The sequence below is a fragment of the Ambystoma mexicanum genome, chromosome 3q, assembly GCF_040938575.1.
Source record: "Ambystoma mexicanum isolate Mex_15411 chromosome 3q, UKY_AmexF1_1, whole genome shotgun sequence".
NCBI classification, from domain to species: domain Eukaryota; kingdom Metazoa; phylum Chordata; class Amphibia; order Caudata; family Ambystomatidae; genus Ambystoma; species Ambystoma mexicanum.
Genome location: NC_090926.1, coordinates 681,636,254 through 681,708,342, shown reverse-complemented (window position 1 = coordinate 681,708,342; position 72,089 = coordinate 681,636,254).

Genomic DNA, 72,089 nt, shown 5'->3' with positions numbered 1-72,089 from the left:
ATCCTCCAGGGATTCTTCTCCTTCAAAAGAGATGATGCACACTATCTCCACAAAGTGGGTTTTCTTTTGCTTTCTCCTACTTACCCTCTGTCCTTTAGGTTCCAGCTTTTTGGAGAAAAGAAAATTCATATTCAATCTCAGAGGTTTCCAGGGGTTTTGTTCCAGGGGGAAAGGAAGCCTCCTCTAGGTCTGTGCATCTTGTCTCCACCTGGGCTCCTCATCAGGAATCTGGTGGTTGTCAGAATTTTCTTCCAGTCATTTCCCCACCGGTGCATTAAACCCAGGCGTTGGGTTATTCTGGGCAGCAGGTTCCAGTTGGCGATTCGAATGAGCCCTCAGAATCCAACCCAGGTCTTTGGTTAGTTGTCGGACTAGTTGCTCCAGTTGTGAAACTTTTCCTGGCTGCTAGGGAGGTCTTAATTCCTACCTTTGTTGCTCCCGGAAAGGGTAAATGTCTTTTCTCCCACTGTAGCTTGTGTATTGGGAGTTTCCCTGATCCTAGATCTTCCTTCTCCCCAGTTCAGGAATCTATTATCCTGAAACCGGGGAGAGAGAGGAGGATTATTCTGGAAACTTGAGTTCGGGGGGTAAGATGTTCAAGTTGGGAAGTGGACTATTACTTCCCTCTGGAGGGAAGTTTGGAGGGAGGGTTCCAGGGGTGGTACTTACCAGATTGGACCCTGCATTGTGCTGAGGGAGTATATATTTTTCCAGGTATAGGTCTTGTACCATTGTAGATTGGACTTACATAGGTGGCAGGGTCAGAAGGATCGTATGTCCGGTATTCTGCCTGACTCCCACTCGATTGGGCTGGATCTTAGGGTCTCCTATGCCTCTCATTCTGCTTGTTGGCAGAAGGAGTATATTCTTAGGCCCCCCATCTCCAAGTCCAATGGAGGAGTATTTTTTACCCTTGCTACCTTTGCAGCAGCATGTGTGTTGGATGGTTTTGTTGTTCTAGGGTTATTTCTATTTTCAGCTGGCTATTGGACCTCATAGATCCTGGTGGACTGTTCAATCACCCAATCCAGGGTCCTACACTCATGAAAATCTCTCACTAATTGGGTCATAATGTATTTCGGGAGTGCATGGAAGTATGTATTGATGAACTCCCTACTATTGGTATTCACCCGCCTTATGAGTCTGGCCAAATTCTTGTTTCAAATCCTGCACAAACTCGCTAGGCGACTGGTCTTCCCCACACTGAAGGTTGTATGCTGACTTGCAGGCCTCCTGCAGTTTACTGTGAGTAGAAAAGTGTTTCAAAATGACCACCTTGTAGGTGGACCATTTATAGTGATCTCGATCCTCCAGCCATGCAAAGAAGCTGGAGTATTCAGGGGAGAATGTCCATTTGACGAATTCCATGAAATTCCCATCATTTTTTGTATTCCAAATGATGTCATCCTGTGCTGATAAAGCTCTAGATACTCCCTTACAGAATATGTTTCATTCTTATGGTAGGGAGTCAATAAGCTCTTTATGGCCTTTATCTGACGAATTGGGTATGTCACAAGACCTTTCTTCTGCTTGGCAGACTTCCTTTTCCACAGCACCTGAGTCCACTCACCCTCTGACTCAGAGCTCCTACTGTTGGGGGTCCATTCCCTGTCCTCTAGGCGCTCCCTACCTCTATGAGACTGGGAAAATCTCCCAGAATTACGGGGTCTGGACTCTTCTCTCCTGTGGTGCCATGAACTCTCAGGGTCTTTTCCATGTGATCCCCTTTTTGCACAGGAGAGTACTCACCCTCCTCATCCCTCCTTCCAGGTATGTTGGGGAATTCCCCCCATCTCCCTGAATGTGTGGAGGTTTTCAAAATGCTCTTTCAAGGTTGAAACTCTGGCTCTCCTCTTTCTGCAAAGTGGACTAGGTGGTCCCTTTGTAGTTTCATTTTCTGCCAGTCCAGCTCCGTGATCTTTTCATCATAGATTTCCTCCTGGTCGAAAGTACTTGCTAGGGTATTTTGGATTTCCCAGAGCCCACTGGTCCGGCTACCTTCCCTTCTGCTTAGTAACCCTGAATCCTCATTGATGTCAGATAAGGACTGGCCTTCTGGATCAGTTTGATTAGGCCTGGGGGATTTCAGCTGCCTCATGTTTCCCTGTTCTTGATAAGTGGTACACATGAGGTCAGCTGCACTCTGGACATATGAAGTGGCTAATGGGCTTGAGGTCCCTGGTTGAGAGGTCATCACTCCATGACCGGAGGGCACATTTCCATACCCTGACTTGTCAGGGTGCCTCAAAGCGTGTTTGTATTTTCATTTGCCAACCTCTCACACCTGTTTTCTCATCCCTATCTCTTGGTGGGATGCAGAGACCTAGTTTTTAATTCTGACACAAGTGCTTGAGTGGCTTCTAGCACTTTACCGTGTGCCATTAATCGATATTTTAGTCTGTTGATTTCTTCACAATTGGACTCATTTTCATTTTGTGAGGCTTACATTGTGTGTGCATATTCAGAGCTTTCATTTTCAAGAGACTAATCTCTTCCTCTTGCACATTTCTGCACTGTGCTGCCTGTAGTATTTCAATCTCTGCTTGCCTCACACTGTTCATTCATTCTGCATTTTCTAGCCTAATGTCAGTCAGTTGTTCAAAACATGATTCACTTTTCTCTGCATCCATCTTTAACTGGTGCACTTCCTGAGAAAGGACACTATTCTCTTGGTTTAATGTGTCCTTTCTTTCCTAAACTGCGTTCTCTGTTGTTTCAAGGGTTTCAGATCTTGGTACATCTGAACAAAATCACATTGAGGATCAATCCCTTGGCTATTATCAATTTTCAATTGTTTTAGTTGTAATTGGAATGTGATAATGTCCTCCAAAATGACTGTATTATGAACTATCTAATCATTTTGTTTGTGTTACAGTGTGCCAAGATTTCTCACACACTCTTTATGCTCCTCTTGCAGTGCAGAAAACGGGATTTCACAATCTGCATTTTCTTGTTGCTGTGTTTTTTAAAAAATTCTTTAGCTGTTCAATGAGACTTTCATGTTTTAACTCCAAACTATGGCACTATTGCACTTTAGTTTCTAATTGCATGAGCTCTTGCTGGGCTTCATTCAAAAGCTCAGCCTCGTTCTGTACAGAGGCCACACTATTCTGATGTCTTTCTTCCACTATCAGCAAATGGAAGCACATATATGCTGTGAGCTGAGCCATTTTAGTCTGCTCATCTGTAGTAGTGTGCGTCATATAAAAGTCTGTTGGAGCTTGATGTAACAGACCATTATCCTGCCACATGTCAGCATTTGCAGAGGCAACCTCCTGTATCATTCTGGCTTGCCACATTTCATGTTCTACCTCCAACCATTCACCTTTAATAAATCATTTGAATAGGAGGTGCTTTCTGACAGCATTCATTTCTATGGTGCTCATTTTGAAATGTGTTCTGCAACCTTATACACTCTATTTGCAAGGGCAAAATCTCAACCCATTCCTGCTTAGTTTCTACTCACAATGTTAAATCAAAACAATTCCTTTCAATCTTATGTTTTATCTATACACGTCGATGGAACCAGCGTGCAAGTCTGAGTGGCACCTTAATGCAATTGCATCCAAAATAATAGTCTGCTGCTACTGCAAATGTCACAAGTGAAAGCTCCCACTCAAATCCCAGACAAGCCCCCAATTTGTCACGGTTTATTGGACGGTCACTTTCAACTTGGGGAGGCCCCGCCTTCCCAATCAGTGTGTCGCACAACAAAGCACTTATCATATTCTAATTTGGGTAGGTCTCCAACCAGCATAATACCACTCAACTGATACCCCCTGTTTCACCAATAAACCGGGAACCAGGCCTGTGTATAGAAATAATAGTATATATTTATTCAAATTTATACAATTGATAGTAGGTTCTCTACAATAACACAAACCACCAACTCCATGGCATGAAACAATAAACACTTATGAAATGTGTTTGCATCAATATGACCAACATGTATTTTTGTATACACTTTCAATTGCAACCACAACAGAGATTGAATTTCAAATCAGCACAATGGGATTTCTCTGCACTTTCACACATAATACACATGAATTATAAACAATCTTAATTTCATTGATCAACATGCTCTTTTCTCCCAGCGCCCCAACCCCCTAGCATCAGTCATCTGTGACACCCCTGAGTTCAAAGGCAAGGTTCAGGGAGTGGAAACAGATTTGGAATTTTGTTTGGGCTTTTTAATCAGGGCAGGGTTTGGGAAACAAACTCAAAGGGGAAATTAGTTTTGGAACAAATGACATTAATTATTACATGCAGGGCTTTTTGGGATTCTGGTTTGGGAATAAATAGGAAAATAGGGTCACCCAATAACTTTATCAACTATAGTGGTAGAAATACTCTGCGACCGAGTTTAAAATGTTAACAAAACTCACTCTGTCAACATTTCTATATGAACATTCATTGAAATACCTTTAGTTAAATGTGCTAATGGTCTACACAGTTCCACCCCCAACCCAAAACAATATGAAAGGATTGAGGCAGGTAGTTCCCAACACAATGGATAGCTTTGGGTATATATCTACTTACATAGCAGATCTCTATTCTCAGTTCAGGAAGCCAGCCAGATCTCAGACCCTAATTTGGAAACAGGTAGGCACCTCACACCTCACAATTCAGGCCTCTGTCTACAGCAAGGTCCCACCAGCCACAGGCCTCTCTCAGATAGGGTTTGCAAAGGTAGCGGGCACCCCTCTCTCGATAGAACAAGGCTTGATAACCTGTTCACTGGTTATTAACCACTTGAGAGTTCGCAGCCACTGCTTTTTCTCACTGTGCCTTTCACAGATGGGAAATATCCATTTGCATATCAGTCTTTGTCCTGCCCAGGGGCAGTCCAGCACCAAAATGCAATGGCAATTCCAACCTGAACGAGAGTACCACCAGCAACCCCATACACGTGTTTCACCCTTGTTGGGGATCATCAGTGGGGTGAAGCTGATGCCTCTCTAAGCACAGTGAGAGGGAGACCACGTCTGGTTGCCCCCAGGAGACCTAGGGTTACCAATCCCAGGTTCCTTGAAATTTGGTTTGCAAAGGTAGTGGGCGCCCCTCTCTCGATAGAACAAGGCTTGATAACCTGTTCAGTGGTTATTAACCACTTGAGAGTTCGCAGCCACTGCTTTTTCTCACTGTGCCTTTCACAGATGGGAAATATCCATTTGCATATCAGTCTTTGTCCTGCCCAGGGGCAGTCCAGCACCGAAATGCAATGGCAATTCCAACCTGAACGAGAGTACCACCAGCAACCCCACACATGTGTTTCACCCTTGTTGGGGATCATCAGTGAGGTGAAGCTGATGCCTCTCTAAGCACAGTGAGAGGGAGACCACGTCTGGTTGCCCCCAGGAGACCTAGGGTTACCAATCCCAGGTTCCTTGAAATTTGGTTTGCAAAGGTAGCGGGCGCCCCTCTCTCGATAGAACAAGGCTTGATAACCTGTTCAGTGGTTATTAACCACTTGAGAGTTCACAGCCACTGCTTTTTCTCACTGTGCCTTTCACAGATGGGACATATCCATTTGCATATCAGTCTTTGTCCTGCCCAGGGGCAGTCCAGCACCGAAATGCAATGGCAATTCCAACCTGAACGAGAGTACCACCAGCAACCCCATACACGTGTTTCACCCTTGTTGGGGATCATCAGTGAGGTGAAGCTGATGCCTCTCTAAGCACAGTGAGAGGGAGACCACGTCTGGTTGCCCCCAGGAGACCTAGGGTTACCAATCCCAGGTTCCTTGAAATTTGGTTTGCAAAGGTAGCGGGCGCCCCTCTCTCGATAGAACAAGGCTTGATAACCTGTTCAGTGGTTATTAACCACTTGAGAGTTCGCAGCCACTGCTTTTTCTCACTGTGCCTTTCACAGATGGGAAATATCCATTTGCATATCAGTCTTTGTCCTGCCCAGGGGCAGTCCAGCAACGAAATGCAATGGCAATTCCAACCTGAACGAGAGTACCACCAGCAACCCCATACACGTGTTTCACCCTTGTTGGGGATCATCAGTGAGGTGAAGCTGATGCCTCTCTAAGCACAGTGAGAGGGAGACCACGTCTGGTTGCCCCCAGGAGACCTAGGGTTACCAATCCCAGGTTCCTTGAAATTTGGTTTGCAAAGGACCACTTTTATGCAAGCCAGCCTAAACCTCTTAAAAACCAATGAGATTCTGGTGATAAGAGGTTAATCCAACACCAACAAGTGCTGTTACTGCAAGGAAGAAGATCAAGTGGAAACAATTAGACATTTGCTATTATCCTGCCTTGGAACAAGCGAGATGAGAAACATCTACTTAGCAGGCCTATTTGCAGACATTTGTAGACAAACAGACATACGAAGAAGAAGCCTGGTGGTCTCGCCTGATGAGTGTTGAGAAGACAGCCTGGGTGATCGCAGTAGCACAGTTCCTTCAGAGCATGGATTTGCTAAAAGACATGGAGCCAGAAAGGAACAAAAGATGAGAACTGTTGACTCTTCTATTACGTTAAGGAAAGCGAACATTGAACGTGATTTTCAATCTGACGGTTAGTACTTGAATGAGAAACGGATTCGGGGTAAAAAAAATAATAATAATAATAATAGTTGAAAAGACATTAGTATCCCTTTCTGCATTGTTCACAGATAGGCCACATTTTACAATGGGAAACCAGGGTTCACTTTTAAAACAAAGTAGGCCTTTCCTTTTGAATTATTCCATTTAGGATTTTGGAAAGTGAGTGTTTTTATTTGTGTCATATGCAATATGCTGGAATTCACTTAGATTCCTGAATGACGGTCTTTGTTGCATAGAAATTAATGTAACAAGCTGCTATAGGTCGTTTCCAGTCAAATGGTGGCTTTTCACAATTTATAAAACAGCATTTGCAGCAGCACATGTCTTTTGGAATGCATTGAGTACATTCAGCAGTTTTAAGTTTTCAGGCACACTGTTCTTCACCTGAGCACCTGTCCACTTTGGTAAAGTTGAAAGAGGGCCATTTTTGTTAATTCACTAGGCCTTATGTTGGAAATCAACATTTTGAACTGGCCTGCATATTTCAATGGGTCTCAAAATCAGCCAGCTTCACATTCACAATAGAGGCATTGCCTGGCCTCTCAGTTTCTGTCAGTCTGGGGCTGTTTTTGAAACCCACATCATATGCCCTTGTTCAACCTCTACTTGCTATAGTTTCATCACCATCGCCATCACATGACCTGATTCCTTCTTGTACACAATAGTGCTACCACATCATGCCTAGTCCCATCACCATATGCCCTGGTTCCATTGTTTATGCCATTGATTTAACATCATTTGTCTTTGTTCCATTCCACATGCCTTGTTTCAGCATTTATGTTTCCAATTCCACACATGCGTAGGTTCCACAACCATAGGACGTACATTTCACAGTGTGTACCCCGGTGACACTATAGTGTGCTGTAGTGTTACCACCATATGGCATTGGTTCCACTACAAGATTACTTTGTTCTGCCCCATATCCCCTATTCCAATCACCATATGCCAAAAGTGTACCAACATATGCTCCGGTTCAGACACCTCAAATCCTGGTTCAGCTTTTGTATGTTGGGGCACCCATGGCATGGAGCTGCCACTGCACCATATGTCCTGGGTCAGGATCTATAAGACACAGTGCCATCTACATATGTCGCAGTTTCAACTCACATGGTTTAGCATCTACAATGTACCCTGGTTTTGCCACCACGTTCAGCAGTTCATCCTCCACATGCTCTGATTCTCCGACTTTAATTCCTGGATCCACAGCCACGTGTCCTGGTCCAGTCTCCATTGCCCTGAGGCATTCTCTGTGTGCATTTGTTCTACAATTAAAGTCCTTAGTTATGTATACGTGTAGCTTGCTTCTGTCACTCACCATATGCCCTGGTTTAGCCTGCATATATCTTAGTTCAATTTATATGTCTGGCTCTGCTTTATGCGTCCTGTTTCCACCACTATGCCCTGTGATCCAGTAAACGTGTGCTCTGGATGGTCAATTATATGCCAGTGGGCCGCCTTACTTTGCCCATATTCTGGCATTGTTTGCCCTGTTCCACAAACATATGACCTGATTACGCCACCAGATGCCCCGTTTTAGCCTCATATGCCTTCTTCCAACTAAATGGCATAGTGGTACCACAATAGGACTTTGTTCTGCCATGTCTGCTAAGAGCTAGCCTGCACATGCCCTGATAGGCTCTGGTTATGCCTTATATGCCCTATTTACGCCACACTTTACATGCTCTTATTGTTCACCCACCTTCGTAAAAAGATTTGATGCCCTTATTCAACCATTTTCCAGGTATCTTCTTCCATATGCTTTGGTTCTATCTTCCTATGGCCTGTCACCATAAACACCAGCTCCCTCGCCACCATAGTCCCTGGTGCCACAATCATATTTCCTGCATCTGTCCCCGTCTGTGACAGTTCAACCACAATAATTTCCACTTCCATAAATATGCTCTTCCTGCTCTTCCTGAGCTACATTTCGCACTTGATCTACCTCGTATGCTCTGATTTCACAATCATGTGCCTTGAATCTGACAACACTACGTGCTCTGATTTTGTGAGAGAATTCCATCTGATGAGGGCAGCTCAGCCCAAGATTTTTAGATTTTGAATAACTAAAACGATGCGTGCAATTGTGTTTCTAAATTGAAGGTCTACTAGTCATACCCCCTTTCCTAAATGATACATGCCTAAATTATAGTGCAATCATGTGCCTTTGCTGAAACAGTCTGCTGACTTCCCCAACACCACCAAAGCAGTGGCAACAGAGCAGTTCAAAGTTTATATGTACATTACTGACAGCTGCTGGAACACAAAGTTACAGTAGGCAGAGGTGGCATTTTACATTGTTTGTCCTTTTCATTCAAATTGTAATAATTGTGTATCCTAGTTAGCATGGTGACACATTCAACTGTAAATAAAAGCCATGCCTTGTAATGGCATGGTGGTTACTGGGGTCACTCAATTATACAGCCATAACAATTTGATGTCATGCAAGTGCCCCCACAAGCCATCCCCACCCCCTCTGATCCCCCTGTGATGTTCCGTTGTGCCCCCACCATTCTCGCACAGAGGTGTTGCCTGTTTTGCTTGATTCTTCTTCCCCACTCCCCTCTCACCACCCTCAAGCCTACTTCTGCAGGAGTCTGTCCTGATAAATTCTGGTTTCACCATCACCGTCTTGTGGCGATGCTGGATTTGACTTTTATGGACTTCATTCATTCACAGTGCTTCACCCTTTCTCAACTCTCATGCTGGAATTCCTTTGCATCTTGTACTCATGGTGGCCCTGAATCATGCTGTTCCCATCTTCATCTTGTATCCTGGCTTGCAACATTATGTGTTACTACTGACTTCTGCAATTGTATTCGATCTCCCCTCTTGCTTTTCCACTCTTTTGACAGCTAACTCTCTGTTCTCTCCTCCTTTCCTTTCCCCCTTTTCCTATCTCCTCCCCTTACTTTCTTCTATGCACTCACTCTATCAGAATTGTCCCTGGACCTAGTATGATAGCAACTTCATCTGTCTCCTCCCCCTCCCGTTACTGTTTTTTTCCCTAAACAACCCCCACCCCCTCCAGCACTATCTGAAATGTCATCAGGCCTAGTATGATAGTCGCTTGTTTCGTTCCTCCCCTAACTTTCTGCACCCCTCTCCCTCACCTCTTGTTTTTCTCCAGCTCTACCAGAAATGTCATCAGACCTAGTACGGCAGTCACCTGTCTGTTTCCATTTCCTTCCCACTCTCCCCCTCCCTTCCTTATCTATGTCTTAGCTCTTGCACTACCTGAAATGTTGTCAGGCCGAGTACGATAGTTAATTTCACATCCTTACTGCGCTATATAAATAAACTATCATATCATATCAGTGTTAGCTTGGTGAGCAGTGCTTAGCTATAGCAGAGATGTATTAGCTGTCTTGCCAGAGTGTCTCCACAACAACAATGTGGCACAGTGGTCACATAGCTGGCTTTGATCCTCCTGAAGGAAGTTCAGCACCTTCCTTCAATGCACTTGAACCCTCCTCAGGAGATGCCCTGGGAAGCAGTTAGTCAAAGGCAGGACTGACAAAAATGAAACACTTGCAGACTTTTATGGAAAGTACAGTTCTCATCTACTGTTTTTCCGCGGTCCACCATCAGGGACATAATATGCTTACTTCTCAAACAAGCTTGGAAATCAGAGACAACTATGGTGGTAATTTGCCATAGTATAATAACTTCATAACACAGAATAAAATAATATATATGCTCACTTACTGCAATCATATGGCCGGGTGCTGTAACATATGGGCCAGGTCACCACTTATGCTCAGTTTCCATGTGCCAGTTTCCAACAACAGATGCTCGGGTACTGGCACTATATGGCCAGGTTTTACATCATATGTGCTGGTTATTGATCATATCATAAGTGCCCCTCATATCTCTGCTCAGGTTCTGATACCACATGCCCAAGTACTCTCACTGTATAACATGACATGTATTTTGCAGAGGGTCATATTGGCGCTATTGTCAGATAACAGATGTTTATTGTTACCCAACTCAATGGTACTCATTTTATCGACCTCAGAAGAATGAAGGGCTGAGTGGACCTGCCGGGTTTCTAACCTGTAATTGTGAGGTCAAGTACCTCATATGCCTGGGTACTCTCACCCTAGGCCCATGTTGAACCTCTTAAAGTCCATGGGTCTGCCTCATATACTCTGGTGCTGACGCTAAATGCCAACATCTTGTCATCACATGTCCAATATGTCCAAGTACTGCCACATAGGAGTCACCCACCTCATATGTCCATTTCCACATCATATGCACACTCTGCCCTTGTTCTGCCACTTTATGGCCTGGTTCACGTTCCATATGCTCGGGTTCAGGTACCATATGCGCACCATCATAAGAACAGGCATAGTTTCATATGACAGATTCAATCATGTGTGCCCCAGTATTTACACCTTTGAGCAAGTACTAGGACAAGGTGCTGCCATCATATACCCGGTTTATGGTATGTGTCCATGAACAGCTTTATATGCCAGGACCAGCCACATATGCAAAGGTATTTGAACCATGTGTCAAGGAGTGGCCACTATAAACCCAGTTTATACCACTATATAACCTGGTTTGGCCATTATTTGCCTGGTACTGCTTCTATATGGCCACGCTCTCCCAACATACATGCAGGTTATAAAACACAGAGTCAGGAGCTGACACCAAATGCAAAAACTGTAGCACCATATGCATGTATGAATATGAAGCACACATTCATAAAACCATACATATTCCCACAACCTTACGCACACACCTCTGATTCAATCACTCACACTATTCCCGCTCAGTAGTGAGAATGTCAGTATCTCATTTTTCACACACCTGACTCAGTTCACTCACCTCACTCCCGCACTCACCTTACTCACTGAACTATATTGACTTACTTCAATGATTCACCAACCCACCTCACTCACTTTCAGCAGCGAGTGAGTACATGAGTGGTGTCCACTCATCATCTCACTAATTCACTAATAAGTGAGTGTTTACGTTAGAGCACGTCAGTATCTAAATGATTTATCATGTGAGAATGAGCATATTTATGAGTGCTAAAGTTAATGATTGAGTGCTATGCTATGTTATGTTAATTTGACTTCATACCATGAACCGTTACCATTTGCATGGTCCTCAGGTGATTGAATGAATGTGTGCATGTGTCTGTATGTCTGTGTTAGGGGTGGACCTCAAGTCCTGGCCGAGCCGCTTTGGGGGCCCGCTGAAGCAAATCAGTGGAAGGCCTAACTCCTTCCCTTAGTCCTAATTAAGAACTCCAGGTCCACACAAGAGGCAAGGATAACTGCCGTGTATTGTACAAAACACGCCACTGTGATCACATACTTGGACGGGCATCCATGAAGCTCACATCGGACCCTGACTCGCAGGCCAGTTTTGTAACGGAGTGACGTTGTGATTGGCTTCATCACTGGGAACTGTCTCAAAAACCTATCCGTACTTGAGATAGGCTGGTGAGTAGTAGATCCCCTATACACAAATAAGGAAGAATTCAGTTATTAGCCCGAACGCTGTCAGGTGGTATGCTTAGCCATTCCCCTACAATTGTTACTAAAAAATGGTTACAGTGACTGGATTTATGATTTGTTGGCAACCCTCATCATCTACCCTGAAGGTTCTTTGCCCTGATTGGGTAATCCCTGAACCCCCGAGCCTGGGACCAACTCCATTCTCAGGCCGTAAACACCTGTGAACAATACTTTGTATAATAATTTATCAGTACAATGCAACTATGTGTCAGCATCATACGGTGTATAGCCCATAGCCATGTTGAGTGCGCTGTGGTTCCCTAACGCCTCGCTTCACTGTGTCGGTAACTATTTTGTTACAGTTATTGTCTGGATGATGGAGCAGGTGGCTCTTCTCAGGCTGCACTCTTGGCAGCTCCTCATCATGCTCTGATCACGTGTCTGGAGACCATAGTTGGGACTCTAGGATGGCCAATTTATAAGGATTTTTGTGAAGGAGCTCACTGCTCCTGCGGCTTGTGTTACTATAGTTCAGGAGCAGGAATGCCACTTGCAACATTACGACCTTGGCAGTGGCATCTCTGCTGTTGCCACAGTCTGGCTGTGCATGATCCTGTGAGGCTTTGTGCTCCGTCTTTGGGCCGATCGTGGCCTACTTGAGTTAGTAAGCCATAGTCTGGCTTTGGGCATATATGTGTTCTAATCCATCTATACATTAGTGTGTTGTGGCTGTCGGGTCCCTTGAGTGCTCCTGTCATGCAATGGGTTATTTGCATACGATCAACAGCAAGCTTGTGCACAAACTCTTGTTGCTTCTTGCGTTACTGCGGTGCTGAAGCAGGCCTAATGACAAAATAATAAACATGCAGACAGTATGTATATGTCTCATTCCTCTACCTACAGAAATGTGTATCCGTATTCTTCGTGTAAGTGGGTGTGTGTGTCAACGATGTGCGGATAGCACATATGCTTCATGTCTAATGTGGCTAAGTCATCGTGAGGTCTCTAATGACAGGTGACATGACTTTTCAGTAGTTAGTGAATTTGGACCATGTAGTCGTCTCCAGCTCTGTCATGAGTGTCTTCATTCACTCTGGTTAAGATGCACACCACAGCAGGGTTGTAGGGCCTTCTAGGTGGGTACCTCTCGTGATAGCTTTCCATTGCGGGAGCAGAAGGAATGAGTATAAATTCGTAAGATCGGCGGCCATACTGCCTCAGTCGTTTCATTTTGTTGAAAGGCCTTCTGGGACTGAGGGCATGTTCTACTCTCCCCTCTTCATCTGTTTCGAGTGAATGCATGTGTATGTCTCTCGAACCTCACAGCAGGTGGATCAGCATGAAACCATTCAGATGCCAGCATGAGTGGAATATAAACAACATTGTAGTGTGATTATGAATATTGTCCTAAGCCATTTCGCATTTGTATTAAAACTTGCGGTTAATTAGAATTGACTTCAAACACCATTTTGGAAAATATCCTCCATCTTGATTCTAACTTCTGCTCTCTGTTCAGAAATGATTAACATGTTTTCAGCTGCCAGGGCAGAAATGACCTTTGAGCCTATGTCAACACTAGGGCTGGCAGAGCAGACTATTTGTGCTGTGCAAAGAGACCTTGTAGTCAGAATGAACACTCATTCAAAGTGTTATCTATGTCTACAAAACTCATCCTCCCTCAAACAGTGATATACAATGCATGTAAACTAATGCTGTGTGTTTTTGAAGGAATCCTTTGTACATTTCTTGAAACAAGACTTACTCTAAAAGCTAAAGATCCACACAGCTGACTACAAGAAAGTTTGCTAGTACATTTAAGGAACCTTGGAGCCAAAGTGAAATTCAATTTAAAGTATTGTCTGCATCAATAGCCTCAGCCTTATTCAAACATAAGAACTGAATGGTAGGCAAACTAAAACTATGTGCCATAGCCATAAACTATTGAATTTGTTTCTTGAAAGTAGGATCAACCTAAGCTGGAGAACCAACAACAACACTGAATCTTCAAGGATGGGACAACATGTCAAAAGGATGGGACAACATGTCAAAAGTACAAACCAATGTTATATATGTTTTTTATGTGAACTGGGCACAAACCCAAATTTGTAACCTATTAGTTTGGAGATGGGCTGGGCTATGACCAGGACTGTGTATAAATACTGTATAAATACTGCAGGTTTTGTGATGACCTTTACTCACTCCCCTCACAGTGTTTTCTGGTACACACTGCAAGGTGTTGGGAGCCAGATGCTTTGATATTTGAATCTGTACAGAATAAAGTTATACTCATAACCTTTTTGACTTTGTGACTGGCGGATCCAATTTTTGGTGGTAGTAAGCCTCGATATTCCTCGTTGGATCTTACAAGATGCCGTCCGAATAGGCACCCTCAAGATTGATGTCACCTCGCTGAGTAAGGACAAGTCTACCGGACTGGGATCAGAGCGTGAGAAAAGTACCCCCTTTTTGTATGAGATGTGACACCTCGACAGTACTGCACGATCTGATCCCTGAACGGTGAGCAAGCGGTTCGAGAGGACATCTTGACGAGGGTCCCCATATCGAGGCGGGTATTTTTTCCAGAATCGCCAGCCACATCGATCCTTTGTAATCCAATCGGACCTCCTTTGTCCTTTGTAATCAGGTGAGCCATGCCCCGATTCCTAAGTATCCTGATATTTGGTTGCAGTTTTGCACTCGCGAGTTCAAACAACGCCAGCTAACACCAGTTATCTGATAAGCCTGGGAAATTGTCTGCCTGTTTCAGGGGATTATTCCACAGAGACAGACAATCTTTGGAATTTGGCCCTCTGGCGCCACAGGAGGGGTCGCCAGCATGTACTATGTACGGCATTGGTAGTATAGTATTCAACAATATTTGGCACAGACAAACTAGACATGCTTCCAAATTTCAGTGGCCAGTCAATGGTAGTTTTGAGATTGAATGTGTAGAGTATTTAGAGTACATATTGTTAAAGAAAAAAGCGAGACATGTAGCATTTGATGTAATTCAGAATTGGAAAAAAGAAGCGATGCAGCAACTGAAGAGTAAAGAGGAGCATGCACGTCGTCATATGTCAAATTCAGAAAAGGCCTTATTGTATGATCAACAGAAACAGTCAGAGTCGGTTAGAAACATGGATAGGGCTTTCCAACTTGGTATACAGAAGATATAGCCGTCTAAAGATTTTCTTGCCTCAGATGAACAAATTGATAAACTTTTAAATGAACGTCGGCCTGGTGCCACTGCACCACCTCCTCATGTACCTCTTCCTGCTGTCTTACCTCTTCCCATTGTTGCACCTCCTCCCTTAGCTGTCCCTGTTCTTCCAGTTGCTCCTCCGCCACAAGCTGTTGCTCCTCTTCCTCTTGTTGTTTCTCCTTCTGCATCTCCACCCTTACCGATACTTGCTGTTCCCGTAATTCCGTCTTTGTCTCTAGCAGTAGTGTCTCCACTACCTGTTGTACAGGATTTGTCTGAACTCTCTTCCCCAAGTGGTTCTGCTCCACTTTGAACAATTGAAGGGGTGAGTGCCGAATCAAATGTAGTGACTCGTAGTACAGTTCCTAAAACTAGAAAGAGGGAATTGTATGTATGGGCTAAGAAATATATAGAAGAAGGTGAAAAGTCTGCTGTCTTAGCTACAATTTCTAACCAAGAAAGTATTCCTGAACAGAATATTTTTATAGAGGGGATGGGAATGCACTTGGCTGAAATGTGGAATGATTTGACAGACATGAATGTTCCACAAGGGTTGAGACATTTGAATGTCTTTCCTTACTCAGGGGACACTGCGGAGAAAGTACATGAGCATGACGAGAGGGGTTTTGAGTTTAAGAGGGGGTTAGATCGGTTACAGAATGATGAATCAGATGGTGATAGATTGGACGCTCTGTATGTGCAGAAACGGTTTCTTCCTTCTTGTAAATCAACGAGTGAAGAGACGCGAATTTGCACAAGGGATGTGCTTAGATGGATTTCAGATGTTTCGATATCTCCCATGGAAGTATATGATACGTTTAGTCAGTATACTCCACAAATGCAAAAGAAAGTGTCACAGTCACAGGTAATGGTAGAGTACCTGCAGGATGAGTGTATGAAGAAAAAGATGTGTTGCCCCACAGATTTGATGATTATTTATAAGAGAGCATTTTCACCTGACACTGCTTTGACTACTTTGTCGCTCGATTTAGCCTTATTGCTTAACAAACGTTCAGAGTTGCCTACTTCCTCTGACATTTGTTCCTAAAGTGGAAATTCCAGCTGATGCTGTAGAAGCCACACCAACTACCACTATTGGAGCTCACTATGTTTTGCAATTTGTTCATGTTCCGTTCTCCAGACAGGAAATGAATACCATAAGACAGTCGATTCCAGATAATAGGAAAAATCCTAGAGGATTTTATAAAGAAATAGAATTGCATTCATCAGTTTTCACTCTCAGTGATATAGACTTGTTGTTCCTGTGATCCTACCTGCTGATTTATGGAAACAGATTAGAACTGTAGATGATCAGGCAGTGCTGGGTGACACATGGGTTAACTTAGTACGGTTAGACAGAGAAAGGAAAGCTGTTGAGAGACCACCACAGGTGATACTGACAATGCCAGACAGAATAGTAATTAAATTAAAGACTCTAGTTCCAGAGAGAAGGATAGTATGGGACAAACTCCCTGCGTGTACCCAAGGGAAATCTGAAGGTGCTACTGAATTTTTTAATCGATTCAAACAAGTGTTTTCAGATTTTAGCGGTCAGGACTTAAGTACTGAGCCAGGAAAAAGGTTATTTGTCGACAAATTTGTGCGTGGATTGTTGCCTGATATCCAATCACAAACTATGGGCCTCATTACAATTCAGCCGATCCGGAAAGAACGGTGGTGGTAAATCCGCCACCACCTTTCTTTCCGGACCAGCTGATTAAGAGTCCTGCAGGCGGGAGGTGTCACTCCCATCAGGTCTGACCTGGCAGGTTTAACACCACCCACCTGCATACGGACATGGAAACACCAGCACCATTACAGCATGGTGCCGGTGTTTCCACTTCCCCATTCCCATGGGAATGGGGATTAACAGAATTCTGCCTCAGGAATTACCGGGTCACCGGGGTTGTAATGCCCCGGTGATTCCAGCAATCACGGAGGCGGAATGGTAATACGAGTCCGGCGGTAACCTGCCCGAATTTCCGGCACAGTTACCACCGGACTTGTAATGAGGCCCTATGACTTCTAAAAGCGCCTGGCAAGCTAAATCGCAGTCGGAAGTATTGCACATGGCTCAGTATAAGGAAAATAGAGTCAATACTGAAAAAGAGAGGATAGAAAAGAAGAAGGGAGACTTGAAAACCAAAGTATTGTTGCAACAGATAGTCAGAGGGAACAGAGGAGGGAGTACACAGTTTAGAGGCCAGTTTGCTCCACAAAGTAATGCGCAGTTGGGTCCTGTACACATGAACCAATGTGCTTATTGCAGACAAGAGGGTCATTGGCGAGCACAATGCCCGATCCTTCAGCAGAGATCGAATAACACATTTGGTGTCATGGGAAGACGATCCAGAGGCCACCCTGGGGTAATGGAACTGGTAGAAGCCAGTTTGCTCCAAATTCACAGTCTTTCTCGCAAGATAGCCAACAACCTAGTATAGATAGTAGAAATATTTCTGGTAATCCTTCAACCGCCTATCCTTCTGAGGATCCTGTCTTTGATGATATATTGTTTTGTTAGGACAGTCCAAAGCAGGGTCGGGAACCTGTACCCATTCCTGTCGATCAAAAAGGGAGCTACGTAGAAATGATGGTGGGGAATAGGAAGCATCTATTTTTGATAGATACGGGGGCACAGAACTGTTCCATTGATCATTCAGATCAATGGAACAGTTCCAGATATTACATTGTCAGGGCAGAGTACTGTTTCTATAGGGTTTTGTGGCATGCCAGTGGTCAGTCCGGCTTCTCAGACGGTACCGGTTTCACTGGGGCCATTCACGGATCACTGTCCATTTCTTCTATGACGAATTGTGGTGAGAATTTGTTGGGGTTGAATCTGTTGAAGGAATTAAATATGGTAATTCATTGTTCTTCGGATGGAGTACGTTTGACAATTTCACCCCAGCAATCTTCTGCCTCACAGTTTTTGACTAGGCCTTTACCGTCTGAATTTAGTAAAGTTCTGGCATGTTTATGGGCGGTTGATGACAATGATGTTGGCATTTTGCAAATTGAACCTGTTAAAAATGTTTTGAAACCGGGAGTTAATTTGCCACGTATTCCACAATATAAGATTTCAGAGCAAGCTCTGAAGAGCAGAGTTTCTGATTTTGTCCATCATGGAGTAATCAAGGAAATTGCAGAAAGTGTGTGCAATAGCCCGATTTTACTGGTGTATAAGAAAGGGGACAATGCAATTCCCTTCTGATTTACGTGCTATGAATAAGATTGTTGCTCCACAATTTCCAATTGTACCTGATGTAACCATGATATTAACAATGAGCCCAGCTTCTGCTACTCATTTCAGTGTGGTGGATCTTAAGAATGCATTCTTTAGTATTCCCGTACATGTGGATAGTAGATATTTGTCTGCGTTCACCTTAGGGAGATGCTCGTTTACATTTACTTGTGTGCCACAAGGGTGCACAGAGATTCCGAGCATTTACAGTAGGGCTTTGAAAGAGCAGCCCGATACACTTGAGTTGCCTCCCACTTGTACATTATTGCAGTATGTTGATTACCTTCTTCTAGCTGCAGACTCAGATGTTGCTTGCAAGGAGGGCACCATGTTGCTGCTTATTCATCTAGCAGAGCATGGGCATAAAGCTTCATTGAAAATGTTTCAATATTGTCTCCTGTCAAAGGAGGGAAGAAGATTGACACCTGAATGTATAAAAAGCATCTGTAGCATGTCTGTCCCAAATGCACGGAAAGAGGTTAGAGCCTTGATAGGAATGGCTTTTTACTGTAGACAGTGGATCCCAAACTTTTCACTAGTGATAAAACCAATGTTGGCATTGACAAAGAAGGGCATTTCTTTGCCACTACCGTGGAACTTGGAACACCAGAAAGCTTTTGATCTGCTCAAGACTGCACTGTGTTCAGCACTGGTTTTGGGCACACCAGATTATGAGAAGGCCTTTGTTTTATATGTGCATGAATGTGATGTATGTGCTTTGGCTGTGTTAACGCAGGAACACGGGGGAAGAATCGACCATGCGGTTATTTTTCCACCACACTTGATCCTGTTGCATGCGCTTTTCCAAGATGTTTGAGAGCTGTCGCTGCTGCTGCATCTATAAAACAAAGTGAGGGTATGGTTTTAGGTCACACTTTAACCGTGATGGTACCCCACTCGGTAGACGTTCTATTAAACAGAACACAAACGCAACACCTTACATCAGCACGATTAACAAAATTCGAGCTGATTCTATTTGCACCGCATATCAAAACTACAAGATGTTGCACATTAAATCTGGCTGAACTATTGCATCTTCCAAAAGAAACTGCTTGCAGTGACGAAATGTCACATGACTGCCTCTATACCACACAGCAAGAAACCAAAGGCAGGATTGACTTAAATGACACACCATTGAAAGATCTACAAAGGGAGCTATGTTGCGATGGCTCCTGCTTCAAACTTCCGGATGGTACATCCACTGCTGCTTATGCCATCACTACATTAAGCCCTATTCTGGAAACCAAGAGAATTTGGCATAACTCCGCGCAGGCCGCAGAGATTATCTCATTGACTCGAGCTTGTGAACTTTCCGAAGGGCTTAGATTAAATATATTTACAGACAGCGAGTATGCCTTTGGGGTAGTTCACAACTTCGGTAGAATATGGGCAGAGGGAGGTTTCTTGACCTCACACGGAACAAAAATTCAAAATGGCACCTTGATAGTTCAGCTACTCTCAGCACTTGCGCTTCCTACTCAACTAGCAATCCTGAAGTGCGCCGCACATCAGAAGGTAGTAGATGATGTAGGGAGAGGATGCGCTTTTGCTGACAGGATAGCTAAACATACCACTACTGATTCATATTCAGAAATGTATGTCACGAAAGATCCATAAATATCTGTACAGTAGATGAAGGGATTGAGTCGATAAAGGACATACAAGCTGATGCCACTCCAGAAGAACTTAAACACTGGGCTGAGGGTTTAGCAAGTTTGGATGAGGAAGTGTCATGCCTGCGCCTTCGGCGCACACATTGGCAACCATCATGGACTATTTGTTATTCATTTATCTTCAGAATACTCTTGGAACAACCCCTATTCACACTTTGGTACTTAATTCCCATTTGCGTGACTTTGGTGCCTTCTTATATAACTCAACTAACTACATGTACCACAATGCACCTTGCTACAGCTATCAATTCCTGGCCATTCCCATTCATCAGCATTGGAACCACAATCCCCAGAAGCCCTAGGGAACAGTGCTGCATCCACCATCTCAGGACCAGAGAGGGAGGAGGCAGATTGTATTCAGGTGTGGTGCTCCAGGTGCTGCCAATTAGCCTGCCTCAGTACAGGGCAGGGCGGTATTTAAGCAGCTGCCTGCAGGAGCTCAGTCTCTTGCATCAAGAGTCCCCCCAGCCCCTTTTTGTCTCGTATTTGTATGCTGTTCCTGCTGCTGCATTTTCCTGCTTTTGTTCCAGTGCTCTTTCTGGGCTTCCTGCCTTGCAGCCTGCTACACCCTGCTGCCTACAGCCCTAGCCTTTTGGGCTCCCTGCCTCACAGCCCTGCTCCGCTGGGCTTCCTGCCTTGCAGCCTGCTACACCCTGCTGCCTACAGCCCTAGCCTGTTGGGCTCCCTGCCTCACAGCCCTGCTCCTCTGGGCTTCCTGCCTTGCAGCCCGCTACACCCTGCTGCCTACAGCCCTAGCCTTTTGGGCTCCCTGCCTCACAGCCCTGCTCCTCTGGGCTTCTTGCCTTGCAGCCTGTTACACTCCGCTGCCTACAGCCATAGCCTTCCGGGCTCCCTGCCTCGCTGCTCTGCTCCTCTGAGCTCGCTCCTTGCTGCTCTGCTCCGCTGGGCTCCCAGCCTTGCAGCCTGCTACTCTCTTCTGCTTTCAGCCCTGACCCTCGGGTCTCTCTACCTCTACGCCCTGTTCCTTTGGGTTCGCTCCTTGCTGCCCTACTCCTCTGGGCTCTCTGTCTGCCGCCTACTACAGCTCTCAGTCCTTCTCCTCTGGACTCTCTGCCTAGCAGCCTACTACAGTCCTCTGCAATCCACTACAGTTTTTCTGTACCTTGTACCATTTGGTACTGCAGCCCTGCTTCCTTGTTTGCAGCCCCCCTCTTTCCTGGCTGCTGCTCCCTTGCTCTCTTCCTTGTTTGCAACCCCTTGTTCTTGATCCCTGTCCTTCTCTTCCTTGAATCCTCTGTCCTCCCCTTTAGTTTACCCATTTCTAGTTTACCCATTTCTATTGTACTGTTTCTTCCTTCATTCCCTTCTGCTAGATTTCTCTTAGACTTCCTTGGCCCTGGTTATTTCTGTTCTTGTCTCTCTCGTGTCTTATGTAGATCCTTAGCTTGACTGTTGGTTTCCGGCAGGCAACCTCTGCCCCTTCCCTTGTCGCGTTTTCTGTTTAACAGACACCCACAGCTGTTGTTCCCAGCCATGAGCAGACAGAGTGGGCCTCTGTAATAGTAATCTGTGCAGAAGGCTGGAGTTTCCAAAGGTCCGTGGAACACTCTTTTTCCATATCTGCATACACCCCAAGAGGGAATCCAGTTTGTTTGTATCTTTGTATTTCCTGCCCCTTTCTGTTCACAGCTACAGTTGCCTACTTTTATTTCTTGATGAGTTTCCTTCTGTGTGTACTTATCTGTCACCTTACATCAACACAGCCACCCAAACCCTACCTGGGGACCTGTGCCACTCTTGACAGAGTGCCATCCTAGACAGGAAGGTTGTTGGGTAAACATTTCTAAAGGAAGATGGGTGCTACCCAATGCATGTCATCACCATGGTTACAATAGCTCATGGTCCCACTCACATATGTGCTAGAAAGATCTGTAAATTACTAGAACCTGTTTAGGTAAATGTTAATATCTCAAAAACTGCTGAGCGTTTTGTCCAGAATTGTATGGTATGCTTACAGTATAATGCGGGGAAGGGTATGACGACACCGAGGAGTAGTTTTGGTCCCCCCCTCTGTGCCTTTTGAAGTGATTCATTTCGACTTCATCGAGATGGAGTGCTGCTATAACTACAAATATGTCTTGGTAGTCATTTGTGCCTTTAGCAAGTAGGTTCCCTATGAAAGATGCCACAGCAATGACAATGGCGAAAAGCATGCTTAAGGAATATTTTCCTGGGTTTGGTTTGCCGAGGGTCATCTGGTCGGATAATGGTCACATTTTATCGCTGCTGTTATCTTGCAAGTATGCGCGGGATTGCAGATCGATAAACGGTTCCATTCGGCTAGACACGCTCAGAGTGCCAGACTCGTAGAATGCCATAATGGTATCCTGAAGAATAAACTTGCGAAGGTCTGTACCAGTAGTAATTTGAAATGGTCAGACGCCTTACCTATAGCTATACTGTCCATGCGGACGACCCCACAGACTAGAACTGGAATCTCCTCCCATCAAATAGTAATGCGGAGGCTAGCTAACATTTGGAATATGCCAAAGCCCAAAGTACTGAACGATGTGGAGCATTTGCTTCTTGCTGAATACTGTGACCAGTTAACTCAAAACTTGTATTTGATTTATCAACAGGTGCGAGAAGCCCTCCGAGTTAAATACGAGGAGCCAGGTCACAGAATCCGACCCGGTGAATGGGTGCTCACAAAGTCATTTGAAAGAGCATCCTGTCTCGCACTGCGCTGGAGAGGACCGTCCCAGGTTCTGTTGACCACACAGACCGCTGTACGAGTATCCGGAAAGAGACACTGGATCCACACGGCTCATGTCAAGAAGATACCTTCCTCTTGACGATACCTGCCACTTGATGAAGCAGAAGAGAAGGAGATTGTTTGTTCTGTTCCTTACGACAAACCTGTTTTGAACAAAACCAACAGTGTTTTGGAGATTCTTCCTGAGCGCGTGGGGCCTGGGGAGACTGCTCCTTTGTCTTCGAATTCTTCCTCGGATCTTTCTGCACCCTTGAACAATCTTGCCTCTGTTTCTCCACTCCCATCAGGAAGCAACGACGCTTTGTTCGCAATCACACCGTACTCGGAAACTTGAGGTACGATCTGCGTCCACGGCATTAGACTTACAGCATAGCATGGCTGTGCCCACAGGAAATGACTGTTGAGCTAGTCCCTTGCCACTCTCTCACTGAAATATAAATAAGTGGCCAGGAGGGGCAAAACTATCTTCTATCAAGAAAAACCACATGGTCAGGAGATCACCAACGAACAAAACTTAAGGAGTGTGTCTCAGAAAGTTTTCGAAACTAACTTGGAGGAACAATGCCCGTCACTAACTCTACACGTACGGAGCAACCGATCAGTCGTGTGCCTAACAAAGACATTGGCCCTCATTACAACCTTGGCGGAGGACCATGGTGCTATTAGCACCATGGTCCATGCCGCTAAGGTTATGATTCCGCCATGGTGGATGGCGGAATTACCGACCCATTCCAAGGTGAGTGGGGCGGTAATTCCCCATTCACCATTTGCCCTTCCCCATTCCCATTTTTGCCCCCATAGGGCATAATGGGAATGGGGAAGGCGCTAATTACGGCACCGTAAATTACGGTGCCGTAATTAGCTCCAAAGTCCCTTTGCAGGTTGGATTTTTAACGCCTGCTAAAAGCAGGCGTTAAACACCAACCTGCAAAGGGACACTTGTAATCAGGCGTTAAGGGTTAATGGCGCCGACGGCGCCGTTAAACCCTTAACGCCTGAGTTGTAATGAGGGCCATTGACCATCAAAAGTCATGGTCCTTGAGGACTTACTGTTTTCTTGTGATAATGTTAACTGGTCTAACAGTTGTGATAGCGCTTGGGTTTTGGTAAATTGAAGGGGTGCGTCCACTTGAGACTTTGTTACCTACTAAAAGTATTACCACTATGCCTTCACGTTTCGTGCATCTGCACACTCTACCTCCTAGGGATTCCCAACACAGACAGAGTTACCACAATGACACTCTTTTACTTATCATGAATGCGACTCATGCAATTCTCAATAGAACAAATTGCTGCATATGTTCGCATTTGCCACAGCATTGGAAAAAAGGGTTGGGCTGGTATATTCATCCTCTTCCTTTGACTACTGCATGCTATGCCTCTCTAAGGGCACTATTATTTGATCGTTGGAATGATAGCATCTCTGGGAACTTCAATGGGACTAACTTGAATGAATTTGAAAGACGAGTCCTGACGCCTCTGGGAGGATCCCTTTTCGCAAATAGGAGCAAACTCAATGTTGCTTCTATTAGGCCTTCCGATAGATTTTCTAGACTTTTCCAATCGTCAATTTCTTACGAGATGGCACCGGTAGGCAACCGGGATGCCATTCCCCCTTCTTACTCTATCTACTAGTAGTGAGGACAGACCTTTGCATGTAGGTGATCCCCGTTTATTTTGTCTGTGGCAATGAAGCTTATCCTTGGTTACCTAGAGATACCTAGAGATTGGAAGGGTACTTGTTATTTGGGAATCTTGCTACCAGGGGTATTTGTAGCTAGCACCTCTGAGGTCTCTAGAGCTCGTCTAAGGCGGGACGAGAGTGGTGATACTCCTTCACAGGTCATGGGTGATGTAGCGAAATCCTTTGTGCCATTTTGGGGACAGATCATGAACTCTGAGGATATTAGGAGACTGGCAAGAATATTGGAGAAAACCATCAACAGGACCACCGATGTACTATACAATATGATGTTAGAACAAAAAGCAAATAGATTAGTGGCTCTACAGAACCGGATGGTGTTAGACGTCATCCTGGCTGAGCGTGGTGGAGTATGTAAATTGGTGGGATCTTCTTGTTGTGTTTTTATACCTTACTCCTCCCCTACCATATTCAAGGCAATTCAAAATCTACATCCCTTGAGTACTGAAGTACATGTCCCAGAGGGAAACTGGAATCTTAGTATTTGGTTCTGGGACTTATTACGATCATGGGATTGGAAGATCTTTGCATTCTTAATGGTGATTCTTGGTATTCTCCTGTTCTGTTGTTGTTGTGTACAATGCCTCCCTGTCATATGTTCCATGATAGGAGGATGTTGTACACAAGCAGTAGGTACACTAGGACCTAGGACACAAATGCCTGAAAAAGCAATCAATGCTGTAGTAATGCAGGAAATAACTATTAAAGAGTTAATGGCAATTGATGTTTTTGAATCCAACAACTCAGAGTGTTCTGATTATGACACAGGGCCATCGTATGGTCAGAATTTTTGAATTATGGTCTTGGCTTAGGCCAAAAGGAGGGTTTGTTAAACCATATTCGCATAAATATAATCTGATTATGAATATTGTCCTAAGCCATTTGCATTTGTATTAAACCCTGCGGTTAATTAGAATTGACTTCAAACGCCATTTTGGAAAATATCCCCCATCTTGATTCTAACTTCTGCTCTATGTTCAGAAATGATTAACCATGTTTTCAGCTGCCAGAGCAGAAATGACCTTTGAACCTATGTCAACACTAGGGCTGGCAGAGCAGACTATTTGTCCTGTGCAAAGATACCTTGTAGTCAGAATGAACTCTCATTCAAAGTGTTATCTATGTATACAAAACTCAGTGATATACAATGCATGTAAACTAATGTGTGTTTTTGAAGAAATCCTTTGGACATTTCTTGAAACAGGACTTACTCTAAAAGCTAAAGATCCACACAGATGACTACAAAAAAGTTTGCCAGTATGTTTAAGGAACCTTGGAGCCAAAGTGAACTTCAATTTAAAGTATTGTCTGCGTCAATAGCCTCAGCCATATTCAAACATAAGAACTGAATGGTAGGCAAACTAAAACTATGTGCCGTAGCCATAAGCTATTGAATTTGTTTCTTGAAACTAGGATCAATCTAAGATGGAGAACCAACAACACCATTGAATCTTCAAGGATGGAAAACATGTCAAAAGTACAAACCAATATAGTATATTTGTTACGTGAACTGGGCACAAACCCAAATGTGTAACCTATTAGTTTGGAGATGGGCTGTGCTATGACCAGGACTGTGTATAAATACTGCATGTTTTGTGATGACCAGTACTCACTCCCCTCACAGTGCTTTCTGGTACACACTGCGAGGTGTTGGGAGCCAGATAGCTATCTGCTTCGATATTTGAATCTGTACAGAATAAAGTTATATTCATAACTTTTTGACTTTGTGACTGGCAGATCCACTTTTTGGTGCTACTAAGCCTTGATATTCCTTGTTTGATCTAACATTCGAACCACCCCAAGCAGGCCTTAGGCCTTTGCATAGAACACAGTCAGTGATAATTTCACTCGTGGATTAAAATCCCACTTGTTTGTGTAACTGATGTCTCTCTTTTGGTATCCCATTGCGCCATGATGCCTTTGGTGATAGCGTGCACTGTAAATACATGATTGATTGATTCAAGGGCGATCATGCTGCTTGATCTGTCCTTGGCTTTTAATTCCATGATTATCTTTCCTGTCCCACTGAAGAATGTTTCTCTGTCTTCCTCCGTACCCCTTAAACTCAATGCCATTAGAGCACCGAGTACCCCAGGGATCGCCTTTATCCCCATTGCTTTTCAATATCTATATTTGTCCCCGCCTGAGGCTCCTTAAGACGTGCAGTGTGTCAGTATATACCTATCCTGATGATGCTCAATTGATTTTTAGAATGGCAACTAATAATTCAGAGGATGCCAAGGCCTTCTCCAAAAGCCTTTCTGCACTTCAAGGCTTTATGCAGTGAAACCATTTATAGATGAACTCTGCAAAGACAGAGTTCATGGTGATGGGGCCCCCCACTGATATATTCCCATAAAATACCTGACCTAAACAACTTGGCTCATGCACTCAGACCTCTCCTGTCAAAATCCTGGAGGTCTTGATGGACACTGGTATGACTATTTATTTATTTATCCAGGCACCACAAGACAAGTTGGGGGGTAGTAGTACAACAGAACAGTTATATTGGCCTTGTGACAATCCTACTGTGCAAGTGCATGAAAAAGGTGGTAAGTGCAGGGGGGAAGAAGTGCAGGGGTTGGGTTCCCAATAGAAGGGGGAGGACACAAAGGCAAAAATGCCAGAGGAAAGAGAGGGGGGAGGTTAAGTGAACTGGACAGGGTGGACCAGATTTTGGCTAGTCTGGGGAAGGGTGCCCATGGGAAAGTGCTGGAAAGGGTGTTGCCCTGTGTGGCTCTGAAGGGACCAGGCCCCAATCTCAGTGGCAGGTCTCAACCGCAGAGGGAATGTTAGCATGGAAGGGGAAGAGGGAAGGAAGAGGAGAAATGAAAGTCTTGAGGAGTTTCTGGAACAAGAAGATCCAGCTCAAGTCTGAGGGGGGCAGGGAGGCCGTTCCAGAGGGAGGAAGCCACCTATGAAAGGGATCCAGCCCTCACTCTCTACTTGGAGAAACGTTTGACCTGCCGAGAGTTGGATCCAGAGGACCAAAGGAATCTAGCAGGGAGGTATTTAGGGAGGGAAAGCTAGATGTACAGAGGTCCCAGGCCCAGACAGCTTGTGGATGATGCAAAGGGTCTTGAATTTGATGTTTGCGGTCACTTTGAGCCAATGGAGAGATTTTAGGACTGGGGAGATGTGGCCCCTGAGCTTGAGGCCAAGGGTAGGTCTTGCAGTTCTATTATGGATTAGTTGCAGGGGACGAAGGGAGGAAGAGACTGTTGCAGTAGTCCAGCCTTGAGAGAACCAGGGCTATGGAGATGTTGAACTTCTGGGAAAAGGTGAGGAAATACCTCTGAAGAGGTGGAGCTGAAAGTTGGACTTCTTAGCATGGTATGTGATGTGTGGAGAGAAAGCGATAGAGGAGTTAAAGGTGATCCCAAGGTTTTTTGCCTCTCTGGTGGGTGGGAGGAGGCCAAGGAGCGTGGCTAGAGAGTGCGGGGAAGCAAAGAGCAGGCGACCCAATGAAAAAATTCTCCATCTTAAGGAAGAGTCTCTTGCATATATGGAAATGCAAGCTAGTGCTGTCGTGATAAGCTGCTAGGCGCTTGCAGTAACCTGCATTTGCACTAACCCACTGAGCTATCTTGTGTGTATTAGAGCCTATTCGAAGCGTGGAGGAAAATGCTGACATCAACCAGGACTCTCGAACTGGGTGAGCCTGCATGCTTGCAAGGGGTTAATTGCGAAGGCCTTTTCTGAAGACATAAAACATCTAGCATTTGCAAGAGGCTCTATGCAGCCCTTGGGAGCCAGGCACAGCTTTGCTCGTCTTCACTCTGCGAGTCAGGTGCACTGATAAGGCAAGAATGTCTGATCTTTTCAAAACACAGTGCCCGAAGCCTGGGAGCCAAGACTGGCTGTTTCCAGTCTTGTAACTTTCCAAGCAAAAAACATGTTTACTGCCGGGAAGGGAGAGCCTAGAAGCTTCTTGAAGAGCTGACACGTCATGATGATTGACGTGCAGCTCCTAATCAGAGAACTATGCTTGGACCAGGGAAGGGGGACTCATCCTGGGCTGTTGGAAAGACGCGCCTATCAAGAAGAACAGTGCCTGGACGACCAGCTGTGCACTATCAGGGCCGAGACTCCTAACATCACATCCCCGCTCTGGTATAGGACTGTGGGGGCTTGGCCAGACCTCCCCTCCTCTTCTGAGGAGTGCCGGGCACCTGTAGCGGCGAGGGTCCTGGGTGTGATCAGATCGTACCTTCATCTACATTTCATTAGGAGCGTAAGACCAAATAATTGCATATTCATCTGTGATTGATAATTGGCATTATATAGCTTGCACTTTCTATTTCCACATTATTATAAATTGCTGCTTAGTTTTCATTAGCCACTGTAGATAATAAATGCAAGCATCATATATTCTGTGTGATTGGCTTTTTTTCAGACTGAGATCATCATGCGTCTTAAACCTTATTTGTGTGGGAAGGTAATTAGGAGTGATTTACTTTGCACAAAGGGCTGGATCCCAGGGAGGTGCGGGTACTGCTTATCACTACAAGTGCCACAGGCAAAAACTTTTCTTCCGGATGTGTGTTATGAGAAGAATGTTTCCCTTCCCCAGGTTTCCCAGCAGGGTTTAGATCACCATAGTCTTGCTGTTGTCTTTTTACTCCAGCTCTGTTTACCTTCGTGCAAGTAATCTGAGCTGAACTTTTCATGTCATGATCACATCACTGCGTGGAATCCAGGGTCAGATTTAAGACGCTCTGCGAGGTACATAGAGTATGGATTGGGGTTGCCCCATTATTATTAGAGGAACAATGTATAAAAGTCATCACTCGTTGGTCCCTGCACTTGAGAGAATCTCAAACAGGCTCAGACGGGTCTATAAGACAATAGGGCAATATCCGAACCAAAAAACGCAAAATGCTAGTATGGGCCAGTTTTTTGGGTCAAATTGGACCATGTTTATGGCAAATGTGGGCCGGTTTGATGAGTTTCTTCTCTATGCGGCTAGTAGTTTTGATCAATGTTACTGAATAATTATTCTTTAAAATGCACAATTTGCATTCCATTTTATCAGAAATCTTCCCCTTGAGTACTATTCAAACAGTCTGTCACAAAAGGAATGAATTGCCATTTGCAACTGTGAGCCACTTATTCATTGGTGCCTGAGACAATTTTATGCGCCAGTGCGAACCTGCTCCCACCTCCTTTCTAGACAAAAGAGAATTGGTGATCGAAGATTTTATTGAAAGGGTGCTCGCCTCTGGAACCCACTTCAACGCTCTGAGGTCTATTGAAGAGGATCTTCAATTCAAGAGGGCCTTGGAAACTTCTCTCCTCAATGTGGGTTCCAGGCTCTGTCAGATGGTTTAGTCCTAGGATACCACCTCGAGGGCATCAGCGTGCTTTATGAAAATCACATAACATAAGTCAGCTTTCCTTCTGAACTACACCAAAAGCAACCTATTTCACAAAGTAATCACGATTGTCGTGGCTTAAATTCAAATGCTGAAAGGTTAGGGTATAACCTTTGATAGTGAAATGGCTACAGGCTAAGTTTTAAGGGCAGATGCTAAACACCTAGGCTACAGATCTATCTCACACAGAAAGACTTTGGCTGGCTCGAGATAGAGCATGTCTTTGGTCAAGAGAGTGTGCTAGATCCAAACCTTCAGCACAAGGATACAATTCATGAACAACCAAATCTTGAGGTCAATGCAAAGACTTGGACATACTTGAGATGGTATCCTTACAAAAAGTGGGGAAAAAAATTCAAATGTAGAAATGACTGCATCTTTTTGCGGTTATTGCTCCAAATTTGGGTCATTTTTGAGAAATATAGGGGTGGGGGGGTAAGGTGAATAGTTAAGTTGGGGGGCAGAGGAGGGGTACAGGGGGTCTCCCCCGCATTTACAAACAATAAAATGTTTGAAATGTTAACGTATATCCCTTCAGATAGCCCAAACCTTAGCTCTCAAACTAGTGTGTGCTTGTGTGTGTGTGTGTGACAACCCCTGTGGGGCTGGGAGTGGAGCAATGGCATGAAGTGCCCAGAGGATGAGGGACTCAAATATGAAATTACATTCATTTCATTTTCGGAGACGGGGCTGGCAGACGCAGAGAGCCACAGGCTACATTGGTGAAGTTAAATGGGTTTGGAGGCGCGGTAGACGATGATAATGAGGCCTTCACAACATTTTGGTATCAAAGTTGATGCTAGTAGGGGGAGGAAGTGCCCGGTCTGAAAAACTAATTTCTTTTAGAAGTGGCCTGGTTGGCAACTATTCTTAGAGAGGCACAGATCCACCCTACTGATGTGGTCCACCCAGGACGAAACACGTGTCTGGGGTTTCTGTTGGTACTCTTGTTCAGAGGAGAATTGCCTAGCATTTTGGTGCTGGACTGCCCCAGGGCAGGACAAAAGACTGATATGTTTGGGATATTTCTTCTCTGTGAAAGATAGTGAGCTAAAGACTCTGGGCAAGTCTCTCGTAACCAGGACTAATGTCTGGCAGAGGGACTCCCAGGACCCCCTTTTTTAATTTGCATATTTAAGTAACTTTGGGTCTCACCCTAAGTTACTAGGGGAATCCAGACGTGGACCCCTTGCTCACTATTCTTAGAGAGGCACAGATCCACCCTACTGATGAGGTCCAACCAGACCGAAACACGTGTCTGGGGTTTCTGTTGGTACTCTTGTTCAGAGGAGAATTGCCTAGCATTTCGGTGCTGGACTGCCCCAGGGCAGGACAAAGACTGATATGTTTGGGATATTTCTTCTCTGTGAAAGATAGTGAGCTAAAGACTCTGGGTAAGTCTCTCATAACCAGGACTAATGTCTGGCAGAGGGACTCCCAGGACCCCCCTTTTTAATTTGCATATTTAAGTAACTTTGGGTCTCACCCTAAGTTACTAGGGGAATCCAGACGTGGACCCCTTGCTCACTATTCTTAGAGAGGCACAGATCCACCCTACTGATGAGGTCCAACCAGACCGAAACACGTGTCTGGGGTTTCTGTTGGTACTCTTGTTCAGAGGAGAATTGCCTAGCATTTCAGTGCTGGACTGCCCCAGGGCAGGACAAAGACTGATATGTTTGGGATATTTCTTCTCTGTGAAAGATAGTGAGCTAAAGACTCTGGGTAAGTCTCTTGTAACCAGGACTAATGTCTGGCAGAGGGACTCCCAGGACCCCCCTTTTTAATTTGCATATTGAAGTAACTTTGGGTCTCACCCTAAGTTACTAGGGGAATCCAGACGTGGACCCCTTGCTCACTATTATTAGAGAGGCACAGATCCACCCTACTGATGAGGTCCAACCAGACCGAAACACGTGTCTGGGGTTTCTGTTGGTACTCTTGTTCAGAGGAGAATTGCCTAGCATTTCGGTGCTGGACTGCCCCAGGGCAGGACAAAGACTGATATGTTTGGGATATTTCTTCTCTGTGAAAGATAGTGAGCTAAAGACTCTGGGTAAGTCTCTCGTAACCAGGACTAATGTCTGGCAGAGGGACTCCCAGGACCCCCCTTTTTAATTTGTATATTTAAGTAACTTTGGGTCTCACCCTAAGTTACTAGGGGAATCCAGACGTGGACCCCTTGCTCACTATTCTTAGAGAGGCACAGATCCACCCTACTGATGAGGTCCAACCAGACCGAAACACGTGTCTGGGGTTTCTGTTGGTACTCTTGTTCAGAGGAGAATTGCCTAGCATTTCGGTGCTGGACTGCCCCAGGGCAGGACAAAGACTGATATGTTTGGGACATTTCTTCTGTGTGAAAGAAAGTGAGCTAAAGACTCTGGGTAAGTCTCTCGTAACCAGGACTAATGTCTGGCAGAGGGACTCCCAGGACCCCCATTTTTAATTTGCATATTTAAGTAACTTTGGGTCTCACCCTAAGTTACTAGGGGAATCCAGACGTGGACCCCTTGCTCACTATTCTTAGAGAGGCACAGATCCACCCTACTGATGAGGTCCAACCAGACCGAAACATGTGTCTGGGGTTTCTGTTGGTACTCTTGTTCAGAGGAGAATTGCCTAGCATTTCGGTGCTGGACTGCCCCAGGGCAGGACAAAGACTGATATGTTTGGGATATTTCTTCTCTGTGAAAGATAGTGGGCCTCATCACGACTTCGGCGGTAACCCTTGAATCCGGCGGTAGCGCTATTACCGCCGGATTTAAGGGTCCGCCAAAGCAGGACTTCGGCGGATTTCTCCCCAGCTCTGAGCTGGGGGGAAATCCGCCGAAAATTCGCGCTATTACCGCCGGCGGGAAATCCGCCGGCGGTATTAGCGCGAAATTTCCCCATTGAGCCCAATGGGGAATGGGGCATTCCCGAATGGGCTCAATGGGGAATGGGGATTGACATTACCGCCGAACTCGTGATCCGGCGCTATTAGCGCCGGGGAGTTCGGCGGTAGGGCTAATACCGCCCACGCTAATGGCGTTACCGTTACCGCCCAAGTCGTGATGAGGCCCAATGAGCTAAAGACTCTGGGTAAGTCTCTCGTAACCAGGACTAATGTCTGGCAGAGGGACTCCCAGGACCCCCCTTTTTAATTTGCTGGTTGGCAACGAGGACAACACATGGCAACGAAGAGTTAATTTTTCCCGCGGTACCTGCTTTTGCATAGCATATGAGCTGATTCCCTCTTGCAATGAGGAAATGCAACCCCTACTGTCTGTGGGGAGTAGGGGTATTGTATCTTTACACTTGGTTCTTGCCACTGTCACATCATCCCGCACTGTCTTGCAACCCCTGTTCACTTCCATTATACATCACTTTTTGGGAATACTGGGCAGAGATGTCATTTGGGGGTCGCTAGGGGTCACAACTGCAACCTCTGGAGACCAGAATTGCAACCCCTGGGACTCCCTTACGACCCCAACTTTAAAAACAAAACTCTTAAAAAAAAAGATTTATTTTGTTAAAAGAAACAGGTGCTCCTGGTGTGGCGGCCCCTCCAGTGGTGTGGGGGATCTAACACACCAGGTGTGGGGGGTCCCCAGCCCAGTCCTCACCCATCAGGGTGAAGGCTGGGCCGGGGAGGCACCCATTAGGGGTTGGAGCTGACCATGACATGTGGCACATGTCACATGCCACGTTCAGCTCCAACCCCTTCTCCCTCAGCTTCCTTGCAGCTCATATACATACACCAGGAAGCTCTGTTTGTGAGCAGCACAGAGGAGTCGAGGGGGCCTGGAAGGATGGACCGAAGCTGCAAGAAAAAGGTAAGAAAGCTTTTTTGTGATATGATGTGTGTTTTGCATGTGTGAAGTGCATGTCAGATATATGTATGTGAATGGTGGGTGAATGAGAAGTGATGTGATGTGTGTTTTTTAATGTTCTGGGTGGGTGGGTGTGTGCCTGTACGCAGAGAATGTAATGAATGGATGTAAGAGAACGTGCGAGTGACTGGTGGGTGAATTAGAAGTGATGTGATGTGAGTTTTTGAATGTTCTGGGTGGGTGGGTGTGTGCCTGTGCGCAAAGAATGTAATGAGTGGATGTAAGAGAACGTGCGAGTGACTGGTGGGTGAATGATAAGTGATATGATGCGTGTTTTTGAATGTTCTGGGTGGGTGTGTGCCTGTGCGCAGAGAATGCACTGAGTGGATGTAAGAGAAAATGTCATTGACTGGTGGGTGAATTAGAAGTGATGTTATGTGATGTGATGTGTGTTTTTGAATGTTTTGGGCAGGTGGGTATGTGCCTATGTAGAGAATGCAATAAGTGGATGGAAGAGAAGGTGTGAGTGACTGGTGGGTGAATGCGAAGTGATGTAATGTGTGTTTTTGAATGTTCATGGTGGGTGTGTGCCTGTGTAGAGAACGTAATGAGTGGAGGCAAGAGAAGGTGTGAGTGACCTGTGGGTAAATGAGAAGTGATGTGATGTATGTTTTCGAATGTTCTGGGTGGGTGGGTGTGTGCCTGTGTAGTGAATGCAATGAGTGATGCAATAGAAGGTGTGAGTGACCTGTGGGTGAATGAGAAGTGATGTGATGTGTGTTTTTGAATGTTCTGGGTGGGTGGGTGTGTGCCTGTGTAGAGAATGCAATGAGTGGATGGGCGTTTCCCTGTGTAGAGAATGCAATGAGTGGATGTAATAGAATGTGTGTGTGAGTGAGTGGTGGGTGAATGAGTATGAATGTGATGGTGCGTTTTCGAATGTTCTGAGTGGGTGGGTGTGTGCGGCGCCTGTGTTGAAAAGGTAATGGGTGAAGGTAAGAAAATATGTATGATTGAGTGACTGGTGGGTGAATGAGTATGAATGTGATGGTGTGTTGTTAAATGTTCTGGGTGGCTGGGTGTGTGCTTGTGTAGAGAATGCAATGAGTGCATGTAAGAGAAGGTGTGAGTGAGTGACTGGTGGGTGAATGAGCATACATGTGGTAGTATGTGTTTGAATGTTCTGGGTGGGGTTCGGTGTGTGCCTGTGTGGTGAATCCAGTGTGAGCGAGTGCGAGAGGAGATGTATGAGTGAGTGACTGGTGGGTGAAAGGGGATGCATGTGTGTGTAAGGCTTGGGAGACTGGGGATCACTGGAGCATTTTAGCCACAACCGATACTGAATTTGCATGATTTACTGGTATTTTTGGGAAAAGCCAAGTTCATGTGTGCCATTCCCTGGCTAGACTGGAATTATGGTGCAGTCAGTCTAGCCATTGCTTACTGTGGCATGACATTTATTACTCTGTATCTTTAAAAAAGCAAGCATGACAAGTAGTGTTACCTCGCTAGACTGATATTTTGGCATAGCAGCCTGTATATTCTTTACTGTAGCAAAACATTTTATTAAATGAACATCTATGATATGATATGATCAGTTATTTATAACGAGCTTCATATCCAGAGGTTACTAAGCGCGGACCCGGGGATCGAACCTGTGTTGATCCGTGAATCAAGCAAGTTAAGTGTTCTTATGGGTCCAGACTGGATTACATTGGAACCAGTTTGGAAAGGTTTTCCTATTGTGACATATCACTTTTAATGGCCAAACCAACGGGAGTATGTATTTACAGAGGAGTACTGGCATATAATGGCAGAGCCAGTTTTGTGCCCAGTGCCAGTAATGACTATAGACAAAAGTCTTAAAGCAAACATAAGTATGGTCTTATATGGGAATACTAGCAAATGTTGGTGGAGCCAGCATGGAAATGTATTGGCACAACCAGCATACAAATGTTTTTTATACTGGCATATATTGCAGGGACCGGCATGATAATGCATTGGGAAATGCCCTGTGCAATTTTGGTGACTTACATCTATAGTACTTTTTTTCATGATTTACCCTACACCCTACAAAACCCAATGTTGGCCATTTACCCACATTCTTGGCATTTTACCCAAGTTTTCCCAGAAAGTGTGATTTTTAACGCACCATTTTAACCCTTTACTCACAACATTTACTCTGGGGAGGGAGAAGAATCCCCCCGCCCCTCCCCCAACCCATTTTCGTTAGTTCGGGTACCGTCGCTATGCTCAGTCGCAATCACATACTTTCCACCCTCCAAAAAAACAACTTACCAACCACCAATTGTGCCTGGTATGTTTGTGGACACGGCACCGCCCCTTCTCTCTATGTTCCGTTAAAGATTTAAGCTTTGATTGAAAAGCATATTTACTTCTTTCACTTGCAGTAGTGTATGCTTATGCAGCAGCATAATCATCATGGACATTCCACACATGTGGTGGTACGGACCGGCACGGGGGGTGGCGTGACCTGTGCTTTATTAAGAAGCTTGGGGGGCCCCCACAGCATAGGTCACAGGGGAGCTGCCAAATTTTGTGCTACGCAATTGGGCATCCATGGGTTTGACAAAGGGTTAGTGTGCAGTGTGCGCCTTGAAGTCTACCAGTGAGGCACCGGGTGAGAAGTTACTCATGGGTGCCTTCAATTTTAAATAAATGTGTGGTGCTATGAATTTATGTGTGCAGCAATGATATTACATTAAATGGTGTTTTGTTTTTGAAGTCCTCTGGCACCCAGTATTACGCTTAGCAAATAAAAACTATGGGGGACTCTTGGGTATATTGAAAGAAACTTTCTCAGGTATTATACTGCAGCAAAGATAACATTATGAGGTGCACTCCCCTCTGTGCACGCAGACCGGTCTAATAAGTTTTTTCTATCGTAGTGGTAGCTAAATCATATATACATTTATAATCAGGGAATTTTGTTGATGCCAAATCCTGGTCAATTATTTAATTTTCAGGCCTTGCTTATGCAGAATGTCTCTCCTGGTTAAACAGTGGCGCACGCCTCCCAGGTCAGTGCTTTTCTGGCTTGTTTAACACAGCAACGCCACAGATAACACATAGTTCTGTGTCCATTGTTCTATAGATGTTTCATACAGTAGCTGTAGCCTGCGTTACAGATTATGGTTACGCTGTTAGTAATACTGCATTATGTATGTTTTACATATAGACCCCACATCGAATATGGAAAATGGCATTCCCAAAATTTGTAATAGTGGACAAATCATGGCTCCCTCTGTGCCTCGGTTCTTATATCTGGCTGAAATGAGGCACCTGGAAACACGGATGCTAGATGCATGTAAGAAATCTGAAGGTCGTTTGCCATCACTTCTTGTTTTTTATTTATTTATTACATGTATTACTCGCCCAAACCCGTAGGAATCACAGCGAGGTTGCAAACAACTTGAAAAAATACAAACATTTAGTAAGACCTCTAAGATAGATGCACGCAAAGAAAATATAAAGCAGGATGTACAACGAAAAGGCAAATAGTACAAGTAATACATATTTACAGTGTTGAGCTGGTTTTGTTGGTTAAATAGCCAGGTTTTCAGCAGTTTTTTAAAACCCAAAAGGGTTTCCTGATTTCTGATGATGAGTGGAAGTGAGTTCCAATGTTTAGGGGCTAGATTTTGGAAACTAGTGCCCCCTGCGCTCATCTTATTGAATCACAGTAAAACCATAAGTGACTGGTTATTGTATCTTAAGATTCTAGTATTGCTTTTTTTGGAAATTACCTGGTTTAGGTAAATGGGCGATTTTTCATGTAGGCATTTGAAGGTAATGCAAAGAGTTTTAAAGATAACTCTTGTTATCTCGTGATGGGTAACCAATGGTGCTCTCTACGGATTTTGGTAATGTGATCCGATTTTCTTATTCCAAGTGCCGCTCTCAAGGCTTTGTTTTGAATCAGCTGCAATTTATTGAGGTTGGTGGACGTGGCACCTAGGAATAGTACATTGCAGTTATCGAGTCTTGATAGAATCAGGGCCCTGGCCAATGGGATGCAGTTAGTCAGTGTCAGGAATTGGCGGCTGAGAGAGATGAGTTTAGAAGTGTAGGATGAGGATGATACAAGTGAGCTGATTTGTTTTTTTAGTGTGAGGTTGGAGTCCAGGTAGACTCCTAGGGTTTTAACATGTTTCAGTACTGGGACGATGGTGCCATATATATTGATGGTAGCGTAATTGGAGTGAAGAGCATTTTTTTTTGGGCTGAGAGCCCACGATGAGTATCTCTATCTTGTCATCGTTAAGGCAAAGACTGCTTAAGGCCATCCAGTTTTGGATTATGGAGTAGATTTGGTTTATGGTTAGTGTGTCTTGAGGGTAGTTCCCTGATAAAGGGATAAGGATCTGGGTGTCATCTGCAAAGTTGGTGTAGATGACACCCATGTTATCCAGTGCTGCAAACAGGAGTTTGGTATAGGCGTTGTAAAGTGTGGGTGATAGACAGGACCCTTGTGGTACGCCAATAGGGACTGGTATGGGGTTGGCAGCTTCTTTGCCTATGGACACTCTAGAGGTCCGTTCCGCCAAGAAGCATTTGATCCATGTGGTGGCATTCTTGGAGAAGTTGAAATCTTTAGCTAAGGTTGCGCAGAGTTTACTGTGGTCCACCAAGTCAAAAGCTGCTGATAGGTCTAATTGGAGTAGGATACTTAGTTTGCCTGAGTCTCTGATAGAGTCCGTTTGGATTTTGAGATCCAGGAGGGCTGTTTCCGTACTGTGATTGGGCCGGAAGCCCGATTGTCTGGTACCAAGGAGTTGGTTCTGTTCCAAGTGGGCTTGGACTTGGTTGTACGCTATTTTATCAAGAATTTTCAGAAGGAATGGGACCGTAGTTATGGGTCTATAATTGGTAGGCACAGTGGGGTCAAGGCTGGGTTTTTTTAGCAGTGGGGTAACCCAGGCTCCTTTGATGCTGGCTGGCACCACATTTGTATCAAAGGAGGCATTCATAAATTTGGTTATGATGGGTGTCAGTGTGTGTGCACAGGATTTGACAACTTTGGCAGGGACCCAGTCTCCCTTGCAATTAGATGCTTTAAGGTTGGATATGGCATTGAATACTATTTCTTGTGAAACTGGAGTGAACTGGAAAGTAGGTTTGGTGTTTTCGTTGATGGTGGGAAGGTGGTTATTCGAGTCCTGTTTGTCCTCTAGAAGTTGTTTTTTAGCTAGGATTTTATTTTGAAGGAGGCTTATCTTAGCAGAGAGTGCATCTTGGATGGTGTTACACCACTCTTTGCTGGAGTTGTTATGATTGGTGAAAGGTATGGGTTTTCCAGTTGTTTAAGAATTGAGAAAAATTCTTTGGAGTCGGATGCAGCATTACTGATCTGAGCATTAAATGCATTAGCTTTGTGGGTTATGATGGCTTTTTGCAGGATCTATTTGCTCCCTGGTAAGCTTTTTCAGTTTCAGTTGAGGGGTGTTTCCTATGGGTATGTTCATGAGCACGTTTAATTCTCCTGAGTGCGACAAGTTCCTTGCTAAACCAGAAACATGAGCGTTTATCTGAGCGTTTGGTTTTAGTAATGAGTGGGGCTACTGCATTGATGGTGGTCGTAAGACAGTGGTGGTAGGCGTCCGCTAGTGTGTTGGGATTATTGTCATTGGTAGGTACCGTGTTTAACGCCTTGGATAGGAGCGGCTCTAGGTTTTCTGCTGTGAGTTTACGATGGTTTCTATTTTCGTAGGAGTTGGAGATTTTAGGATTAGATGATGGAGGTTCAATGGTGTGAATGGTGAACATAATATTATGATGGTCTGACCATTCAAGTGGGTTTATGGTGTCAATGGATACCTCTATGTTAAGTGAGAGGACACAGTCAAGAATTCGACCTTTGATGTGGGTGGGGGAGTTTACTAACTGAGTAAAACTCATATCCTTCAGGGCAGAGAGGGGAGCTTCAGCTTTATGGTCGTGGATGTCATTGAATCCTGTATTTAGGTCTCCCAGAAGAATGCAATTAGTATTGGGTTTAATGTAGGGAGCTAGTAGCAGCGGTATGTCAGTCTCAGGTTGGTTGCTGTGGTTAGGTGCTCTATAAATGACTAGTAGGTTGATGGTTGTTTTGCTATTTATGGGGAGTTTAGCAAGCAGTAATTTATATCCTGGTAGGCTTTTAAGTTGGCATGATCTTAGTTGGAGTGTGGCCTTTGCGATAATAGCCACGCCACCTCCATGTGCGTGTGTCCTGTCCGTTCTAAGGATGGTGTAGTCAGGCGGGATGGCTAACATAAGAAGAGGTCCACATGCTTGGCAGAGCCTTGATTCGGTTACAAATAGTATGTCGAGGTTGGAATCATTGATGAGGTTGTGAATTTTGATGGCATGGGCTCCTAGGGACAGTGCGTTAATGAGGGCACATTGGAGTGTGGAGGGAGGTTTAAACGTAGAGTTATCTACTGTTTTCATAGTCGTTAGTCTGATGTTGGTGCTAGGTTCGGGGTTGGTGGTGATTTGACAAGCCTTTAGCGATGATTTTGTGTGTGCATCGCGGCGTGGAATGTGGTAATTCGCCTGGTGCTGAGTACATACTCTTAGGCGAAGCTGCCTATCTTTACCATGGATGGGAGTAGATTGCCTGTATTCATGGATGCTGTGGATCCCAGTGATCTTCAAAGGTTGTGTGGTGGAGGCACCATAGGTGGGGGTCTGTAGATTGGCCTTGGATTTGGTAGTGGTGCTGTCATTGGTGGTTACTGGAAATGGTGCTGTGGAAGGTAGGAATGGGGCGGGGCAAGGAATGGGATGGTGTCTTAGGCAGATAGGTTTAGAGAGGCCTGAACCATTATTATGTAAAAGGTAATGGCTTCCCGAGCCGGGTGTAAGGTGTGGGATGAGGCAATAAGGGAACATGACGATAGTTAGCTACGCTAGCATGATATTGGTGAGGCTGTGGAAGAAAAATGGCATGGGTTAGTGATGTCGCTGGGGTCAGAATCAAATTACATAACGTCATCAGGGGGTCAAGGGTCATGTGATGTCACTTCTGCTACCCCTGGCATTTTGGTGAAATTACGTCCCTTTTGTTTTGTTTTCCTTTTTCCTGTTTGTTAGTATTCCTCCAAAGATAAAAAGCCAATGAGGAAGATGGCCACCAGTTTTATTTTCGTGTTGTATCACAACTCTACATCTTTACCTCTGTCAGGGACTGGGCACAATTTAGCTGGATCTAAGCAACGGTCACCAGACAGGACTTAGATTCCCAATCCAACATCTTGCACACATGCATGTTAAATATCCTGGTACCCCGGCAACCTCATCCAGAGCACTTCCCTGGCTTTGATTTGCATGCACACGGTAATCTTGGAGAATGGTAAAAGGACAGCATATTTTGAAGGACTGCAATTCCCGGAAAATAGTGGCAAGAAATTCTGAAGCCATGGCAACTTCTGCATTTTACTTTCTATACATCAAATTCTGGAGTTCTTCAGCCCTGACTCCTTTCCGAAGACCATGCCAGAGATTGAAATTAACCATATCAGTGACTGTGTTGTGAAGCCCCTTCATATGACCTTGCTGGATTATCTGCCTGCTACAACTACTAACAGGTTGCCAAACCCTAGAGTTTTTGCTCACGCATGAATCACTACCACATGGAACCCTTGTGGAATTTCTCACTCTACCTTGTGCTTTGCCAGTGTTTGTGTCTTGTTCCCATGCTCACTTAAAACATTTTCTCCATCCCTTCCCTGGCATATCACATTTTCCACTTTTCCTCCAATCCGTCTCTCTATCCCTGCAGTTTTCAGTCGCTGCTCCTATCTGCAGCCTCAAGCCCCGTATACTTTGTGCCTTGCCCCTGCAATCTTCATTTCTTATTTTGTATGCTGTATCTCTGCACTTTAGCTTCTAGCTCTTGCCCCTTGTGCTGTGTCCCTGCAGTCCCCAGTCCCTCTTCCTTGTGCTCTGTCCCTGCAGTCCCCAGCTGCCAGTCCCTGCAGGGCCCAGTCCCTGCTCTGTCTGCTGTGTCCCTGCAGGCCCCAGTCTCTGATCCTTGTGCCGTGTCCCTCCAGTCTCCAAACCCTGCTCCTTGTGCTGTGTCACTGCATTACCCAGTCCCTGCTCCTTGTGTCCCTGCAGTCCCAAGTCCCTGTTCTGTGTGCATGTGTCCCTGCAGGCCCCAGTCCCTGCTCCTTGTGCTGTGTCCCTGCAGGCCCCAGTCCCTGTTCCTTGTGCCATGTCCCTGCAGTCTCCAGCCCCTGCTTCTTGTGCTGTGTCCTGCAGCCTCCAGCCCCTGCCCCTGGTGGCATGGCCCTGCAGGCCCCAGCCCCTGCTCCGTGTGCTGTGTTACTGCAGTCCCCAGTCCCTGCTCATTGTTCTGTGTCCCTGTTGTCCCCAGGCCCTGCAGGCCCCAGTCGCTGCTCCTTGTGCTGTGTCACTGCAGTCCCCAGCCCCCAGTCCCTGCAGGCCCCAGTCGCTGCTCCTTGTGCTGTATTCCTGCGGTCTGGAACCCTGCTCACTGGTCAGCTCCATCCCTGCATTCCTGCTTTTGCAGGTCTCTACACACTCAAGCCTGCAGATTCTGCCACTGTTTCTTTTTCTTTTCTTTGCCCCTTTTGCCCATGTTCTAGTTCTATCTGAGTCCTATTCCCCTGTTTTCTCTTGCTAATTGTTATGTGTGGGGCTCATTTCGAGTCCAGCTCTACCCCTTGCTTCAGTCACCTACAATCAACACCTTGCTGCAGATTTCTACTCTGACCTAGATCTAGTCACTTACTACAGGTTTCATAGATCCTAGCTCCGAATGTACCATTTCGAAGTCTTGTACTTTTAACCTTATTTCTCTCTGTAAACGCCTTGTAGCCATTTTGTGCTCTTAGTGTCTGGCAAGTGTCCTATTGCGTTCTCACCGATGTCTCTGCTTCATCTGTTGTGCTCATTGGCTCTTATAACCTAGGGGGCAAGCTGCCCCTTCCTTTATCTTGTCTCATGTGTTGATTATAGTCCAATTATAATAGCGGGTTCACACAGAAAGCATGTGCTGTATTTATTTATTTGTATTTCTTTATGTTCTGTTAGGACCCATCTGAGTTTGTTTCCTATACTCCTTGTTGTGCCTAGGGGTCCAGACATTCACAGCACTCTTACTGCACAACTTCCAAAGGCTTGCTGGGTGAATACCTGTGGGAGTAATCTACACAGCGGCATTAAGTATCCCTTTACATGTGTGAGTAGTGTCATCTATATACCATGCACACCCTGCAAGGGTTTCCAGATTGTTTTTCACGTGGATGGTTTCTCTCTACTCATTCACCATATCAGCCTATCCTTTTTTACTGTCTCCTTGTTATTTGTCCTGCCCATCCTACCTATTGCCTCTCCTGGTGTATTCCCTTTACACTTCCCTTTACATCAGCATAGCAGCTTATAAATCTAGCCATGATGCTGCCATCTGATACTCCTGACATGTATAATCAACAAATGTCACAATTCTCTGCTGGTCCTCTACACTCAGACATGGAGAGTCATAATGCTGAGGATGTAAATACTCTACCCACGGTCAACAAAGCTTAATTATGTGTAGGATAACCACGGCTGCATAATCCTAGACTATATCTGGCATGTGTGACTGAACACTAATTAGATGTCAATATTTGGCCTGGGCAAGCTGGTTTGTGCAAAACACAAATGCTTAGAACTTGCACGGGTTTGCGTAGGTCACACTTTATGAGTTTTTTTCTAAGACTCGAGAGGTTCTGCTAATTTCCAACTCCCTTCTATGTAAGGGCAGGTGAAACTCTGGACAGTCAATGGCAGGAGCAGCTCAGGCTACTGTCCCTACGATAGTGTAGGTAAGAGTAGGTAAGAGTAGAAATAGATGCATAATACGGCATCAGTAGTGTTAGGGGTTTAGGTTCGAATTTGTTTTGGGGTTTGGGTGACTTGATTTGTTAATGGGTGTGTGAATTGTGAGCAGAGAAACATAACACCCTTCTAAGCATAGGAGAAGGCCAAAGAACCGAGAACCTCACAAGCATTGTGTGGGCGTAGGAGCCGGCCCAATCACTGAAAACCCCAGATGCAACAAGCAGGCTGAGGAGAAGATCACAAGTATTTGGTGTTCAGACGAAAAGGTTACAGCACCAAGAAACCCACATGTATTTGGTAGGTGGGGAAGAAGACCAAGGCACTGAGAACCCCACATGCATTTTGCAGGTGAAGGTGAATGCCAAAGCACTGCCTCATGTGCATTTAGTAGGCAGAGAAGAAGGCCAAGGGACTTAGATCCCATGTGCATTTACACATAGAGGTAGTAGACAGTGGAGAAGGCCAAAGCACCGAGCATCCCACATGGATTCTGTGAGTGCAGGAGGCCAATGCACTGAAAAACCCAGGTATATTTAGTAAGCGTAGGAGAAGGCCGAAGCTCTGGGCGCACAATGTGCATTTTTTAGAGGGAGAAGGCCCCAGGACTCCACTATGTGTATTTAGTAGGCGGAAGAGTGGACCAACGCACTGAGAATGCTTGTGGAATTCAGTAGGTGTACGAGGAGGCCAAAGCATTACAAAGACCATGTGCATTTAGTAGGCTTAGGAGAAGGCCGAAGCACTGAGAACATCACATGTATTTAGAAAGCAGAGGAGTAGACCAAAGTACTGGGAACCCCACATGTACTTAGTAGACAGAAGAGAAGGCCAGAAAACTTCAAACCCCACGTGGATTTAATAAGAGTAGGAGGAGGCTTTACATGCTGACAACTGCATGTGCATTTACTAGGTGGAAGAAAAGGCTGCAGTGCTCAGACCCTCTTGTCCATTTAGTAGCATAGGAGAAGTCCAAATCAATGAGAACCCAATGTGCATTTAGTGGGGTGCAGGATATTTCCAAAGCACTGAGAAACACACATGCATTTTGAAGGAAGAGCAGAAGGCAAAAACAAGGAGAACTCGCATACATTATTATGGGGATTCTTCACACTGGACAGCAGTGACTGTATGAATTGGATGAGCCCAGATAGTGACTGGGTTCCTGCTCCCACCACGCCTGCCAATCAATTGCCACAGATCTCTTGCTCTGCAAAGATCAGGGACATCTGTCGGAAGTGAATCTGGTGCATTGAGAAGAACAATAAGTGTGCATGTAATGTCATTCTCTCTATGTCTTTATGTTCTGTTTGCTCCTGTGAGCGCTCTGAGGCCTTTGGGCTATTTAGCGCTATACAAAAACCAATATAGATAGATAGATAGATAGATAGATAGATAGATAGATAGATAGATAGATAGATAGATAGATAGATTGCACTTGCATCCGGTGCCAGAGGATAGAGTACAACAAGAGGATGGGCAGGAGGAAGGGTGGGAGGTGAAGAAAGAAGTGGTGCCTGCACCATCTGAGGCACAAGAAGGAAAAGAGGTGACATCTGCTCAGCAACAGAAAAAGAAATCTACAGATGAGGAGCAAAAGGTGAAAACCAAAAATTCCACACCCCTGACTTACAGGAATTCTGATTGCAAAGAAGAACATTATGCTTCATCTCCTGATTCAAGATCGAGACCAAGACACATCTCCTTTGATGATACCACAGATAGCAAAGGAAGACAAAGAGTCAGAACAAGAAGGGAGACCTATGCAACTGTCAAGTGCAAACAGAATGCAATGGGTAAGCAAGAAGCACATTTGCCAACTGCCATATTAACAAAAAAGGTTTGTTGCTTGTGGTGGATGGATATGAATTTGGGGAACTTGTCCCTGTGAACCCACATGAGATGGCATCAATTTCCTGTTTAGAAAAGGAGACAAAGCAGCTTCTCACCCCTTAACCACAAGCAATGGTCACATTTGAACCACCAACCCGTACCAATATACCATGGAATCATGGAATTCATTCATAGATGTTCACAAGCCTTGATGGTACCCTATTTTTTACTACAGATACCAAAGCACTTAGACAATGTAACCCCCAACCCCCATCAATGCATAAGCCCACCATTCTTAAGGCTTTTGAGTGTGTTTTAAAAATCACAAATGACAAAATAATCGTGTTCTATTCAATTATAGTCATGGTGTGATGTTGGCAATAGATGTACTGCCCCACTCTTGTAGAAAGGCATGGATTTAGACAGCTCTGTGGTCTCATTGAACCCTGCCGGTAAATTCTGAATCAGAGGTACTTCAAGCTAGCCTCAGTACCATGCCTCCATGACCATCGCATGAAAGCAGTGGAAATGGCACTGGACCATCTGTGGTTTTCAACCCTCCATATGCTGGGCTGTCTGTGAGACTAGTGCAACACAGGGACCAACGGATGAAAACCCAATGCCAGCAACTGGAGGATGTCTACTTAACACCTACACAGTAAAAAATATTCAACGTTTGTTTTTTACTGCAGCCTTTTGAAGAGGCCCCCCGGGGGGTTAGCCTGACCCAGTGAGGTGTATCTGCTGGAATTATAATTCTCCAACATACTACAGGACCCCAAATGTTTGAGATGAAGGGGAGCATGGAGAACCTCCGGCATCTTTTCTTGATCTTCTGTTTAAAGTCAAGGCATCAGCCTTTCAAAAGAATGCGCGCGAGGAGGAGGAAAGTGTAAGGGGTTGTGGTTCACATGAGACTGCCCTGTCAATGTGTAAGGATGCACTAAAGAGATGTTTAAAATCCCGAATGGAACAGGAAGTTAAGGACAAAGCCCAGAGTTCATCACCATAAAATTGGGACTCCACAGTTGGAAAGATATTTCTCAAACAGCGCACTATCACATTCCTAACAACTTCTGACACTAGTTCAGGGAGCTTGCTGAGTTGACTCTGATGGGAGTGATTGAGTATATTGCAAAAGTAAATGTTGAGAGTTTCCTTCATCCTCAATGTATTTGGTTCTAGTAGCCAGTGGAGCTACTCTCTGAAACCTAGCTCTGAAATCACGATGTTGGGCTTCTCCCACATCTTACAGTGCTTGGTCACTGAGGTGGCGTGAAAGGTGCTCTTATGTGGGTTAACCCAATTAATTGTCTTCTTAAAGAAAAGGTTGCCAATTATACTGCCTGCCTTTCTCTTGAAAGACACATCTCCAGCAAGCTGAGGTAATCCAACACCCATGCCTAGGTTGGCAGCGATGTCAAGTATGGGATTGACTCTATCCAACCTTCACCTGAACAATCAGTTGAGGCACAATCTCTGGCTCCTCCACCTGATGCTATTTGGTCTCCTGCACCACCACAACCTCCTCTTATCCTCGTTCCCCAGCATCCCTACCACCTCCATGGCTGCCTCTCCCTGCCACTCCTGGAGTAGCTGCAACATCCTCCTCTTTGCTCTACCTGCCCTTCCTCACCCACCAACTATTCCTTCTCAACCACCTTCTCCCCCACTGCACGCTCCATCTTAACCTAAGCCCCTCCTATGGCTGTTAGATAACTACCTCAACCTCTCAGACAGATGTTGAAGAGTGGTCCAGCACTTCATATTAATCCACAGCACTCCCTGAAAACAAAAGGATGTGTTGCCTAAATTGTCAATGTGCGAAACACAAATGTGCCTACGGTCGTCAATGGCCCCAAGGTTGCCAAGGGACGAAGACAAACAACTATATTTACACAAGACTCTCTCAATGGGAAAGGGCTCTCAGAACCCACAGATAGTGGTGAAGGTCACTGAGAACATCACTGGAAGACCTCTCGGTTTCACAGAAGAAGGTTGCTCTACAAACACTGGAAAGGAAAGGAATTAGGAAACTTTTTTATAAATTATTTGGGTGAGAAAGAAAGAAGCAATGCAGAAAAGGAACTTTTTTTTTACAATGGAGTAATATTTAAACGGGAAGATTTGAGAGGGGGGGGGCAAAAGAAAATACAAAGAAACAGAAAAATTGGGATATAACCGGGACATAAAATACCAGAAACACCACACACAACTACGAACAGACAAAAAGGTTTCCAACAGCTTCAAACATATCAAAACAAACACCACAGACAACTAACACACTCCACCAGAACTCTCCTAAACTTATCAAAGCATCCCAAAACTCATACAAAACCACCAGCTTGTGAGCATGTCATTCCAAATCCCACCTCTGCTGCCAAACAAAATCTATAAAGGAAAGCGTAAGCAAGCTGGGCAGTTTTAAGGCCCAGAAGCATGTTTTTGAATTCCTCAGGGCCTATTATTGACTGGTCACACTTCCCTTTCCACTTGAGTCCTAGGCTTTGCAATCGGAAGGTGGGCTTAGAACCACACCTTGAGACCAAAAGAAAGGTGTGAACCTTGAGAAATCCCACAGGGTTCAACCCTCCCAGAAATCGTGACCTTCCCACAGTCCATTTTTGGAGGTTCAATCACCCTTGTATCATTAATATGTATCTGCAAAGATACTTGAGATAATATGTCAGTTGCTGGGAATATGAAGAATTATCCTAGATCTGTATAATGTCTAAGGAAGTCTTTGGACATACGAACATACACTCAGAACCAGACATTGCACTAGTAACATTCTGGAAAATCTCCCCAAACACTTGAGACAAAATGTGTCCAAGTAGATGAACAGTTGTTGCAGCCTTTTTGTACTCACATCCAAATCCTGAGACTGTTGGAATGAGTATAGAATGCTAATATCCAAAATTGGATCAGTAGAATGGGATGACACTAAACTAAATTTTAATACATTTCAAAAATGTATTCAATAAACTCATCACAAGAAAAAATTCATCTAAATATCGTAAAAATCAATAAAAAACAATTACTTCATACCGACAGTCATAGCCACATACAAAAAAAACTACGCTTTTCTGTGAAAGATATTTGATCAAATCTGGCATCGGGCACACAACGACACCTGATACTAGGGACTGGGTCATTGTTCATTGTGTTAATTGAAAATAATTGGTATAATAACATTTCCAATGCTTATCGATGTATTAAACACCTTCGGTGTTCTTATTGTGTGAATGTCTGAATGAGTTTTGTATGTGGCTATGACTGTCGGTATGAAGTAATGGTTTTTTATTGATGTTTACGATATTTAGATGAATTTTTTCTTGTGATGAGTTTATTGAATACATTTTTGAAATGTATTAAAATTTAGTTTAGTGTCATCCCATTCTTCTGTTCCAATTTTGGATATTAGCATTCTATACCTGAAGGATCAGGGACTTGAGTGCAGGTCTACCCCTTTATTTACCCTCTATGAGTATATATAGTTCATGGTTAGAAACAGTTTAATGTTAGGACGAGTGCTATGAAAAAATAAATGGGCTCCAAGTCGAGTGTCCATTATTGGCTTAGTGTTTAAAGAATACAACTTTGTTAGCACAGACCTATTTGTGAAAAATAAAGATCTGTCATTACTCTTAAATTCCCAAAATGTTCTTTAAATGTATGTAAAGCAGCCAGGAACACTCATTGGTGCTGTTTACCCCTTCACCTTTCCCAAGGAGGCACTTCAAAAGAGTACAATAGGAGCATAACGGGGGTCATCAGGAGTTGGGCGGATTGGTAAAAAAGCAGCAGTAATGCTATTACCGCCGCATTACTGCACTGCCTAATCCTGAGTTAGGGCAGTAAGTGGGAGATTTACCTCCTTTTTTTGCTGGAGGTAAAAACCTCCCCTTTCTGCCCTTTTTTCAGTGCTAATAGCATTGCACTAATTTCACTGAGAAAGCCCCATTGGGTCCAATGGGAATGGGGAATTAAGGCCACACTGCAACTAGGGATCTGGTGAAAATTGCGCAGGACTGAGTTGTGGTAATGCTAATAGCTTTGGGCAGTATCCCGGCGCATTTACCGCCGGGATACCGCCCCAACTTGTGATGAGGCCCAAAGCATCTTGGATTTGTAACCAATAAGAAAATAATTGATATGGTTATTCTAGGTTTTGATAGTGTGATTTATTCAATAAGACCAGGATAAATATTTTATTAGGACTGCAATATACACTGAAAGTGATCATAAGTCCAACGAAATTATTTCCTTTTTTACAAACTGTTTTTGTTGAGAAAGCACACCGTTGTGTCTCTCAGCATTAATTTCTTTCTTGAAAAGTTGCATCATGATTAAGACTAGAGCCCTGTTTCTTCTGTAAGCACCAGTTTTGCCCACTGATAGGTGGGTAGTGCTGCCGAACTCACACGTTTTGCAGCATGCACAAATGCTAATAAATGAATAACAAAAAAAATACCAAACAAAATTCACCCTGCAGCCTGGTCCTCTTGTCCCTTACAATGTCTGTCAGAACAGCAGTACCTTCCGCAGAACCTATCCACGTAGCACTCACAACCCCATATAGATAGTGCAATTTCACACATGCAATGCAAATGTATGTCAACAAATACCAGGCTGTCCCCATTTCAGGGGCTGTATCTGTCGCTGCTGCTTTCCTTCTACCACAGAAAACGTTCTGTGGTAGAATGAAAAACCATGAAAAAAACGGCACGTCCGTCCTCCCCTCAATTGCTCATGGTATCTGTGTTTATCTCTAGTCACGCTGCTGTCAGCAATGGCGGACATGGCTATAGCGAACACACACCCGACAACACATCTTTGGGCCACAGTGACAGAGAGAGACAGAGACCTCGAGTGAGGCGCAGAGGGGCAGAGAGAGGAGGAGAGACCGAAGGAGTGCGGTAGATCAGTATATGATATGCCAGGGAAACATATCATGACTTCATCTGGTGTGGTTCTAACTGGCAGTATGAGGCTGGGGGAAGGCAATACCCCCGACCTGTGTTGGTCCTACTAAGTGTACTCCAATGATGGTGTGTGGTACTCGTGTCATAGTAAGGCAGCACTCCAGTTAAAATATGGCTGGTAACTAAAAACGCCTTTTTATTCTGATTTAGTACATATTTCTTTATTTTTATTTTATTTTTATGTTTTGCCGCTTTATAGTGTATGTTCATGAAAAATGACTCACTATAGGGTGCAGGGGAGGCGGACTGGGTCGAGGGGGCTTGGGGGTTCGGATACTGTACTTGTCAGCAGCATTGGAAATGTCGGCTAACATGCAATAAACCCTTTGTCCCAATTAGGGAAGTATTTAGTTGGTAAGCGACCTTTGGCTGATTGATTTCTTTTTTTTTTCATTTCCGGTACATCAAAGGAGAAACTAAAGCCCCCTCTCCTCTCGTTCCACAGTGTGTGTAGCTAGAACCAACCCCTGCTGCTCATAAACAAGGTTTCGGCCCAGCTGAGTGCCATATGGTGACATATGCGGGTGAGTTAACGCTCATCTTCGCTTCCACTGGCTCCATGCACACAGTACTGAAAGTGACGTGTTAAATACATGTGCTTAGAAATGAGGAGAAGCTATGAGAGCCGAGTTCGATTCCAACCTCGTCCATTGCCTTTTTGATTTGACTTTTTTTTGTAACTATTGTTGCTTTTGTATTCATGCCTACACAAAATGATAGTCAACATTAGCCCAGATGCCTTTAGGTCAGGCCCGCTATACAAATTAAGAAATACAAATACAAATACCAACATGCAGTCCAAGCTTATGTAGCCTTGGTGGCCAAATGGATCGGTCTCTGCACTCAGGAGCTGTATTGGTGGCCAGTGTCATAATAAATGTAGCCTTGGTGGGCAAATGGATCGGTCTCTGCACTCAGGAGCTGTATTGGTGGCCAGTGTCATAATAAATGTAGCCTTGGTGGGCAAATGGATCGGTCTCTGCACTCAGGAGCTGTATTGGTGGCCAGTGTCATAATAAATGTAGCCTTGGTGGGCAAATGGATCGGTCTCTGCACTCAGGAGCTGTATTGGTGGCCAGTGTCATAATAAATGTAGCCTTGGTGGGCAAATGGATCGGTCTCTGCACTCAGGAGCTGTATTGGTGGCCAGTGTCATAATAAATGTAGCCTTGGTGGGCAAATGGATCGGTCTCTGCACTCAGGAGCTGTATTGGTGGCCAGTGTCATAATAAATGTAGCCTTGGTGGGCAAATGGATCGGTCTCTGCACTCAGGAGCTGTATTGGTGGCCAGTGTCATAATAAATGTAGCCTTGGTGGGCAAATGGATCGGTCTCTGCACTCAGGAGCTGTATTGGTGGCCAGTGTCATAATAAATGTAGCCTTGGTGGGCAAATGGATCGGTCTCTGCACTCAGGAGCTGTATTGGTGGCCAGTGTCATAATAAATGTAGCCTTGGTGGGCAAATGGATCGGTCTCTGCACTCAGGAGCTGTATTGGTGGCCAGTGTCATAATAAATGTAGCCTTGGTGGGCAAATGGATCGGTCTCTGCACTCAGGAGCTGTATTGGTGGCCAGTGTCATAATAAATGTAGCCTTGGTGGGCAAATGGATCGGTCTCTGCACTCAGGAGCTGTATTGGTGGCCAGTGTCATAATAAATGTAGCCTTGGTGGGCAAATGGATCGGTCTCTGCACTCAGGAGCTGTATTGGTGGCCAGTGTCATAATAAATGTAGCCTTGGTGGGCAAATGGATCGGTCTCTGCACTCAGGAGCTGTATTGGTGGCCAGTGTCATAATAAATGTAGCCTTGGTGGGCAAATGGATCGGTCTCTGCACTCAGGAGCTGTATTGGTGGCCAGTGTCATAATAAATGTAGCCTTGGTGGGCAAATGGATCGGTCTCTGCACTCAGGAGCTGTATTGGTGGCCAGTGTCATAATAAATGTAGCCTTGGTGGGCAAATGGATCGGTCTCTGCACTCAGGAGCTGTATTGGTGGCCAGTGTCATAATAAATGTAGCCTTGGTGGGCAAATGGATCGGTCTCTGCACTCAGGAGCTGTATTGGTGGCCAGTGTCATAATAAATGTAGCCTTGGTGGGCAAATGGATCGGTCTCTGCACTCAGGAGCTGTATTGGTGGCCAGTGTCATAATAAATGTAGCCTTGGTGGGCAAATGGATCGGTCTCTGCACTCAGGAGCTGTATTGGTGGCCAGTGTCATAATAAAGTGCTGACCATTTTTGTTACAAGATAGAAATAATTAGCAGAATTAAAACTCAGGGGCTCGGCTAAACCGCCGCAGCAAATGGTTTAGGACACTTTTTAATGTCTTCCCCCGTTAATATTGGGTTGGCTTTTGGGCCACAATAGCTCACTTAATACTTACCTACCACATTATGTTATTCCAATGGTATCAGAGCTGGAGAAAGTCCCTCTATGTATTGGGCTGAGTCAAGTGCATAAGGATGTATGGGGGTTTGTTAATGCTTGCAAGTATTAATGATGACCTGCTCATCCTCCGGGGTAATGGCATGCCGTGGGTATTTGGGCAAGAGGGCATGGGGTTTCATGCATACAGCGTTGCATTGTGAAGTGCTTACAACAAAGGCCAGCAAATGCAGGACACTCGTGAGTGTTGAGTTTGAACCGCAACTCCACCCATAGATATTTGAATTGGTCTTGTTGCTTTTGCATAGCTGTTGTTAAATGGGAGACAACCATGAATACAGAAGACAGCATGGCCTTGAATCTTATGTCGACTTGAAGTAAGGAGTTGCCTCAAGGCTTGGTACCTGACTCACTGGCTGGCCCAAGGCTCGTCTGTGCAGACTTTTGCAGATACTCTTTATTGAAATGTCTTTCATTGAATTTAGGGGTGGGTTAAGTTGCTGAATCCCACTCCAGAAACAGTTACCTCTCAGCTCTCTCCATCCACCTGATACTAAGTACCGGGACGTGCGTGATAGGGCATGTCTGTGTTTTTGGTACTGTGACACAGAGTTGTGGAACCTGGCTGATAATGTAGGGGGACTTATCTTAGCTTTCGGCAAAATATGTGTGGCCTCACTACATGTTTGGTGGTATCTCGCCAGTAAATGTGCTGAGATGCCACCAAACTGCATTACCATTACTGCTATTGGTCCACTTGTATTACTGGTGGATTACAAGTGGTGGTAGGCAGTGTTAGTCCCCAATCATAGGACTCCACAGGGGATTTCAGAAGCATTACCAATTGACCAATTTTGAGCGTTAAGGTGGCAGAATTACCTCCAGCTTCTTGCTGGAGGTTTTTAATCCACCTTAGCCCCAAACTCGTAGTTGGGTGGGGTGGTAATGCAGCGGTAACAGTATTACCACTGCATTCTTACTGCACCGTCCAACTTATAATGAGGCTCTCTTCGTAGCTTGCAAAGGTATGGATTTTCACCTCTTCAGTGGGGCATTATGGTTAACAAAGCGTGCTGTGAGCCTTAGAGAAGAGTAGCTGCAATAATCCATCCATCCATGGCTATTTATAGTAATGAGCCCTTTGATTCAAATAGTGTATAATATATCAATAGAAACTTCATTCCTCGTACCATCTTTAGTAATGTCACTTGAGATTACAGGTTTTGTTTTCCTGCAGGTCTCACCACACTGGAGTTGATCACCATGCACAGATGGAAATGAAGACTTTGTTTTTTGTGTTCTTATTTGTGCATATATTGCCGACATTGATAAAGACAATATACTGCATTCAAGACATATACTGTATGCCTGTTTGTATTATATAGTACAAACAGGCATACAGTATATGGATGTACATATAATGTATGCTGGTATGAGTTTGCATGCCTCCAGAGCCCGTTCCGTTTGGGGTGGCGTTTGTGTTGTGCCTGGGAGAGTTGAGGTTTTGTCCATGGGCGATGTGAGTGGCACTTACCTGGTTATGGGGAAGCAGGCAAACAGAGGCACAAAGGCTGCAAAGGAGGTCAGCGGAGCATCCGCATGTATCTTGCTCTCTATGAGCTGGGTGTGATCCCATGAAGCGTGTGCACAAAGGTCAGTAGGGTGGCCCTCGGAATTAGAGGCAGGGGTTTCTTGCTGAACGAGCCATTAAAGCGGATTTTCTTCTACCATTCTTGATACTATTCAAACCACCCCTGGCGTGTGAACGTTATGCATTGCGCGCCATTTCTCTAGGAGAAGGCTGGCAAGTATTACTGATGACCTGCTCCTCCTCCGGGGAACGGCATGCCATGGGTAGTTGGGCAAGAGGGCACATGTTCTCTTCTTTCTTGGAACTAGGCGGCATTGACATGGGATATGTGTTCCCCTGTGCAGCAACTGTGGAAAGGGTTTGCTAGTACGAAAGGGCGTACTGGAGTTCTGATGTCCAGTAGACAGGTTTTCAGTAATGTGGGTAATGCTACAAGGCCGCGAGCCGCAAAGAGCGTGATGTTGGCACTACAGAAGAGTACCGGGCAGAAGCCCTTAAACATTGTTCTCGCTGTTTGGGCTTGGCCATGCCCCCAGCTGATAAAACAGGCAGCTGAGTCCCTGTGTGGCGAAGCCCACAGGCCGCAAACGGCACGTTGCTGGCACTGTAAAGGAGTACCGGCAGAAGCCCTTTAAACATTGTTCTCGATGTTTGGGCTTGTCCATGCCCCCTGCTGATAACACGGGCAGCTGAGGCCCAGAGCGACGAAGCCCGCAAGCCGTAAAGTGTGTGGTGTTGGCGCTGTAGATGAGTACTTGGCAGGAGCCCTTTAAACATTGTTCTTGATGTTTGGGTTTAGCTTCACCCATGCTGATAAAATGGGCTGCTGAGTCCCGTAGCGGGGAAGCCCGCGAGCTGCAATGGACACAGTGTTGCTGTTGCAGAGGAGTACTGGGCAGACGACCTTAAACATTGTTCTTGCTGTTTGGGCTTGGCCACGCCCCCTACTGATAAAACAGGCAGCTAAGGCCCAGAGCGACGAAGCCCGCAAGCCGCAAAGTGTGTGGTGTTGGCGCTTTAGAGGAGTACTTGTAAGGAGCCCTTTAAACATTGTTCTCGCTGTTTGTGCTTGGCCACGCACAATGCTGATAAAACGGGCAGCTGAGGACAGGAGCGCCCAGAGAACAAACTTTACTGAAAGTGTTAGGATGGGCATGAAAACTGAAAGAATGGGCTGGGTGGAGGAAGGACGTATGGTGGCACTGAGGGATAACACTAAACTGCTACACCACAAGAGTTCATTGCTGATGCTCTGTTATAACTTTCATAACACTGGTAGGTATCATTAAAATTCAATTCTAAAGCACGCCAGAGTTCTGAAACTTATAACACCACAGTTGGTCTTTAGAGTTCACCGCCTTGACAACAGTAGAAAAGCCTGAGCCACCCTCTACCTAAAGAGGGCCTGCAAGCAGGCTGAAGGTAGCTGGTGTTTGATTATTGCCACCAGGGCACTGACTCACTCAAATAAGCATATAGACAGAATACAAAATGAATGCCTGCAAGATCATAAAATAACACATTAGGTTGCTTATTCTGATTTCATTAATTACTTGCAACATCTTTTATTTACACATCTTCATCCGGAGCTGCAGATAGCAGGGGGTGGGGGATGTGCCTATTTGCTTAGTCTCTGCCTTTGATTTAAAGCACAGGATGCAAGCATAGATTATGTAAGAAAAGCATTTTAATATGCATTTTCTAACAAAATGAACCCACATTGTGAAATAAAATAATATAAAAGCGTAATGACTATAGACCTGCTCCATATGTAACAATAGTGCAATGTAGGTATTTTCAACCACAAAGTTATTTGCCACTTGTCTTACTTATGGCAACTTATTCTAAAGTCACTTTCATGGTGGCTCCACGTATCAAAGACCGAAGATGCTCCTTGCGATGTCCTTTTCTGTGAAGTCACTTCTGTTGGCGCAATCCATATGCAAATTCGAAGGTTTGCATGTATTTTGCCCTAGAGCTCCTGGACAGTTTCCTGAATCTGGTTTTATAATTTTTTATATGCCAGAATGCCACCTGCCACTAATTTCACCAAAAACGTAGATTGTGGCATGGGTGAGTGATTTGGGGGCGTGAAAGAGACCATATGGAATTGCATGCCATGCATTTCGTGGCTCATCCCCCACGACCCCACACACACTTTTGCAATGCTGGATGCTCCCGTGACTCCCAGGCCTTCTCCCCTTGGCATTTATAAATACACCCAAAACAGCAGCGTGCCTCTTTGTGCAACCGAACCAAATGAGGGTAAGCCCTTCCACCCCCTCTTAACTGATGCTATGAATCACACATTTGGGGGAGACTATGAGCCAGGCCAAAGTGCGCTACACTTTACTTTGCACTCACAATTGGCTTATTTATTTTCTAAAACAAGCCCTTTTTTAAATCCCACAACCCCAGTTAGTGTCATCTGCCCATTACATTGGCCTCTGTCCACTGCCACCTACACAAACGCATGTCCCTTCACTCTGCCTTCACGAGGGTGCGTTCTAACTCTAGATGGTTTTAGGAAAGAAAAGGTGACAGTCATGAATAACTTCATCTAGGGCTGTTTTAAATGCATATGTTTTATATGACCGAAGTTCACCTGCCTCAGGCCAAAGAGGATGGTGGGGGGTGTAAATGGAATATTTAGCATAAATACAGAAAGTTTCTTAGGTCTGCGAGCATCGCCTTCCAGGACACAACCGCCTTATGAACGGACAGTAGTAAAGGGGCCCTCCGTCTGCCACAGGCACGGCCCCCACTTAGGGCCACCCTGGTCAAATCCCTTGGAGGAGTTTTTCACAGGTCAGCTAATATCTTTTTAATGACTTTGCTGGGTTTAGCAGAATCTGCCCCGGAGCCTGGATTTCTGCAGACGGATGTTTAAATGGGGGGAAGGAACAACACACGCTCTTTCCACAAGGCAAGACAGGAAGTTCAAAAGAAGCTCTGAGTGGCCGGGACCAAATACACTTATATTTTATGATTTTTGAACAGTAGTTTCTTTTTTTTTCCTCAATCATGGGGGAGAGGGCTCAATTGCCCTGTGTTGTTGGAACGATATACATGTGTGTAATTGTGTGTCATATGCTCCTTCATCTACCCTTGCCAGATGTTATGTATGTTCCTTGTGTATGTGTGTGCATATTAGCAAATACACATTTTACACAAGGTACAGCATAGTTTCCTCTGCAGAAAAGCAATTAAAATGTGGGGGAAAGAAAGGCAACAAGACATAACATGCAGACATGACATGTTGTTGTGGTTTTGTGAGCTCTGCTCACATTGTACAAATGTGACGAAGGCTCAGACAGGCATGTAGGGCAATAGGGCAATACCCAAACCAAAAACACAAAATGCTAGTGTGGGCCAGTTTTTGTGGCCAAAGTGGGACACTTTTGTGGATCATTTGGACCAGTTTGATGCTACTTCACCATGTGGCTAGTAGTTTGGAAATAAATACTCTTTATAATGCACAATTTGCATCACATTTTTTCAAACAACTCCCCATAGTCTACTTCTCAAAACAGTCAGTCACGAAAGGAATGAATTGCCACTTGCAATTGTATAGGGGGTGCCAGCCCCTCGCCCCTCAACTGAACATAAATAACATCATAGGCAGATTAAATGGTTCTTTTATGGCAGAAATCGGGATTATAGTGCCTTTATTTACGATAAAAAGTGCATATTGGACTGCGCATATTTGGCTTAGGATGACCCAGGACATGAAGGGTGCTTTAAATATCACACACATACTATAAGTGTACAAAGATATATTATGAATAAGGGATACAAAGTGAGAGATGCTTAAATAAATAAATAATAGCTCTCTGAAGAATAAATACAGTGTGAGACAAAGATATATTTCAAAATGGATAACCCAAATACAAAATGGTTTCCAGGTCTGCTGGACTATGGCTCATGCCAAGAGATTCAGACAAGCAACATAGGCTGATACATTGGTCTTTGGCAGCATCTTGCAGTGAAGTAATTTGGTTTGTGAGTGGAACTTGGTGGGAAAAGTAGACAAGATTAATGATGAAGCCAGATAAAGCAAGGGAAACTTGGATACATGTATCTATGTTCATAATGAGGAGGGCACAATGTGCTAGATACAGACCATTTTGAGAGGCAATCTATATTATGTGGCACCATACAATAGAGTTTATCTATTTCTCCACAGTATAAGGCACTAACTAACTTGGCAGGACCTTGAAAATCAGATAAAGAGTAGACATTGATGTGATGAAGGGGTTTTTGGCAGAAGTCGAGAACTGTCATAAATGAGTCCAGCCAAGTCTAAAATAAGCTTATCAGTTTGTCAGAGAAAATTGTGAATGCCAGCTATGTGAATGTGGGCTTGGTGTACACCAGATACGCCATCTAATGATATTGAAGGGATGTTTTTTCTCTCACTAACAGAAGCATAATCTGACCAAGGTTGTCATTTGCATAAGGATTTTGCATCATTCAAATAGCCTATATAGGCAGGTTGAAGGCAAACAAATGGGAGTGTGTCCAGAGCATGTCTGGTAACTACAGCTAATAAAGACTACTGAGAAAATCCCAGGCGCCTGATTTTCTCTCGTCTCTCTCTCTCTCTCTGAGGAATGTTCTTGAATGCCTGGTATTTGATGGAGGATGGGGACCAGGGCCCTCAGTCTACAACTATGGGCCATTTTTTCATTGGTGCCTGAGACAGTTTTAGTCCCCAGTCCGACCCTGAATGTGACCCCTCACTAGAATCAGCTTGCCTGCAGCCCAGCACTCCAACAAACATACACACAACAAAAAATAAATGTACCTCTGCTCTGCTCTTTTTTCAGATGCTGCGGCCCACTTGAAGTTAACAGGTAACCTGCTAACCTCTTTGTGTGTTTCGTTTCGTGCCTCTGGACAGAAACCAGGAAGCTAAATAAGATTCCTAGACCTGTCTGCATGTGTCACTTATGAGGTGAGCGCAAAGCCGGAAAGTGCCAATGCCCGGAAGTGCTGCTGCCTGACAGCGCAGGTGCTGGGACCCACACCACCCAGTCCATTACCCTGGTAGTGGCTACTGACTTTGTGTCAGGATAGCCAGGGTGAGGGACTGAGCCACACAGGGCGGGCACGGGTCCTGAACATGCTGCAGCACGGCTACCAGGCAGCTCAGCATTATGTAATCAGACAGTACAATCCTGACTGAGCACCTCAGCAAGGCTTGCGCTGTCCAATTACATAAATACGGCGGGCACAATGCAGCTCACAGCAAAAGATGGGGGACAAAAGGACATGCCACAAAAATTGGGGGGACAAAACTCCCTGGCTGCCGCTATAATTATGCCCATGAGAGCGGCAAAGCCTGCACCCCGCAAAAGGTTGGGGTTGGCGCTGCAGGTGTTAGCACGGCGGGTGTAGGAGAGCACATACTTCAAGTAAACTTTTTGTCTCCCCGGGTCAACCTTCAACATCCAATACTGTCTACTTTCCCATTCAAGCTCTAGACTTGGCTGCAGTTCCATCAATCAGCTCCAGCTCCAGCCAGGAGGTTCATTACCTTTTGATGGGTGAGTTCAGGGAGGCATATATACCGTATTTCTGGCCCGTATGATTTGTGCTGGGAACTGATGAGCCTATTGTAGCATTATGCCGCTTTCCTTGCCATCATTTGTCATCATTTGTTCCAGTCGGTCTCAGCGCCTTTTACCCGCCTGCCCATTTTACTAATTTTACTAATTTTACTTATTTTTCCCATTATACCCAGCTTTACCCAGCCTGGGGATTGATTGATTGATTGACTGACAATGGCATTCACATTTATATTGTGGTGTAGTGTTTTGGAATGCACCCACTAAGGATAAGTTCCCTTACTACTTTGGTGCCTGTCAACGAAAAATAATGCAGGCAGACTGAGGAATTTTAGATTTAAAATTTTTGGCTAGTATATTCGATATGTATTGTACTTGCTTCTTATATTTATATTTTTATTTATGTTCTCTTGACAGAACTGCACCTTTTGTGTTATCATTATTAATATTGTGATATCAGGTCTAAAAGGAAAGTGCAGAAAATCTCCCCCCAATGGCAGACCTAGTAAAAGAGCAGCCATCTTGGCCAGACGCATCAATGAGACGAATGTAATGCTCAGTGAAATTGCAAGCCTACTTTATGATATAGAGCCCCCAGTCCTGATGCACCTAAAGGGAAAAAGTGAAGGGGAAAGGGGCCTGCATTACACAACTGTGTAGCAGAGGTAGATAGTGAAGGAATAAGTGCCGCCCAAGAGTGGCAGTAGTACAATACAATACACCTGGATGAAGACCACACACACGCTAATGCTTCTATCGATGACATGCAAAAAGTGGTGTTGATAAATCGAAGCAGGTCAAAAAGTCCCCCTTCCGGCCTTAGCAGAAGTTGGGTAAATTATTTTGGGGCATGAAGTTGTTGTAATGCGCATCTGTGCGTGGGTGCAGAATGGTGTGATGTCACATGGAGTCAGGAGTGCTGGCGAGTGACTGGGTTCTATGGGTTCTTACAGTGTCAGTTAGAATTGCTGTGCTGGCTGGGTTGGATGTCCCAGTACTCTGTCCATCTATCTTACCTGTGCTCACAGTCAGGGAATAAACTTACCCAATAACTTACCTCCTGACCCCAGTGTGTGTGTGAGCCTGCAAACATGATTACTTCACTGGTGAAGAGGATGTCTTGGCTGCTGGGAGGGAGCAGCAGGGGATGAAGTACTGCCCTCCAGGTGTGACATCCATCCAGGAAGGTGAAAGCTGCCTTTGGGAACAGAAGGAGTTGGTCCTGGGCGATACTGCAGGCGGGTGGTGCCGGAGCTGTGGTGCTGTTGGTGGCTGCAGGACTCGGAATCAGCCAGTCCGGAAACAACAGTGGCAGCGGATTTACTGCCACCATTGTTTCCAGACCGGCTGACTTGTAATGAGACCCAGCGTGTCTTCAGAGTTGTCGGGTATAAGAGGCGGCACAGGAGGTGTGCTGTCCAGGCGGGCAATACTTGGCAAGCTATTGCTTCTCGGAGGCCCAAGAATGACGAGTGGGTCCCTGGAGTGAACTGTTTGGGTGTGCAGTGCAACAAGAAGGAAAAACATTTTTTAAAAGGATCTTGGCTGCGTCGGCCATGGAAAATGCAGGTTCTGTGGAGGATTCTAATGGGGCTGTTCCAGATCCCATGAGAGCACAGGGGTCTGAGATATATTCAGCTATTTCTAATTGCAGTAGGATTAGATAATCCTGTTAAGAGGATTTTAGACATAGCTTCTAACCAATCTAGTCTGTAAAAAGGGAGGTCCTAGGAAGGCAGAAAGAGCAATTTGACAAAATGGAGGAAAGATTGAACAACGTAACTTACCAACTATGGTGGTCACATAGTTGAAAAGAAGTATCCAATGGAACATAAAGTGGAAGAGCTCTGGAATGATCTTTCGTCTCAACGCTAAACAAATGAAACATGTGTAAACCCTAAGTAGTGAGAGGAGTAACACGAAGGAGAGAGAAGAGAAGCAAAGTCTCTACTTACAACAAGTTCAGAAAGAGTCCTGACGGACGAATCCATGCAATATAAAGAGGGATCTTTCAAAAGATAACACTCAGTAGACGGTACTTCAAATGAGTAAAGTCATCTAAAAGGGGAGAGAAGGATAAGCAAAGCTTATTAAGATGAAAAGAACGTACTGGTAAAACCGACAGAATCAGTCATTGCACTTACTTGATACTGTTCAAAGAGTCCGTGCAAGTGATCATGGTGCGCCGTGCCCCACCGGAGGAGGATGAGGTACACTCAATGAGCGCCTTCTTAAATACCTGATACTTGAATGACGTATGCACAAAACATGCGTGTAGGGAACCATCTCTACGCACATGCGTAACACCAAGATTAAATGATTGGGCCACGTCATGGATCTGACAACACGGAAAAGTCATTGTCAGAATTCCATGACAACAAAATAACCACGCATGCGCGGGATGGAGAATAGACTGATTTTGGAGAAAGGAAAATGTAAAGACGTATTTTTAACAATGAGAGAAGATGTGTGTAAATCAGCATAAAATGTGAGTGAAAGTAGAGATACGTCATGAATCTGACGACACGGAAAGGCTGTCGTCTAAATTTATGTATACAAAATCACCGCTCATGCGCAGAATATGATGAGGAAAGTAGAGGAGAGAATAAGTAACCCATACTCATATGGGTGTGAAGAAAGTTTGCGTGAGAGGAGGTATGGTGGAATCTAGTCCGTAGAAACTACCAGTCCTCTAGGTGTACATTGGCTTTAGAGTAACAGACGTCTGTTTGCATAATTAACACTTATCTAACATGCAAAAAACAAATGACACCTTGTTCACGAATATATTCCACCGTATGTGGTAACATTTTTGAACATTTCCAAATCAGATATAGCATATCTCCACAAGGTGATCTTAATGTTAACAATTTTTGTCAAAACAATAACAACCTCCACCATCTTAGGTGTAATTTGTAAAACAAATGTAAGTGCAGATTACACAGTGATTTGGTCATAGCAAAGGGAATGCAATCCTAAACAACATCATCCACTAAATGAGGTGTATTTTATAAAACATATGCAGGTGAGTTTAACACCGAAGTTTCACCATAGCAGAGGGTAATGTAATCCTAATGAGTGATCATGGGAACTTGTGATAAAATGGAATATTCATCACAGGTAGGGTCCTAGATAGTAGTCCTCATTCATACCAAGGGGAATGAGTGAGTCTAGGCAATGTATCCAAAAAAGTTCTCTCTGTGAAAGCAGTCTTTGTAGATCTCCACCTCTGGGAAGTGGGTGTACTACTTCTAGTATTACCATCCTCATTTGAGCCAGTGTATGTTGGTGGTCTCTAAAATGTCTATACACTGGGGATTTGATTTTTTTGTCCGAATATTAGACTTGTGCTCAGTCCATCGTTCCTTGGCCTTTCTGGTAGACTTCCCTATGTAGTATTTCCCACAGGGACAGCGCAGAGCATAAATTACATTTTTGGAATCACAAGTTGCAAATTGTTTAAGATGGATTTTCTTCCCGGTATTGTCATGTTGAATATGATCTCCTTTTATTACATTAGAGCAATGTTGGCAATTGAGACAAGGGTAAGTACCATTTTTGGGTTTGGACATGAGTGGTGGGTTATTTGGTTTCCGTTTTTCTGCTTTGATCAGTTTGTCACAAAAGTTTTTTCCTCGTTTGTATGCTAGCATCAGGGGTTCAGGAAGAGGCGATTCAATTGTGGGTCTGTTTTCATTATATCCCAGTTTTTGTGTATAATCCGCTTGATTTTAAAAAATCTAACTAAAGTACTTCAGTGAATGAATTAAGGTGGTTCTTTCATTTTTGATCTTTGGTTCTAATAGGTCTTCGCGGCTTTGTGCTTCCGTTCTTAGTATGGCTTTGTTGATCAGATCCTCTGGAAAACTTCTACTTTTGAATCTGGACTTCATAGTGGTGTACTCATCCTCTAGTCTGTCTACTTCTGATGTAATTCTTTTGACCCTGAGTAGTTGGCTGTATGGTAGGTTTTCTTTTAAATGTTTTGGGTGGAAACTTTTGAAAATGAAGGGTGCTGTTCACATCAGTTGGTATCCTATAGTTTTGAGTTTTAAGTCCTGTGTTGGTTATTTCAATTGTGACATCAAGGAAATTCACGCTTGGTTTGTCCATTGTGTACTGAATTCTCTCATTACAATTGTTTATATATTCCCAAAATGTTCAAAGTTCTTGTTCAGTTCCTTTCCAAATTCCAAAAATATTGTCGATATATCTATACCAACTTTTGATTTTATCTTTCCACATTGGTTCATTCAGAACATGAGTGCGCTCGAAACAATACATAAATATGTTAGCGTAGGAGGGTGTGACTGTTGACCCCATATAGGTACCTGAGGTTTGCAAAAAGAATTGTCCGTTGAATCTGAAGTAGTTATTAAAAAGGATGATGTTAAGTTCTAATGCCAATACTTTGTGAATATTTATTTCCCCATGTTTTAATAAAAAACATTCTAGTGCTTCAATACCTTGGTTGTGGGGAATTGAGATGTATAGGCTGCTTACATCCATTGTAAAGAGTAGCAGGTTGGGTTCATCCATTTTTAAATTCCTGATGTTTTGTAATAAGTGCGTGGTATCCTTTAGATAAGTTTCAGTTTTGTGAATCAAAGGTTGGAGTGCGGTGTCAAGATAAACTGCCAGGGGATGAAAAATGCTTTCTGTGCCAGCAACAAACGGTCTAAATGGAGGGTCTGTTTTGTTTTTATGTATTTTTGAAAGGCTGTAAAAGACCGGTGTCACTGGATTTTTGTTAATCAGAAATGTACTTGTGTTTTCAGAAATCCAGTCCAAATCTTCTGCTTTGGAAATAGTCTTCTTGATAATCTATTTGATGTTACTAATAGGGTCCTGATCAAGTTTAAGGTAGGTGTCTTCATCTGATAGTAGTTTCAGGCAACCTTCATTGTATGTTGTGGTGTCCATGATGACTAGGGCACCACCTTTATCAGCTTTTTTGATAGTAATACTGTTGTCCTCTGCTAGGTCCTTGATGATTTTTAGCTGATGTTTCTTGATGTTTTGTTTACTGCAAGTGCTATATTTGAGGCATTTCAAGGCTCTAGTGGTTTTGGTTTTAAACAAGTTAACTAGAGGGTGATTAATTTGAGGATGAAAGTGACTTCTGTCTTTCATTTCAAGATGTGGACATTTGTCTTTTTCCCTTGTTTCAATCGTTAGATTCTCAAAGAAGATTTTCAAATCCATTTTTCGAACAAGCTTGAAAAGGATCACTTCTTCTTCAAACAAACTCGTATTGTTAGTGGGTATGAAGGATATTCCTAAATTGAGAGTATTCAATTGAGATTGCGTGAGTGGTTTCGAAGAGATATGAACTATAATGGGATCTTTCAATGCTTGTTCTTCTGGCAAGGCTTTCTTTTTCCCTCTTCTAGCTTTTCTCCTCCTCATAAAAAACCCTCCAGTACTGGTGTTGTTATATTCACTGTAGGTGGGATGGTTCTTTGACTTTCAGTAGGACCTCCCTTTTTACAGACTAGATTGGTTAGAAGCTATGTCTAAAATCCTCTTAACAGGATTATCTAATCCTACTGCAGTTAGAAATAGCTGACTAGCTTTACCATACTTGTTGAATACATCTGACATTTAATTAGTTGTTGTTTTATATTGAATAAATAATGATCGTAATGAAATTGTAATGCATACTACATATGCAGCTATACTAAGATGCACTTTTTTCTATCTTTTTCTAGAATTTTGTGAAATATGATTCTGCCCCTGAACAAGAGTTTATACTCGAAACGCGTTGGGCCTAAAAACACTGTATAAATAAATTTGTGAATTGTTTTTTACATGAAATCTTGTGAGATCGGTATTTACTCCTACTGCCCCACCAACTGAACTATGGACTGCATTTAATGCATCAAATTGTTAATGTGAAATTATATATAAATAACACTGAATTACTGATCTGCTCCACAGATATTAGATAGTGTGCAGGGGACGGGAGTTCCTACATCTCTAGGAACAACCACTTTTTGTTCTCACAATGCTATTTGATGCCACTTCCTGTTTTGTGAAGCAGTGAAAGGTTGTGTTTCATCGCTTTCCAGGATGTCACTTTGGGGTGGGGTCAAATAACATCACTTCCCGTCATGTTATCAGAGGTCAAGGGTCGTGAGGCGAAGGGTAGGCCACTTTTTTGAGGTGAGGGGTGGGCCACTTTTTTTGGGTGACCTGGCCTATTTCTTGTCCCAGTCGGACCCTGGTGGTGGCCCCGCCCTCCTATTCGAGGCGAAGTGGCAGTGAGTGAGAGCAAGTTGTTTGTGGCGGTCCCAGTGGAGCAGATGGCCGAATGTCCGTCTCTCTTCACCTCTTTTCCTGTAATGGTGACCTCAGGATAAGGAAGAAAAATGTCCCCAGAACACGTGTCAACTGGCTGATGTGGAATTGGCAGATTCTGTGTTGCTGGTCTTAGAGGTCGCGAATTTCAGCAGGGGTCTCCTGCAGCATTTGCATTTTGGACAGCGAGATTTGGGTCGGTAGCATTATGGAGATTGGGAATTGCATGGCTATTGGAGCGATAGTGAACTTCGTTGCCAGACTGAAACCAGTGTTGCGTTTGAGGACTGAAGTGGAGGGTATATCCAACAAGTGATCGGTATGTTTCTGAGGAGTGTTACAATTGTCAGAATATTCCTTCTGAGTATGCAGTGTCCTGCAACTGCGCGGGCATGTGCTGAGGGCAACTGGTCTACCCCAGATATTTAGCTGAGGAGTGAGCGCATATTGAGAGACGTGATGGAGATGGACTACGAGTTGTGGGTTTGGTTTGTGGATCCTTGTCGGGTCCGAATACATGAGGATGAGTAAGTGCTTTTGGTAGTGTGTTGGGGAAGGCCTGGTATTTTGTTATTTGTGATATAAGTTGTGGCCTCAGGGTTAGTGATGTTTTGTACTGGGGTTGGTCACAGGCAAATATTTGTTCTGGGGCCTGCTGGACAAAGTGGTGAATGTTTATGTTGTGGCTCCTGGGCAACCCGTTAGTAAATGTGCCTATTGCATTATGATCAACTGTTTTTCTTTTCAGGTGGGCAGCATGGACATGTGGGAGTGGGGTTGTTCATTATTTTTCTTGTTTCTATGTATGCTGCAGGTGCTTTATTGTTTTATGGGTGTGTGGACAAGTGGGTGCTGGGAACTGTTTATGGTTAGCTGTATTACATGATGTATCTTTTAACCTATGTAATGCATTTGGTTTTTGCCAATTGTTTGTTTTGTCCTTTTCTGTGTGTTTTGTCCAAGATTGGCGTGTGTGAATGGTTTAGGGTGCATTGCAGAATGTCAGTGGGTTCTGTAGGTTAGTGTCAGCTGTTGGTCATAGCTGTGGTTTGTTTTCACTGTTCATTACAGTGCGCAGTATTACAGGATCCTGGGTGGTCCTGTACGGTGTGCGGTGAGTTTTTGTGATACTGTTGGTTACAGTGCATGGTATTGAAGGATGCTGGGTGAGTCCTGTGGTATTAGTGTTTTGTGACACTCTTGGTTACAGTGTGTGGTCATTTTTGCCTAGTCGTTGGTACACAGTTGTGGCCGGGTTTGCAGAATAGCTAGATGGATTCTGTGCATAGTTATTGTGTGTGTGTGTGGTGTTTCATAGAATTCCAGGTGAGTGCTGTATTTTGGTTAGTCACTATTGTTACAGTGTTCAGTGTGTTACAGGACGCCGAGCGGGTTGTGTGGGTGTTGGTGGTTGTTGGTTGCAGCTGTTGGTGCCACTGTTGGTTACAATGTGCAGTCACCTACCTTTGGTGGAGTACGTGTTCTGGTGTTCGTGTTCTCTGCGTGTTGTTTCAACTAGATGTTGTGGTGTAAGAAGTGGAGTTGATGTTTGGGTTCCAATAGGTTTGGTATTGTTTTGGGAAGTCTTTCCAACTGCTAGTTGGAGCTGGAGTTTTGGTTTCATTTGCTCTTGGACTTTTCCGTTTACAGTTGGTGTTTTTCATATCTAGGCGTACCAGTTTCAGTTTTTCAATTTTCTCTGGCACTTGTGTGCCTCAAGGTTTGCTTCGCTATTCTTGTTAACAGGTTTTATTTCCTGTTGGGTGGCGGGTTCTCACTAAATCTGTGTCCCCAACCATCAAGTCATGCTCCCTTAGGCCTTGGAATGCTTGTTCCTTGTTGATTATGGTTTCACTACTGGCGCAGACTTCCTCATTGTCTATAGGTCCTGGAGTTCTTCCATCCAGTTCGGGGTGGAATGTGCAGGGGCATCTCTGGAATAGGGTTTCGGCAGAGGCCATACCTTTGGAGGAGTGTGGGTGGCTCTGTATTTGAGCAAAAACTGGAAGAGTGCTCTTCAGTCACAGGCCCCTTGACTGTGCGCTATTCGGAATGTCTTGTTTAAGGTGTTCATGAAGCACTTTACTTCCCATATGCTCGAGGCCAGACTGGCACGATCTTCTGGTGCACAATCCCTCTTTCTGTTAGGAATTCTTCGATCCCAGAGCTTAGAAATGGTGAGCCGCAGTTTTGGGGAAACCAGAGGTGGCGAACATTTTCTCCATCGCTGGTATTACATCATGCAGGAATAATGACGGTACAAACTAAATTTTGAGATAGCAAGACCATTTGTCTATCATCACAAGAAAATGTTGTAAAGGAGGAGCCAAGTACCCTCACCTCAACCACCTCACCTGTATTGCCTATATGTTAGGAGCCAGGATGTGAGACACGTGCGGTACCAGTGAAAATACTGATATCTAAGAGAATCCTGGAAGCAAGGTTCCCATTGAGAAAACCGTAACTGCATACAAGAAAATATGATGGCCGTCTGAATGAAATCCCAGAAGAAGCAGAGCAAATGAATGGTCAAGACGAATGGTAACATCACACAGAGCAGAGTTGACGTAACTAGAACAGATGCAGAGACTAGAGAATGCAGATATTCTATAAGGCATCAAGAAAGTATCGAGGATAAGTGACATCTTGGGATCAAGGTGAAGAAGATTATGCCATAAAACGGATGAAGAAATCCAGTTAGTTTACATGTGTACAGATGCAAAGAAACGCAAGCAGATGAAGTATTCTTGAGGCTGGCTTTATAGTGAATAGATTGCGGCATGCACCATTATATACATATATGAATTAAGGATAAACTATGGACGTTTCCACTACCTGTTATAGCAGAATTGGACTAAAAAAGAAAGGCCTCAGTTTCAGTGTGGCCCAATAAGAAAGCACATGAATTAAAAGTGAATCTCGGAAAGACGAAGCTAAATGAACCATGAAGTCAAGCCAAGAAGCCAAGGTCTTATCAGGATGAAGTTAACTAGCAGTGGATACAAAATTGTGTGAAAGAACAGCTTCTGTTCAGAAGACATGAACAACACACCAAAGACTTCAGAGGTCTATTAAAAAATTGCATTTTAAAGACAGTAAGAGCTCGAAATCGTGGTCTACATTAATGTGGAAGGATGAAGTTGGACGAGCAAGATGTTCACACCTAAACGTGAAGGCAGAGCATGTGCCTTCACTTCCCTGATTCTCCACAGTACAGAATAGTCTCAAGGCCGAGCTACAAAGCCTAATTGGCTACGCTGACCGCTGAGGTAATGATAGATTGATACAGAGATGTTTTTATGGAAGGGAAAAAGGGGCACTTGCCCAGGGTCCCCACCTTGGAGGGGGCCCCACAAGGCTGTCTGATCTAAAGAAGCAAGACTCCTTTGTTCACCAGACTTAAATAGCACACATCATGATATTGTATGGCATGGTGCTGATGCTCTAAACCTATTGCCAACCTGTTTGGCAAGTACATTCTGCCTTGATTATTTCATCATGTAGTGCTTTCTGTGTTCACTGTCGTACATATAGTTTGTGTTCCTGTAGCATTCTTTCATTCTTTCCTTCCTGTGGGAATTATGCTGATCATATGCAATAGCTACATTTGAAATGCATATTGGTAAATTGAGGGCCACAATCGTTCAGAAGTTAGCTCAGGGTGTTAAGCACTCACTGCAGAGATGTGTGTTCCTATGCAAGATTAGAATACCGCATTCCTGTAAAGCAGGCTGAGCCTTTCCGATGTCTGAAGTTTATAAACCTGTCCGCATATGTAACCTCTTTGTAGACGATAATGTTGGCCTTCAAATGGTACTTGTTTACCATTCTGATTAGACCAAGAATGAAGAGGGTAAGGGGACTTAAAGGCAGTGAACATGCTTATTTGTAATGCTGTGAGGCAGCATATCAACCTATGGGTTGTGATCATGGCGGGGTGGGGGGGGCGTTGCATATATTCTTGATCACTTAATTCCTTTGGTTTGCTGGAGGGGGCCCCCAAAGACGTCCATACCCAGGGCCCCAAAAGTGCTTAAGATGGCCCTGGATTGGTATGCTAAATTGGTGGGAAGCTGGGGTAAGGCGAGCTCCCCAGTACTTGGAAATCCAATCTGCGTGCTGCTAGACGTAGGTGGGAAAGTACTGATGAAGGTTAGAGTGCCAACCAATTGTAGGGAACCGTGTAATTAAGGCTCCTATAGTTCGTGTAGCCAATGGGACGTTGTGTATTTAGTGGTGTTCATAGTGGCCATTTTGAGGGAAGGGCTTAGTTTTCCCACCTGATGTTAAGAAACCTATCACTTTCACTTACCATCCGATACTAGTATAGATCGTATATGTAGATGTTCACTCTGAGCCTATCACAGTTAATAATAGGTTATGTAGTTTGCCACATAGCTAACGTTGGTAGTGACGCAGGTCAACGTCATTGATGACAAGTTTTGCATATAAAAGCACTGTTTTTTATGAATTTCGTTGAGTAAGAGGATCAAGCAAATTCATTGATGTTCGTTATGCTCCCTGTTTTAGACAATTGAAAATAAAACAGTTATCCTTTTTACCAATTAACTGACTCTCGACCAAATAAAAAAGATAAGACAAACCTATAAGATTCCTCAATAGACAAAACCTTAATTTTATGGTTCTGACTAACCAAATAAGAACACTAGACAAGCATACAAAAATAAAATTAAGTCCTTAAAAAGTGTGCTTTGTATCGTAGATAACCAACAGATGATCTATTACCCCCTAAAACATGATACGAGGCAGGTGTGGTCTACTTTGCGCACAATAACTACTGATCCCTCCATCTCCATGGATTGCTCTATATCAGCAGAGGAGTGGTCTTCATATATAATGGAAAAATATCGACGACCCAGTCGATTCCCAATAGATAGAGGTGTTGACCTTAAAAATAGGGCTGTACCGAATAGCATATTAAGTATTCGGCCGAATAGCGAATAGTTTGTCAGCTATTCGGCCGAAGCCGAATATGAAGCCGAATAGTTGCTTTGTTTAATAAATCCTGTTTCAAACTTCAAAAAACACACTTAATAAAAAAACAAATAAAGTACCATTTTAAATGCATTCTATACTTTTATTTCTCATCATTGTAATTAATGTAGCATCTCTATTTAAAGTATAAAAGCCCGAAATAAAGCAGATTTAACCAAAAAGAAGGGACCAAATGTACAGAAGATTGTTGCATATTCAGTGCCAGTTAAGTTAAGGACTGCCTTTGTGAATCAGATGCATTGCATTCTCCCTCCAGTTGCAAAATCGATGCGGTCGAGTTTCAAAATTTCTTTGCCACTCACATAGAAATGTATAAAATGGTTCATGTCGGCTCATGCAGGACACAAGTCGGTAGGAAATCTGAAATGCGTGAACTCCATCTCAAACTATTCACCCCACCCAAACAAATGCTGCTCACTTTTCACTTATCCCTTTCTGATCAATTCACAAACATATCCAGCTTTAAATTTCCTGATAAAATATCAGATAATGTTAAACTCAGGACTCGGGTCCTTAAAAAAAGAAAAGGGGGGACCATGATATACGCAATGGGAGGTGACATGACAGGAACTGAAAGTATTTATGCACATTTCTTTCAGTTTGTTTTTTCGAACTGAAAAAAGTGCACATTGAATATAAACATTTTCCAAAAGAAAAGATGTTCCTGTATTGTTGCAGGTTAAGTATAAAAGATGAGCACCTTTTTTGTCTAAGAATCTGTGCCCTAAAGAGTGGATTACAATATAAGATATTTTTCAGCTGTGTGATAGCAAATTGCCTGGTCTAATT